Source organism: Rhinoderma darwinii, chromosome 9 (genome assembly GCF_050947455.1).
Source record: "Rhinoderma darwinii isolate aRhiDar2 chromosome 9, aRhiDar2.hap1, whole genome shotgun sequence".
Taxonomy (NCBI): Eukaryota; Metazoa; Chordata; class Amphibia; order Anura; family Rhinodermatidae; genus Rhinoderma; species Rhinoderma darwinii.
This window is the reverse complement of record NC_134695.1, coordinates 51,025,919-51,098,007: the sequence shown is the minus strand read 5'-3', so window position 1 is coordinate 51,098,007 and position 72,089 is coordinate 51,025,919. Positions and strand designations below refer to the sequence as shown.

Below are 72,089 nucleotides of genomic sequence, written 5' to 3'. Positions count from 1 at the left end.
CAGTATCTTCAGTAGATATTACAGGGGCTGTTATCTTTTATGAATCGCTCTCTGCATCTGGCCAGGAAGAGTTGAGAGTGTGTGACTTGTCCCAGTGTCCCGCCACTAAGACAGATGCAAGAATATTGTGAGGCCGTTAACTCTGGCATTGCCTGTCAAAAGGAATCGCGAAGCAGGATGGATTGCAGTCCAGCCTCCAATTCACAAAGCGAAGGCTCGTGGCAGCAATATGGGCAGAGGAAGGCTTGGAGGCACAACACACTTTTTATTCCAAAACCCTAGAAGATTTTAAATGGTTTCTGATATCATGTTTTGTTAGAAAATTGCTTCTTATCTAATTCACTAACAGGATGGTGGAACTTGACTTTAACCCTTAGTGTCCAGCCTATTTTAGGCCTTAATGACCAAGCAATTTTTTATGTTTTTCCATCGTTCATCTCATTCAAAGTGCTATAACTTTTTTATTTTTGTGTCGACATAGATGTAAAAGGTTTCGTTTTTTTGCAGGACAAGTTGTATTTTTTAATAGCCCCATTTTGGTGTACATATAATTCATTGATTAACTTTTATTAACTTTTTCTGGGGGGGGGGGGATAGAAAAAAAAACAGCAATTTCGCCGCACTTTTGCGTCCTAAATTTACGCCGTTTACAGAGTGGTTTAAATAACAATAACTTTATTCAGCGGGTTATTACGATTGCAACGATACCAAATTTATATAGTTTTCTTATGTTTTACTACTTTTACACAGTAAAAACACTTTTTCCAAAATTATTTGGTTTTTGTGTCTCCATAGTTGAAGAGCGATAACTTTTTTTATTCTTCTGCCGATGCAGTTGTATTATGGCTTTTTTTTAGGGACAACTTGTAGTTTTTATTGGTACAATTTTGAAGTACATGTGACTTCTTGATCACTATTTCTAAAAAATAATTTAAGGCAGGATGCACAGAAAACAGCAATTCTTTCATTGTTATTTATCTTATTTTACAGCGTTCATCGAGCGGGTTAAATAATGTAATAGCTTTATAGTTGGGGTCAAACCAAATGCGGCCATACCAAATATGTGTAACTTTTTTCCATACATTTTTTCATATTTTTTTACTTTGGATTTTTATTTATTTATTATAAACTTTTATTAAACTTTTTTATTAGACTACTGGGATATAAATGAACGGTCTGTCTTCCCCAAGTGAATGACACCAGAGACTTAGTGTGGATTTAAAAGTGGGGGTAGGCCAGAGCTTTATTAAAGCATGGAGGAAAAAACCTTGTCCGCATCTAACACCGGAAGATCTTGATCTTGTTGAATATACCTCGTGGGCACGTCTTAGTTGGTACGGCAGATGACTGTTCTCCCATAGTCCCTAGCCTGAACGGACAAGGCCCCTCCACACCGCCACAGGAGTGAGGTGTATCCCTATACCGAGCTCCTACCCCCACCCAGGGGCGTAGCTAGGGGGGGGGGGCAGGCGGGGCATTTGCCCCGGGCACAAGGGAAGGGGGGGGGGGCGCCGAAGAGCAGCTGATCGCTGCTGACAGGCGCCCCGTATGTATGATACCTGCAGCAGCTTAGGAAGAGCCAGGAAATATAGGGCGTTCTGACTGGGGTCTGTGACAGCCATGGAGTGGACCAGTCCAGTCACCTGACCTCACGTCAGTGACATGAGGTCAGATGAACTCAGGTCAGGGGACAGGTCCACTCCCGTGCTGCAGCCTTCCAGCATCTGCCTCCACTCTGTGATCTGTGCTCTGCCAAGAAGCAGAGAGGAAGCTCCGCCCACAGCCCGTCCTCACCTGTCAGCAAGGAAACATGGTGAGTGAGTGTGTGTGTGTATGTCTGTCTGTCTGTGTGTGTCTCTGTCTGTCTGTGTGTCTCTGTCTGTCTGTGTCTCTGCATGTGTTTGTCTCTTATATCTACTACATTATCTGTACTGTGTAGCAGAGCTGAGATTGTAATTTAGCACAATGTGTTATCTGTGATTTTACATAGGACTGCAGGGGACACAACTACATTATCAGTACTCAGAGAGTTGTCAGTGTGCTATCCAGTGGCGTAACTACCGCCGTAGCAGCAGTAGCGGCTGCTACGGTGCCCGCGGCATGAGGGGGTCCGTGTCGCCCGCCGGCACGGGCCCCCCCCCATGGCCGGAGGCTCCGCTAGCAGCCGCTATGGCTGCTACAGCGGGACGCCACTGAACACTACGGCAGAGCAGGGAGGTATCTCCCCGCTCTGCCATTGAACAAAAGACATGTATCCCCTATCCACAGGACAGGGGATACATGTGTGATCGCTGGCAGTGATAGGGAGAACGGGGGACTGAAAGTTCCCCCCCCCCCAATGTTCTCCATCACAAACCTCGGACTTCCGGGGTCTGTGTCGGCTTCTCCGTAGAAATGAATGGAGCGCCGGTCGCGCTTGTGCGCATGCGTGACCAGCGCTCCTTTCATTTTTATTGAGCTGCCGACACAGACGCCGGAAGTCCGAGGTTAGTCATGGAGAACTTCAGGGGACTTTCAGTCCCCAGTTCTCCCTATCGCTGCCAGCGATCACACATGTATCCCCTATCCTGTGGAGAGGGGATACATGTCTTTTGTAGGACACACTGTAGGTCGGATTTTTTGGGGAGAAGGGGCTGTATGGTGTTCCCTGCAGGGGGGGGCAGTATGACGTTCTCTACAAGGGGGGCTGTATGGCGTTCTCTACAAGGGGGGCTGTATGGCGTTAGCGCCATACAGCCCCCTCGGTAGATAACGCCATACTGCCCCCCCTGTAGATAACGCCATACAGCCCCCCCTGCAGGGAACACCATACAGCCCCCCTGTAGAGAACGCCATACTGCCCCCCCCCTGTAGATAACGCCATACAGCCCCCCCCCCCTGCAGGGAACACCATACAGCCTCCCCCTGCAGGGAACACCATACAGCACCCCCTGCAGGGAACACCATACTGCCCCCCCTGTAGAGAACGCCGTACAGCCCCCCCTATAGGGAACGCCATACAGCCCCCCTGTAGATAACGCCATACAGACCCCCCTGTAGATAACGCCATACAGCCCCCCTGTAGGGAACGCCATACAGCCCCCCCTGCAGGGAACGCCATTCTGCCCCCCCTGTAGAGAACGCCGTACAGCCTCCCCCCTGCAGGGAACGCCATACAGCCCCCCCTGTAGAGAACGCCATACAGCCCCCCCCGTAGATAACGCCATACAGCCCCCCCTGTAGATAACGCCATACAGCCCCCTTTGTAGATATCTACAGGGGGGGCTATAAAAAAGGCACTATCTAGAAGGGGGGGCTGTGTGTGACACCCAGGGGAGGGGGGGCCCCAGTCAAAAGTTTGCTATGGGGCCAAGTCTTTCCTAGTTACGCCCCTGGTGCTATCTGTAGTGTTACATAGGACCGCAGGTAACATCTACTACATTATCTGTACTGTGTAGCAGAGCTGAGATTGTAATTTAGCACAATGTGTTATCTGTGGTGTTACATAGGACTGCAGGGGACACAACTACATTATCAGTACTCAGAGAGTTATCACTGTGTTATCTGTGGTGTTACATAGGACTGCAGGTAACACTACTACATTATCTGTAATCAGAGAGTTATCACTGTGTTATCTGTGGTGTTACATAGGACTGCAGGTAACACTACTACATTATCTGTGCTGTGTACATATGTGCCTGTGTGGGTATATATGGGTCTGTTTGTGAATGTGTCTTTGTGCTTGTATATTTGTGCCTTTTATGTATTTGTATATGTTCCTGTCTGTGTATTTATCTGTGTGTGTGTGTGTGTGTGTGTGTGTGTGTGTGTGTGTGTGTGTGTATATATATATATGTGTCTGTACGTCTATATATTTACCTGTTTGTATATATTCCAGATGTGTGTATGTATATTTGCCTGTATGTCTAAATATCTGTCTTTATGTATGTACAGTATATATGTTCCAGCGTGTCAATATATGTGGTTTTTGGTTTGTGTAGGGGGCGGCAATAGAGAGTCCCGCACAGGGCGCCATCCAAGCGAAGGCCGGCCCTGGCTGCACCGACCCTAGTCAGAAGGAACTCCGCCGCTGCCTGCGCCGCATGACCTCCTCGGCTTCTCCGGTAAGTCACACCAGGCAGAGCGGAGAGTGGTAGCGGTAGGCTACCACTCACCGGTCTGTTCACAGTGTGGCGCTAAGTACAAGGGGTGGGAGTGTGCCGCTATCTACTAGGGGGGAAGCGGGCTGTGTGTGGCGCTATCTACAGGGGGGGCTCTGTGTGGCGCTATCTATAGGGGGCTGTGTGTGGCCTCTTTAATTTATTTTCTTTTAATGTATTTTTATGTTAATTACATTATAGATCTACATCGCTTGTAAAATATAGAAATGCTTTTATACTCGCGTTACATTAAAAAAAATTGTGAAAAAAAATTACACCTCATTGATTGTTAGGGAAAGAAAACATGGCGAGGGGGAAGGAGATGTCGGGAAATAAGTTGGGGGGGGGGGCGCCAAACTGAATCTTTGCCCCGGGTGCAGGAGAACCTAGCTACGCCTCTGCCCCCACCAGCCAACAGAAAAAGCGCCCTATCAATTGCATTCTGCAGACCTGACAAGAAAATGTCCAACCCTATGTCATTCAAATGTACACCATCCTGCAGCATCAAACCCTTGTTATTCCCTTCCAATTGGCGATGACGTATGACCACCCCTCCTCTGGACCTAACATGTCGAGACGCTCGCATGTTGACCATACGTCTCGCCCTTTCAATGGCCGAATGGTTGTGAGAACCATTCCAGAGAACCCTAGGTACTATCTCTGACCACACTATGAACAACTCCGGAAAAAATGTGGCAAAACGGTCAAAATCAGCCCTTATGACAGAAATGAGTTCCACCACCCTATCAGAACATAGGTCGTTCCCTCCAGCATGCACGACCACGACTGCCGGTCCGTGCGTAACTTTGCTCAAGGCAACCACTTCAGGGAGAACCTGGAGCCATTTAAGACCCCTAAAACCTTTCCAAGCTACATCCGCTTGACGGAAGCAGAGACTGGTATCGCCGGGCCGATAAGAAGCTCGCTGTGCAGCCCAATAAATGTAGGAGTGGCCCAGCAGCCACACCAAAGGCCTCTTGAAACCTATAAAGAAAAAACAGAAATAATCAAACCAACAAATGCGGGTGAACATAATGGCGGAAAGCGTCCGACTTCCAACGTCCCAATCTTTTAACATCTGCCTCAAACATGCCCCCAGCCTCTGCTACTGTCGCAGCGCCAATGCGGAACGAGTGGGTACCATATTCAGACGGGTTTACTCTGGAAACATTCAATTAACGCCTAAAGACTTCGGTAAATTGAAATTTTGTTAGGGGGGTACTATGTCCGTGGACCAAGAAACAAGTAACGGAGGGGCGAACTACCAACATATCTAGTAATAACATCCACCGGGCACGAGGATGAAGGGAGCTTAAAAATGGACAACCAAGAGCCCTGCCCATATATGTCAGTTTTTGAACGACTAACCCTGACCCTGACAGAATCAGGCAGCAAAACTACATCCTCGCTGAGGAGGCCCGCTACCTGCATGCGCGAAGGGGAAACTAACTCGCCTATACGCAAAGCGCCAAAGAATGCGAACATAAAAGCACACAAACAATAAACCCTCGTACGCGGACTCGCAGGTTTCCGCCGTGCTAGCTACTAGCCGCTGCAATAATGAAAAGGAAACCGGCTTACGCATATAGACCGTCGATTTTTCTTTGCTTTCTTCCATCCCCTCAAAATCAAAGAGAAAACCGGGCTCTTAATGGCGTCCAGCAAACCCAACAACTTGAAAGGAAAGGCTACACCAGACAAATGCTTTTCAACCACTCCGACAGAAACCCCTTTACCCCGCAACCAAGACAGGTAAGCAACTGTAATGCCATGGCAATTCTGAGGAGAGAGGAGCACATCCTCCTCCGCGCAGGCTAACCACTCTCGCCACGCCTTACCATGACCGCTCCATGTAGTGGGAGCAACCGAGGACTGCACCAATTGAATTAGATGTTCACTGGCAGATCCCAAAGTAAAGAGGGGCATGGGTAACCCTCCTGGTCCGCCAGTGGGTGCAGGTCCCTGAAACTATGCCACTGAAAACGAGATAAAGAATCAACAATCTCATTACATACACCCGGTACATGACGTGCCTTGACAACCATATTACAAGACAAACAAAAGAAAACAAGACGACGTAACAAAGCCAGAACTGGTGGAGAACTCGAAGTAAGTTTGTTAATAGCTATCACCGTGCAGACCAAAACAATATCCTCTTATTCTGCATGTCATCTCCCCATATCTCTAAGGCAACGACGATCGGGAATAACTCCAGCCAGTGGCGTAGCTATAGGGGTCGCAGCGGTCGCAGTTGCGACCGGGCCCCTAAGCCTGGGGGGCCCACGGGCCCCCGTTGCCACACAGCATGTTTCCTAACAATCTTCTGTTCCGTGAAGCCGGCACTTCCTGGCTACGGTCACATGGTACACTTAGTGTACCATGTGACCGTGTTGTCACGTGACACGGCTTCCAGACGGAGCAGAAGAGTCGATGCGGAGGACTCCAGGTAAGCTGCAGTATAAGCTGCAGTGTAATGTATTGTGTTGTAATGTGATGTATTGTGTTGTGATGCCTTGTAATGTATTGTGTTGTTTGCGGTGGAGAGGGGGGGGGGGCGTTAAATCACAGCCCCCCCCTCCTCCACCGCAAACTGCACCATATACAGTATAGTACACATGACTAGGAGAGCGGGGCTGCGGCTGTGTAATACAGTCACTGCCCCGCTCCTGAGTCCTGACGTGCGCGCCGTCAGGATGATTCGATGCAGCCGGCGCTGCACTAATGATCTGTGGCACTGAAGACAGAACATGGCGGGCGCGCTACAAAACACCCCCATGTTCTGTCTTCAGTGCCTGCACCGCCGCTCATTAGTGCAGCGCAGCCGCATCACCTCAGGCTGACCACGCGTGCACTTGTTGTCAGGAGCGGGGCAATGACTGTATTACACAGCCGCAGCCCCGCTCTATAACGGCGGAGATCAGAGAAACCTCTCATCTCCGCCGCTATTCTCCTGAATGCTGCGATCAAAGCTGACTGCAGCATTCAGGGGAAAATGAGAAGGGGGATGCCCCTGGATCGCGTCACGGGGAATTCCTGTGACGCGATTGAGGGACATACCATATATGGGCAGACAGCCCAGGGTCTATTGACGGACCCCAGGGCTGTCTTACCATATTTCCTGTTGTTAGGGCATACTGAGGTATGTCCTAACAACTGCCTGTGTGCTATCCGTCCACAGGTTAATGTACTGGCACATATCTGATATATGTCAGTACATTAAAGTTGAAAAATAAAGTAAAAACAAAGTAATGTTAAATAAAAAAATTACACATACACCTTTTTTACAATAAACATTAAAATAAGTCTCAATACATAAAACATACACATAATCGGTATTGGCGCGGCCGTAATAACCTGCACAACTAATTTTTTGCATCATTTATGATGTGTACTCTGTAAAAAAATAAAATAAAAATTGCTTTCTATCACTTAGGCCCCATTCACACGACCGTGCCCGCAATCACGGCCCGCGATTGCCATCCGATTTTCGGGCCATGCTCCCATACAAAGTATGTGAGCACGGCCCGCAAAATGCAAATGGCCGGACATGTTCCATAATTTTCTGAACATTTCTACGGCACGGTCACCCATCCGTAGAGCTACGGAAATGTGTCCGCGCTCAATGAAAGTGAATGGGTCCATTTTTGCAGACCGCAATTGCGGTCCACAAAAACTTAGGTTATTTACGGTCGTTTGCATGGGGCCTAATTGTGAGACGCGAGGTGCGATGATGAATTTAACCTCCATGTGCCTCACATTAATAGTAATTAACCCCATCATGTACCTTACACATTAACCCATTATGACTGAGAAACATGATGGGGTTAATTACTATTAATGTGAGACATTCAAAATTCATCATCACACCTCGTGCCTCACATTAGAAAACGAAAGAACTTTTTTTTTTTTATTACTGTTGGCAAAGTAAACGAAGTATCGGTATCGAAGTCCAAATTTTGGTATCGGGACATCCCTACACTGTGGGTCGCGTCCCCCTGGGGGGGTCGCGAGTCACTCACCGAGGTCCCGGTTCCAATCAATGCTGGAGCAAGGGGCTGACATCTCCTTGATCTAGCATTCCCTGTGCCCTGAGCGGCTCGACGCAGGCAGGCGGGATGTAGCGACATCATCGCGCCTGCCTGCGCTGAGTCACTCATACCACACACCGGAGGAGGCGAAGGATCCTCCACTCGACGTGGGAACGGGGATAGGTAAGTAATTGTGCACATATGGGGGCATTATACTGTATGGGGGGGCTGATATTGTGGGGGGGGGGCATTATACTGTATGGGGGGCTGATATGGGGGCATTATACTGTATGGGGGGCATTATACGGTATGGGGCTGTTATGGGGGGAATTATACTGTGTGGGGGCAGCTATGGGAGCATTAACTGTGTGGGGGCATCATACTATGGGGCTGTTGGGCAAGGCGTTTGAGCATAGGAGCGCGCAGGGGTCTGATGATGATGGTGGTGCTGGGGAGGGGTAGGGGGGCCCAAGCTGAATTCTTGCACCCGGGCCCATGAGCCTTTAGCTACGCCCCTGACTCCAGCAGTGTCAAATTCTTGGTGAGACCCGTTGCAAACCAATCCTGGGGCCACTGGTGGGCCGACCATTTATTGCCAAAAATTGCGCCATAACCCAAAGACCCCACTGCATCTGTGAACTGTTCAAAATCAGCATTGCAACTCTCCTGTTCAGGAAACCACGAGAGCCCGTCGTATTCTGACAGGAATTTTAACCACATACGCAGATCGTGCTTCAGGGCTGCCGGCAGCCGAACGAAGTGATGAGGTTGTTTAACTCCCGCCGTAGCCAGTGATAGACGACGCGAAAAACCTCTACCTATGGGGAATATCCTACAAGCAAAAGCTAATTGACCCAAAAGGGATTGTAAATCCCTCAATGTCACTTTCTTTACGCTAATACACGAACCTATGCAGTCCTGCAGCCGGGATAATTTTTTCTGTGGTAAACTAAGAATCATTCTTTCAGTATCAATAATGATACCTAGGAAGGACAAACAAGTAGAGGGACCTTCCGTTTTTTCTTCCGCTAACGGGACCCAGAACAAGGACACGAAATAACGAAAACAGTCTAACGTAGAACGACAAACCGGCGAATCAACTGGGCCGACGAACAAAAAATCATCGCGATAATGCAATACTGCAGAATTACCAGATTCCGATCTCACCACCCATTCGAGAAATGTGCTAAACATCTCGAAGTAGCGGCAAGATATGGAACAGCCCATCGGCAAACAAAGATCAACATAATATTGCCCATCCAATTGACAACCAAGCAGATGAAGACAGTCAGGCTGGATTCACATGAGCATGTTACGTCCGTAAAGGACGGAACGTATTTCGGCCGCAAGTCCCGGACCGAACACACTGCAGGGAGCCGGGCTCCTAGCATCATAGTTATGTACGACGCTAGGAGTCCCTGCCTCTCCGTGGAACTACTGTCCCGTACTGAAAACATGATTACAGTACGGGACAGTTATCCTGCAGCGAGGCAGGGGCTCCTAGCGTCGTACATAAGTATGATGCTAGGAGCCCGGCTCCCTGCAGTGTGTTCGGTCCGGGACTTACGGCCGAAATACGTTCCGTCCTTTACGGACGTAACATGCTCGTGTAAATCCAGCCTCAGGATGTACAGGGAGGAGATGGAAAGCGGATTCAATATCGGACTTGGCCAAAAGGGCACCCTGGTCCGCCTTAGACACTACTTGGACAGCCCAGTCAAACGACATGTAAGACACGACCGCCTCCTCCTTCGGTATACCATCATTGACTGAATCACCCTCTGGGAAGGACAAATGGATAAGTCTATATTTGCCGGGTTCTTTCTTGGGGACCACACCCAAAGGAGAACTCCGAAGATTCTCCAAACGTGGAGTGGTGAAGGGGCCAGCCACTCTGCCCAGGTTTACCTCTTTATCCAACTTATCCTGTACCACTGAGGGAAACTCTGTAACAGATTTTAAATTCGCAGCAAAAACAACAGCCGCTTGCCTAACGTGTGGAATATAAAAACCTTTTGAAAAACCTTCAATTAGCATTACGGCTACCTCTGTCCTGTGATAGCTGTCCAGCCATGGGCGCATCTTTTTGACACTCACTGGTGTCCTCCGGCTTACCTGAAGGCACGAGTCTGGCAGGCATCTTACCTTTCTTGAAACAGCGCAAGGCCATATGTGAGCCACCGCAGAAGGAACATTCATGCTTAAATTTACATGAGGCAAAGAACCTGCAGTGACCCTCGTTAAAGAGCCAGCACACTCCGGGACGTCTCCCCGCTGCTGCGGACTGTACTGAATGTCCCGCAGCGGCGGATGACTCAAAGGAATTAGACGGCTTTTGAGACAACATTAGTTAAATCCAAACATCCGTAGCTTTTGAAGACCAGCCGACCTCCGGCCTCAGCGCCAGACGTCGTCGGAATTCTTCATCGTATCTCCACCAAGCCGAACCACCATGTAATTTATAAGCTGAATATATCGTATCTAAATACGTAAACAACTCAAAACCTTTTTCGGGGTGCTTTTTACTAAACACACTCGCTAAAATAACAAAAGCTTGCACCCAATTCCCAAGGAGAGACGGTTTGAGAAAACGGAGGATAAAAAGCCTACGGTTAAATGTTCCGGGGATAATAATGCCCATATATCCACAAATTCACATTTTTCCACTTTTTCCCTCGTCTCCAAGGATAAATGCGTCCCCAAGGGGGCGACGCCACAAAAATAAGAGTCCCGAAATAGTAAACCCGGATTAGCCGGGGCCGGCTCAGGCTGTGCAATGGGCGCCCCTGGAGAATGCACTGAGGGGCTAGGACCCTCCATTTTAGCCAACATACATTTTAAAATATCCAACATTTCACCCCCGCCATTCAAGGTGGCCTTACCCCAAGCTGGAACGCAGGACAACTCACCAGTCATATGCGTGGAGGGTAGTGCATCAGGAGTCGGCACGGTAGGCAGAGGAGGAACTATGGTAACCGCAGCAGCAGGCGCAGATGGAGGTCTCTCCTGCCCTCGGTCGTGGCACCGCCTGCTCCGCCCATGTCTCCGGCTCCTATATGAACACCTCGTAAGACGACTGTCCCTACTACTCACAGACGATGACGAGGAATGGTGACCAGAACAGCCCCTGCGGGAACGTCTCCTACTGTGTCTGCTCCTTGAACGGCGTCTATAACCGCTCCGCCATTCCCCGCTACGTGAACACCCAGGAGAGCGACTGCGCCGCCTACGCCTATTGTCCAAGCAGCGACTTGACCCAGCCACAGACGGGGAAAGGCTACGCCCAACATGGGGCCCATCTCTCTGGCATGAAATACGGGCCCTGTGACGCTGTCCAGCAATGGGAACCTGAGCGACATACGTAGGCGTGCCTGGCAGGCAAACAAAAAGCTCATCCGAGCTGTTAACGGCCTGAGAGCCAAGCTCCTCTTGGTGAGCTACATCACTAGCATTCCTCCCCTGTTCAGCTTGCTGCCCAGCAGAACCGACACTAGGGGGCAGTGTTGCTGTGTTCACTGTGGGAGGATGTGGTGTTGGGGGAGGAGGTGCTGGTATGGCCGCCCAACGGCCAAACCACCAAGCCAAACGACCTGGGGGCTTGGTGACTGGCTGCTCTGCAGCAGCCTCCAGAGCCACCCCACACTATGCAATGTGCAGACTAGCAGCAGTGGAAATCGCCCAAATGATCCCCTGCTGGCTTGCACGCCGCTCTGCTGCTAATGCAGAGCGGTCACGTGTTATGGCACACTCAGCCGCCAGAGCTGTATTAGGCAGCGTCCGGGGGTTTCTAGAAGGCGCTCTGCCTCTCTGACGAGGCAGAGCCGGAGAGGGACTCAGGCGGGAGGGGGGACGGCAGCGCCACGCGTGCCGCGCCTGCCTAATCGCTACCCGGCCAGCCACATCAGACTGCTGTTCAGGGGGTGAAACGAGCAAGGAAGAGAGCCAGCCGGCCCAAATTATGCAACCACATAGTGCTCAAATAATATGCCATACCCCCAATACGTCATACAGTGCTTAAAAAAATTCACCATACTGTACCCAAATAATATGCCAAACAGTATCCAAATAATACAGTACACACTAATATATAAATGCATGATTATATATATATATATATATATATATATATATACACACACATATATATATATATATATTCTGTGAAGTGTGCCCTGCAGCAGTGGTGTAGCTATAGAGGTTGCAGCGGTCGCAATTGTGACCAGGCCCCGAAGCCAGGGACCCACATCCCCCCACACCACGTCTATTAAAAGTTACTATAGTAACTGGGGCCTACGTAATAAACTACACATGGGCAGGTGTGATCCTGTCGGATGGGCCCTGTATCGAAGCCTACCACATGGTGGCTTAGATACAGGGCCCCAGTCGTCAGTAATCTTATACTGTATAAGATTACGGTCTGCTGAATTGAAGTTACGGATACCGCATAACCTGCAGCGGGAGAAGGTAGGATCGGGGTCAGGGAATGCATTCTGGGAATAGGTGCAGGTCCCAGAGTTGGCAGTTGTATCTATTGGATGTTTATAGTATTTCCTTTTAATATGCAATAAAGGGATACCCCCTTAATCATAAAATAATAACCCAGTCTTATCCAAGAAACTTGACTTTTGTTTTTTTGTGCTCCTAGCACACATTGACCTTTGATCTGAATGAGATATTTGCCATTTCAGTTATTATAACACATTCTCTTCTGACCTCCACACAGGCTAAACTGTCCCTACTATGACCCATGTTTCTGGTCGCTCACCATCGGGTCAGCGCACCCTGCTCCACCCTGAACAGTGTGCTGACCTCATGCAATAGGAATTGGAGACTATTGATCTCCATAAGTCTGTTCTCTGGAAACCTCCTGACAAAGTCAATAAATGTCACTATGTAATGGAATTAAAAATATCTAAGGACGTTGGAAATCAATGGCAATTGAAAACGATTGTGAAATTCAGCAGTAAGTAACTTTTTCTGCCACAAACTTTATTTTCCCATCATCTTTCCACCCACTTCTGTTATTCCCAACATCCTTGCCTCAAATGAAGGTTGACATGTAATACCAGACCTAGCCTATAGACAAGAGTGGCGCTGTTTCATGAAAAAAAACATCCCTTTTAAATCAAAACATTTTCCTTAGTTTCTACAAGAATTATCGTTTATTTGGTTTTTGTCACTAATCCTACTATTCCTAAATGCCCCCTCTTTAACCAGTACTGCCACACACTGTCCCACTGGTTATTGACGTGTAAATAGCAGTCATATGGTCATTCCCCATATAAAGAATGTGTGATTATTTTACCTGCACAAATAGATATAGAATGAGCCCTCCCAATGCTTAATTAACCCATACCAATTGTTAGGGAAGCCCTTATGACAGGGGTATAATGCTCCATTTTTATTTGAAGGAGTTTTCTTCTTCTTGCGTAGTATTACAAAAACCCCATTAACGTGCAAAAAATATATATTATTCTTATTCTCAAAATTGTTTTCTCTGCTCTGGTGCAATGGCTTGGCCCCAGTGATACATAGTAAAGACTAATGACCGCATCATCCAATGGCTGTCTTGGGACACTTCATGCCCTTGGACAAAACACCAGTGTGACCTGAATAATGCAGCCACCCGATTGTAACAGTGGCCTTTGTAGTCCCAGAAACTGCCCTATATATCTTTATGGGATCTGAAGGGGGGAGAGGTTTTTCTGATATAGAGTTCCAAATCCTCTGCTTCACAGAGCTATAGAAATAATGATATATTTGGTGCCAATTCTCCTCCATAGAGGTCTCTTAATAGGACCTAGTCTTCATTTTTCCACCACATGTCAGATGCTTTGAGATAATAAGGTAGATTTATTATAAGGGTATGTTCACACGCAGTGACCAAAAACGTCTGAAAAGACGGAGCTGTTTTCAGGCGAAAACAGCTCCTGATTTTCAGACATTTTTGTAGCAACTCGCGTTTTTCGAAGCGTATTTTACTGCCGTTATTGGAGCTGTTTTTCAATGGAGTCAATAACAAACTGATCCAAAAATGTCCCAAGAAGTGACATGCACTTCTTTTTCGCGGGCGTCTTATTACGCGCCGTCTTTTGACAGGGAAGCGTAAAATTACACCTCGTGGGAACAGAACACCGTAAAACCCATTGCAAGCAATGGGCAGATGTTTGGAGGCGTAATGGAGCAGTTTTTTCAGGCGTAATTCGAGGCGTAAAACGCCCGAATTACGTCTTCACACGCAGTGCTTTCACATACCCTTAGGCTACGTTCACACGCCATATGTTCAGGCTGAAAAATACAAAGCTGGTTTCTAGAAATAATTGCCCCTAAAATCTTGGCGTTTTTGGAGCAGATTTTCAAAGCGTCTTATTTTTGCAAGTGTTTATGCAACTAACTAATGTGGATTTAAACACAGGAAGCCATAAAGTGTAACTCTGACAGACTACAGACTACACTGTATGACGTAAATAAAGAGATTATAAGAAAGCATTGCTTTATCTGTCGTTTATCCGTATATGCTGCCAGCACAGAGTTATTGTGCAAAACAAGGAAACGAAAAAGGGAAGTTTCTGAACATAGAAATTTTCCATCGTTTTTTTTTTTTTTTTTTCTTCAAATAACAGAATATTAAAAGGTTCCCTTCACAAATCCAGTGTTACATGACAAAATTCTGTCTTACTGCACATGCCACTAGAGGGAGCTCACTACATAGGGATTTTAACAGCGCTCATTGAATTCAATAAATTCATATGCAGTGAGCTCCCCCTAGAGGTGACAGCGTTTCAGCCTTCAACTGGATTTTTTTCCCTGATCAGCTCGAAGGAGGGTTTCCAGGCACTAGAAACCCCACCTAAATGCACCCCTGCATGGGAACACCAAATAACCAGCTTGTTGCTTGAGGACCTGCAATTTATATACAGATACCACAGTGTAAGGTCTCATGCACACGGCCGTTTTCCATAGAGGTGCATGTGCTCTTAGCGGTATCTCCGTATGCCTCCGGTTGCATATGGAGGCACACAGATTCACACGCAATCCGACAGTAAAAGCTGTAACAGAAAAAAAAATGGTGGCATGCTACATCGAACTCCATGAGAATGTTTGCTTCTAGGGGGGCGGAGGAGATCTTCATACACATGGAACTTGATTGTTTGCCCACCACCATACAGGCTCAATGTATGGTTGTTATATCTAGAATAATGTGCAGAGGGCTCTGCTGTGTGTATGACCTGTGTAATTCAATAGGGCTATTCAGACATACGTTGTTTTTCACGCAGCGTGTGTGCACTGCGTGAAACTTACTGCATGTCCTGATCAATGTCATCCGTGTGCTGTCCGTATCACTAAAGAAGTGATGAGGGGAAAAGAAAAAAACACCTTCAGTTTTTTTTGCTGACGTAAAAAAAACATGACATGCAGGCGTAAAAAAAAACGCAGATGTGCACCGTACACAGATGCCACACAGAACTGCAATGCAAAAAAAACGCTGCGTTTTTTACGTTTGTGTGAATCTAACCTAAGGCGTTGAATAGATCAGTGTGATGGACGTTAAAACAACGGCCATCACACGAACGCATGTTTTTCAATGGGGTCGTGCACATGGCCGTTGTTTCAACGTCCTGACTCCTGTGTGAAGGGTTAGTTGAAAAATCGAACATGTTCGATTATTATTTGACAGGGGGATAAAAAAAAAAAACATCGGTCGGTATGTACATCAGAGCTGGGTCTTGCAAGGAGCCGTGCACCGGTTGAGCTCCTTTTTAATTTTTGTTTTAATTTCATGGGCGGCAATTACGAATTTTCATTAAGAATTATTTCACTCGAAACACTAGTATTGCCAATGGAGGGGGGTGGGTTTGAGCACCAGAGACTGTTCTGTGGTGTGAACAAAGCCTTAGCTCAGTTAGAGAGCAAAATTAAGAAAACGGCCACTGTAAATCTAGCCTTAGTGACAAGTTACATTCATTCGTAAGAAAAAAATAAGGTACAGAAGGGAAATTTTCAATCTGTGGAGATTATTAGACCTATAAAAAGTAGACCACACTGAATTTTAATGTCAAATCTGTCAGAGAAAAATTTTTATTTGTCCCTAATTATGGCTCCATACAACCTCCACGTTGGGGCCATAATGACACGACCGTAGTTTTCATCCGTAATTCATCATTCATTTCTATAGGGTCATAGACACCTTTCTGTATATTTACAGATGTGTAAAAGCTCCACAAAATATAGAACATGTCCTATTTTTGTCCGCAATTGCGCCACGAACTCGCCATAAAAGTCTACGGGCGCACCCGCAATTGCGGACACCTACAGATGTGCATCTGTATTTGCAGACAGTAAAAACCATTAGGCCTCATGCACACGACCATAGCCATGTGCACGGCCGTGATTTTCGGGTCGGCCGGCAGCGGACTGTCAGCCACAAGAGGCCCGCAAATCGCGGAACATACTCATGGCTGCGGGCATTATTTTCAATGAGCCCGGACCGCAGAAGACGGCAGTAATAAGACATGTCCGTTCTTTCTGCGGTGCGGGCTCCCGGGCCGTGCACGGACCGTAAAAACTACGGTCGTGTGCATGGCCCCATAGAAATGAATGGGGCCGCAATTCTCCCGTGGATTTTCGGGGGAATTGCGGCAGCAAAAGCACGTTCGTGTGCATGGGGCCTTACAGTCATGTGCATGAGGCCAGGCCCCACGCACACAACCGTAAAAAACCTCCGTTTTTGCGGACCGCAAAAATAGACCCGTTCACTTCCATTGAACGCACACACCTTTCCGTATCGCTACAGATGTGTCCGTTCCGCAGAACTGTGCCGGGAATTATGGAGCATGTCCGTTGTTGGTCCGCAATTGCGGCAAGGACTTCTCCATAGAAGTCTATGGGGGAAGCCAAAACTGCGGATGGCTAAGGAGGTGCGTCCGCAAATACGGATAGCCAGCCGCACATATAGAAGTGTTGCTAAAACGGACCCATTCACTTTCATTGAACACGGACACCTTTCAGTAGCGCTACGGAAGGGTGTCCGTGCCGTGGAAATGTTCAGAAAATTATGGAACATGTCCGTTCTTTTGCGGGCCGTACTTTGTATGGGAGCACAGCCCGAAAATGCGGCTGTCAGTCGGCGGCCGGCCGTGCCCGAAATCGCGGGCCGTGATTGCGGGCACGGTTGTGTGCATGGGGCCTAAGGCTGTACTATACACATCCGTATGCCTGCAATTTTATATGGATTTTTTATTTTATTTTTGTCAAATTTAGGGCTTATTTACACTAACGTGTAATACGTCCGTGCAACGCGCGTGATTTTCATGCGTGTCGCACGGACCTGTGTTAGTCTATGTGGCCGTGCAGTCAGTGATTTTACGCAGCGGGTGTCCGCTGCGTAAAACGCACGACATGTCCTATATTTGTGCATTTCTCGCGCATCACGCACCCATTGAAGTCACCCATGATTCGCGCACGAGCAGTAAAAAGTATGAATGAAAACAGAAAAGCACCACGTGTTTTTCTGTTTACAAACATACAGAGTGTCATAATGATGGCGGCTGCGCGAAAAGCACGCAGCCACGCATCATACGGGGCTGTCACATGGAGCTGTTAAGTACCTTTTGCACGCGCAAAACGCCACATTTTTTGCGCGCGCAAAAGGCACACGCTCATGTAAATCCAGCCTCAGTATGAATGCAATAGAAAAATAGTATTGGCATGCTACATGGGATGTGGTAATACAAGCATGGCACCATATAGGGGCGCCACTCAGCAGCACACAGGGTGCCAACGGCTCCATAGCACAGAGCTGCAGGGACTTTGTGTCTATAGATTATGTGAATCTCTGTTCTAAATACACATGTAAGACTCTGTTCACATGTTATTGCTTTCCTTCTGTGTTATACGCCCGGACAATTTCCCAACATATAGCGGAATAAGTCATCCATACGGCGAGTGTATTCTGTCAACTTTTTTTTTTTTCCCTATTGTATGCCACTATATAGGAAAGCGCGGCAATCTACCCTTTCCCACACCAGCTCGGCGGATTCCATAAAACCACTTTTGGCATCGGTTGGGTAAATGGGACCCTGTGGACAGATACATTTGGTGTATATGCCAGGAGTTTCCCAACGCATACGCCGATGGTAGTGTTAATCCGATACAGAGTCTTACTTATACAGGTCAGTTATATATTTGAATACTAACAAAAGTTTTAATCTGATGCAAATACTGTACACATGAGCTACGTTTGGGTATTATTGGCCATTGTATGCGAGATAGATATGTAACTGTTCCGCTCCTTTTAATATAACCCAGGGGGAGAAGGATAAGCCGACGGGAGAAGGTGAAAGGTTTCAAGGGTGGAAAACTCCCAGACACTCCACTTTTGTTCGTTATCTCCCGTCACCTAGGCAACAGATCTGGTAAATATCTGCGTTATTAATAATTAACCAGGAATATGACATTAGATACGAGGAGGGACACGCTGTGTGGCGCATTACATGGCGCACGTTCAAAATTAGATGGGATTTCTCCATAAATTCACTTTCTGTAAGTCTCTTGTAAATGAAAAACGACATTGGAAGAACAAGAATATACAATATATTTTCTTCTTTTCTAATGGCGCTGGTAAAGTAATCTTGGAATGGATAATTAGTCGCAGAAATCTCTGCAACAAGCCTGCTGTGTGTGAATGTACCCATAAGGATGTCATAGTGGGGGCTAAAGTATATGGTTATAGATCAATTCTTCCATGGGAGCACAGGGGTATGTTCACACTAGTCTGACACCCTGCGATACAGTCCGCAGCGTAACCGACCCATGTCACGCAGGGAGATCCACCTGAATATGCGCGCCAAATAGTGCTTTAATGTGGTGCGTAGATTTGGCCAGATTGACCACTGCGAAAAAATGGACGCCAGGAAATAAAAAAAAAAAAAAAGAAGACCTACACTCGCCTCCAGTGGCACTGCCATAGCAACGCGCCCCTGCTCTTCTGGCTGCTCTGTGTCCAGATGACCTACTGTAAGGACATTTCATCATGTGACTACTGCAGCCTGTGATTGGCTGCAGGGGGGGTCACATGTATCATGATCATCATCACATGAAGCTGCCTGGACACAGAGCAGCTGGAAAAGGAGGAAGCGCGTGTTGCTATGGCAGCGCCATGAGAGGTGAATATAAATGTTTTCTTTTTTTTAACCTGCGGAATATACAGTGAATACGCAATGTAAGAGCAGCAAATTCCGCAAACAATGGAATATGTTGCCGAATCGGACTTCAATGTGGAAATTCTGCAACGAATGCGCAGTAAATCCACAGCATAAATTGACGCGCTGCAGATTTATAATCCCCACCGCAGGTCTATCTATGCACGTATTCGTGTCTCATTTTTCCAGAGCATGTGGATGAGATTTGTTTAAATCTCATCCACTTTGCTTCTGCTGTAATACACTGCAGATTTTCCACCAACAAATCCAAATGGAAAATCTGCATTGTATATGCTACGTGTGAACATATCCAACCTGACAGGAAACGGAGGTGACCACAATGGTGTTGGCAGAGGACAGGTGCTCTTTAGAAAGCCATTCTACAATGTACGACTTCTCTGAGGCTGGAAAACACTGGCCAAGCTTTTTGGTGAAGAAAATGTTAAACATTTTATACATTTGGCCCATGTTCTGCGACAAATTAGACCACACCCCTAAAGTGAAAACTGTTGGGTATGCAAAAGATCTTTAAATCTATGGCTGGAATATGAAGCTGGTGCAAAGGAAACCAATGTCACTTCTACACTATTGCTTACGGATAATGCACATGAGCGTCTGGCGCCACTTACTGGCCATTATTGGTAGAGAATATACGGAAGGTTCAAGGTAAGATAAATATGAAATACTTGCATCCTTATTATATGCAGTTAGACAATACCCCAATGTGAAGGGGATTTATATTAGGCCGCCGGGTTCCCACAGGTCGGATCCGCTGCTTAAAACTGGACCGCGTATCTGACCTAGAACATGCAGCACATTCCGTCCAAAAAAAAAAAAGTACCACATTGTGGTGCAGTTTCTCAGGAATTTCCGCTTCAGAAAGTAGTGCAAGAAAAAAATTGATGCGATTCTGCTGCAAAAGTCACAACACTTGCCTATATGTTGCGGGTTTTACCTCACCATTAGATTAAAGGGGAAAAACCTGCAACAAAAACGCAGCATAAATGGACATGCTGCGGATTTAAAATCCGCTCTGCAGGTCAATTTCTGATAGTTTTCGCTGCGTTTTTTCTTCCTGCATTGTGGGCATGAGATTTTCTAAATCTCACTCACTTTGTTGCTACTGTAAATGCTGTGGCATTGCCACACAAAATTCCACATTCCACGGAAATTCCACTGTGTTTACGATACGTGGGAACCCAGTCTAAATGTCCTAAGCCTGATGGAGATGATCAGTGGATGAAAAAACACAATAGCGGTCCCGGTGTTATTTAAGCTTATGCAGATTTTGAAGGACTCCAAATCGATAACCTTTCTATAGGGTGCTGACCCATATTCCGAAAATTATTATTATTTCACACGGTGTGGATACGCTGCATAAAAGCATGTGGCATTTCCACCCAGTGCGCCGTAGGGAATTCCGGGCAAAAAGACCGCACCAAACTGTGGTGCGGTTTTTCGCCCGGAAAACTGCAGCACTTAGCCGGCCTGGTAGCAGGCCGGCCTCCAGGGATTACGTTTTATCTCGGGAGACCGCTGCAGCGGTCACATTGGATGAAACGCCATCCCAGGAGGGAGGAACACAGACTTCTGGGTAAGTAGGAGTTGTTTGTTTTTTTCCGGAGTTGCGTTTTTTGCGGTGGAATGGCAGCGAACCCGCCGCAAAATAACCCAACTGCTATTTGTTGCAGGTTTTACCTCCTCATTGAATTCAATGGGGAAAACCCATAACAAATAAGCAGCGTTTAAGCAAATACAAATGAGATGCGTTTGATCGTATCCACTTTGCTGCTACTGTATTAGCTGCGGATTTTCCTTTGTGGAAAAACTGCAGTATTTACGCAACGTGCGAACGGACCCTTAAACGAATGGACGTTGGCCACCAATGTAAACAAAGACTGGCGGGGATCAGGGAACCATCTTTATAGGACATATCCAGCCAAATGAAATTTTTTTTCTTTAAAAAAGGTAGGAACACTTTCCTTTATTGATCCTGCAGGACAGGTCCACCGCTTCCTCCTCTTGTCTTCATGACCTTTTCCCTGCCAGCTATTTTTCTGTTAAATAATGGAGATTTAGGTTACTCCAGTATACAAAAATATAACAGTTATTACTCATATTCATGGTTTTATATAGTTCAAATCTGTCATATACACACACAGGTTAACTATGAGATGTCCACATTTTTAGAAGGGATTATATAGGGAAAATTTAAAGGGGTTAAATTTAAAGGGTCAAAACCAGAAATAGGTTGTGCCTGGTATTGCAGCTCCGCCTTATTCAAGTAAAAGGGGTTGAGCCGCAATCCCAAACATCGACCATGGACATTTTTTTTTTTCTAATCTCATGCAACCCCAAGGTGTTAGTCCATTCTTCTTATATGCCCAACTGCACACTGGAAGAGTTAAACCATACTTACAATATCACATTGACTGCATATGAATCATGTAGATTTTGCTAGGAAAAAAAAAAAATCAATGCATCCAAAATTGGCATGACACAATTTACACTACAAGATCAATAAACCAAAAAATGTTAGAGGGTAAGTTTTAAAAAACTTGTGACATGTCAGTAGTTTTGAGCGCTGGGACCCCCACAGATTGCGAAAACGAAGAGTCAGAAATGCCCGGGTGATCGCTGTGTCGCTTAGTCTCTGATCAGCTTTCTTCGGAGCGGTCTACGGGCTCAGTAGAAAGTCTATGAGGTTGTACACCACTCGCTCGACTTCTCGATGAAAGCCGATCAGAAACGAAGCGGCACAGTGCTCGCCCGAATACTTCGTTTCAGCAATCGGTGAGGGTATCAGTGCTCAGACCACCACTGATCAAAACTTCATGTCAAAAGTTTTTTAAAAGTTTCGTTACACTTTAAAAGTGGTTGACCTGCTGTCTTATTAGGGCATATAGACATGGTAGAGTTCAGTCCCCTGCTCTGAACTCCCCTGTATGAGCAGAGCGCCTCTATCAAAGAGCGACTCTCGCTCTGTTGGACTCACATCATCCAAGTATTAGATAGACTTATTTATGTTAAGCTGCATGTAATACCAAATCCCCTCTGTCGTGGTCACTGCAGGAGAAATGAGCAGCCGATCGCAACTTCTTTGTCGGGAGTTGTCTGGGATGAGACAACCCTATAAGATGGTCTTAAATATTTTTACTGTACCACAACAAAAATAAAAACGCAACAAGCCAAAGAGTAAGTTTCATTTTTTTTAATTAATCTTCAGTGCCATTCCAAAATGCAAACTTTTTTTTCTTTAGTGTTAACATAGTGAGTCAGGAATTGGAGGGGGGAGACCCCATCCCATAACTTGGCAGGCTCACCACATAGATTATAAAAACAATGGTCCATATTACAGGGATCACACGCAGGCATAGTGTTAAGAACCACAATAGAATGGCCTTGAATTAATATGCAGGCAGGAGGTCTGGTAACGAACACCGCAGACAGATGAGGGAGCTGTGAGTAAATGCCATCACAAAACCTTCATAATCCTTAGTGTGTGGAATTATAGCATTAGTTTAATCTACAGACTATTTTGTTATTCATTTAAAAAAAAAAAAAAAAAAAAGTGATCCTGTGCAAATTACCAATTAAAGAGCAGTGTAAAACATGATGGTTATAGGACTTATATTGCACCCTTCAAGCGTCATCTTCTTAGACCAACCGATCATACAATAAACTACGCTAAGCCATGTGGAGCAAATTCAGTAATAAGACAGATATTACGGAGTAACAAGTCAGAGGGCAATTTAAAGCAACTGTCCAATCGTGAGCTTAAACATAATATGTAGTTCGGTACTTCTAGCCGCTGCTTACCTGCTATTTTTTCCTCAGCGCTTGCTGCTAGGCTGCTTTTATGATCAGCTCCATTAGGGCAGCGCTGTAAACTGTGACTACTGATCATCTACAGTTCCTACAGGGAATTAGAGGTAGTCTGAGACACACCTCCTTTCTCCTCATTGGTTCAGGCTGCTGGTCTCTCCCGCCCCACTGAGCATTGCCTCTTCCGATTGGCTGCTGTGTATAAACACAGGTCTAGCTCAGGCTCACTAGGAGGACAAAATGCATGGAGAGCGAATTTACATTACAGTAAGGGCAGAATAAATTATAAAATACAGAATTAGGCCGGATTCACACGAGCGTGTGCGTTTTGCGCGCGCAAAAGGTCCATAACAGCTCCGTGTGTCACCCTCCTATGATGCGTGATTTTCGCGCAGCCGCCATCATTATAACACTCTGTATGTTTGTAAACAGAAAAGCATGTGGTGCTTTTCCGTTTTTATTCATACTTTTTACTGCTGTTGCGCAAATCACGCGCGTCACACGGAAGCGCTTCCGTGTGCTGCACGTGATTTTCACACACCCATTGACTTCAATGGGTGCGTGATGCGCGAAAAGCGCACAAATATAGGACATGTCGTGAGTTTTACGCAGCGGACACACGCTGCGTGAAAATCACTGACAGTCTAAACGGCCCCATAGACTAACAAAGGTCAGCGCGAGGCGCGTGAAAATCACGCGCGTTGCACGGACGTATTGCACATTCGTCTGATTAAGCCCTTACCAGTGAGAAAAAAAGCGCATCAGGTAATTGTCACACACAGGCAAATATACCTCTGGAAAGGTACTTTTACATCAGCACATTTTGGCCGGTGCAACGAGAACCGATCAATGAGACAGCTCGTTGATCGGCACTTGTTTTCTTCCTTCACAAGGAGCTAGTATTGGGACGTGAGCTCGTTACTCCGATCGCTCGTCCCCATACATTTGTATCATGTCGGCAGCGCGTCTCCCTGTTTACACAGGTGGATGTGCTGCCGACAACGATAATATTTTACTTTTTAAAATGATACGATCAGCTGATGAACGAGCGTTTGCTTGTTCCTCTGCTGATCGCTGCCCTGTTTACACAGGGCAATTATCGGGAACACTCGTTTGCCCGATAATTGGCCAGTGTAATGGGGGCCTTTGGGGGGGGAGGACTGCAGAGTCGCTTTAAAGACTACTACTAAGTGCCATTATTTATCATTTATGAGGACAGGTAGGCCATATATTCTCATCACCGCCATCTCTAAGGACAATACCAATAAACTGTGTTGTAAGTAGTGAAGAAATTTCAAACTTCGAATTAATACGGTACTTTTATTATACTCTGATGAAGGTCGTCCCGTATGGAATGCTAATCACAGTGGCAAGACAGTTTTTAGGGTTTACATTAAAGACATGCTAACGGATTACCTATACACAGCCATTTGTGAGTATATCGATTTACTATAAACTATAAAATCAGAGTGCCTCATGCTTTGGCAATGACATGATAGAGTGTCAGCTAGGGTACTATTGGTGAGAATGGTACGAAATACGACAAAGACCACCAAGTGGAAAAGGAGCGCTGTGAATGCATGAAGCAATGTTCCTGGTGGGCTGGTGGTTCATGGAAATCACAGCAGTACAATGAAAGTTTATCTACTGTATCTAGGTAATCGGTGCCGTAAAAGCAAAAATTAATGTAAATAGATGGCACAGATTTTTGTCACAATCTTTTTGTCATTAAAAAAAAAAAACCCCGAAAAAACAAACATGTCTTGCCACCAAATGTTTTACTGCCCAGGAGGCTTTCAAGGATACCCCTTGGCTGTCTCCCTCATCTCTGTATTGAGTCCCCTATTTGTGGTGCAACTAAATATATACAGCCTGAAAGACGGGGGATTGTACATCCTCCCAGGGCATGGATTAGCCCATCCCTTTTTACAGTCTGTATAGAATATACAAGAACGTATGTATATATTTATAGAATATGCTATATCTTTTATACGCTTTCTTTACAATATTAAAGTTCTGATTTATATTTTTTTACATAAACTACAAATGACGGGCAATGGCACAAAACACAGCAGTGGGAAGGGACTAGAACATGCACAATAGCTTGCCTCTTAGCAAGACGTCAGTCCCCCTAAAACCTGAAAAGATGGCATCAGCCTATAAACAACGAGAAGAAGGCAAAGGCTTGGAAGAGGGAGCTGGGCTTAGAGGTCTTCGGAAATTAAGGCATTCTTATTTGCACAGAAAGAATTCAGCCAACTATTCTATTAAGAGGTCCTGAGTGCCCGCTGCCCTGGCAGTGACATAAAACGAGGGCACCAGCTTCTCTATTACATACACATCTATGTTAACAAGATGGCGTGGTAAGATGACATCCAAGGGTGCAAGTAAACACATGGGCCGACCAGCCCTCGAGGTTTGTCAAGTCAATATCCTATTACGAGCTTGGCAAAAACAAAGGCTGAATGCTCAAGTCCCAAGGAGGCAGTGTCTAACCGTAATGTAACTTGTACTGCTAAGGCTCTGTTCACACCGAGTTTTTTGGCGCTGATTTTGAAGTGGAAGCCGCGTCTGAATCAGCACCAAAAAACGGCCCAAATCTCCTCCCATAGTGAGTCAGAAGCATTTTTTCCTGAGCGGTTTTTGTCCGCTCGCGGTAAAGAAAAAAAAAAAAAAAAAAAGAGACATGACGTTTTCTGCCTCAAAAACCACATTGAAATCAATGGGAAAAACCACCCCGGCGGTTTCAGACACTGTTTTTGACCCGTTTTTTGGCAAAAACGGTTGTGTTTTTTCCTTTGCCTGTTCTAGAAAGAGGTAAAAAAAAAAACGCGTCAAAAACAGTGTGTGGTACAAAACCACTCAAAAAAAAACAAAAAAAACTGAGCAGATTTTTTTCAGGCAGGATTTTCTGCCAGCAAAAAAAAACTCAGTGTGAACTGACCCTTACAAGAGAAAGAACTTTAGAATCCGCAAGAGTCATTATTAATGGTTAGTGACAAAAACGTGCATTTGGAAACACTGTATACTGAGCAAAAAATGTAACACTCTCATAAAGTAGCAAAGGACAAACACTAACGCCAGTGTTAAGAGGTCCCTGCCAGCCTGAGAGCGAGGCATGTGGAGGATAACCCAAAGAGGACCACAAAAACTTGGGCCAACAAACAAAAAAACAGGATACGAGGGAATAAATAAATATACAATAAAAATTAAAAAAAAAAGGGTTGGCACTTCAGTGCAACTTGTAGGCCATTTCAGCCTTCCTTAGACACCTCAACCCAGGTATGTAGACACATGAGGGCATCTTTCAAAGAACCCAATACTATGTGCACAACGTACCAGGCTATGAACTGTTAAATGAGAGGGACAACACCGCTCGTCTGTATTTAAAGAGCAGAATCGGTAACATTTCCTTCCCATACAAAAAGATATCAAGAAGACTTTGGATTTTAACCCATTGCTGCTAGTAGAGTCTTAACAAAAAAGTGCCAACCTGTATGGATCCCATAGGGTACAAATCAGGCACTCCATAATCTAGCCAGGCCCACTGCCTCCAGAAGCAAAGGAACTGATGCCATCCCAGATGGCATTACACATCTTGGCACTCTTTATCCATGGTTAATGTTATAGTATACACGCCAGGTCTCCAACATTGGACACTTACGCAGCAGGTTTACACGGCATCTTACGTATACAGCTCGTGCAGCTACATCCCATCCCATACACACGCAGCTCAGTCACTCAACATTCTTTCTTGGACTGGTAAAATTTCCAGGTGAACCCGCTGAAATCATTCCTTTAGGACTCCTTCACACGCACTTTTTGTGTGGCTTTTTTTGGAAAATAGTACATACTTTTTTTGGTGCCATTTTGGTGGCTTTTTCAAAGTAGTGTGTTCAGCCACCTGCGTTCATTTTAGGTTGCGTTTTTCACATTGCAAATCATGTGATTCAAAAGATCATGTGATGCAAAAATTCCTCTTGCAACAAATGCCTTTTCTTTATAAAAATGCAAGTGCCAACGTGTGTTGAATTTTTCTTAGAGAGGAAAAAACAAAAACTATGCAGGTCTATTGGCCTGTTCACATCAGAGTTGGCCTTCCGTTGATGGGTTCCGTTAGACCTTTCAGACAGAGGAAACCATAGCTTCCTTTTGCATTACCATTTATTTCAATGGTAATGATTCCGTTATAATTGATTTCCGCTGGTTTCCATTCCGCTACACTATTGTTTCTGAAAAACAAAAACAGAAACCTTATGGAACGGAAACCAATTGTAACGGAAGCATTAGCATTGAAATCAAATGGTAATGCAACTAGAAGCTATGGTGTCCGTTTGGCTTTCCGTTTATAGGTTCCTCCGATGGAAAGGTTTAACAGAACCTATGAACAAAAGCCTGACGCTGATGTTAACAGGCCCTTAGGGAGAAAAACCCAACTAAATTATGCAAAAAAAGGCTTGCTGCGATTTTGGAAAAAATGCCACTGACCCAAAAAACGCAAGTTCAAGTAAAAAAATGGCGCCAAAAAAATGCCACGTTTGTAGGGCATTTTATACTTTCCCATGGACTTTAAGCTAACGTCTGGCCGCAACGCCACTAAAAATGTGGTGTTTTTCCTAATAACGCTGTGTGTGAATCCACCCTTAGGGCAGTAAAGTCTGTGGTAATTGGCACATGATTTTACTTGATTAATAAGGACAGATTTGGCCAGTTTATGGCAAATCACAGAAGGAAAAAAGAAAAAAGGACTGCAGTATCACTACATGTAAAATCATCTATCATTGCTTGCTCTAAGGAAACTATATAGCAAGTATGGGAAATACAAGTGCCAGGGAAGAGGGTCACGGTGGTGCCACTCAAGGCAACCAATCAGCTTTTGGCTTTAATTTTGCAAACACGATAAATAAAAAAAATCCTGTAGCTTTCCTACAGAGGACCTTTCAGCTTCCCTGATTTTTGTTTGAGTAAATACTTGCATTTCCCATGAAATAACAATTCTGGAGAATCTTAACTTAGAACTTTGCATTGCGCTGTTCCTCCGTTGCATTATTCTTCCTGGACTGGGCGTTCCCATTCCTCATTTCTATAGGTTACGTCCCTACACAGATTGACACACTCAGCACGGATTGGACAGGGTCACGGTGTGTAGGGACATTGACAACTGGGTATTACCGTTCCACTCGTCAATGTATGTTCATACATTTCCAGGAGGGGGTAACAGAGGAATGACACAAAGAGTTCTAAGAAAAGGTGCTCCAGCATTGTCATTTCATGGTGAAAGGAATTCTTTATTAAAAACAGGCAGGAAAGCTTCCAGGGCATTTTATTTGAAGTGTATCTCTGACTATAAAACGCTTGTAATATATATTTTTACAGAAATATGCCTCTTTCTCCACTTATCAGACTCTCTGTAGTTTTTTTTTTGTCTGTGTGCTAATCGCAATTTTGCGACTAGCACGCGGACCGATTCACTTCTATGGAACCATGCATGGATCCCCGTGGGGGCCATGAATTCGGGCTCCAAAAACTCAGAACAAGTTATTTTATGTTCCGGATTTGCGGCTTGACAAACTGGTGACAATTTTTTGTTGTTGTTGCAGATCCGTGAATAACGATGACAATAACGATGCACTACGTTTTTTTGCAGCTTAATGTACCACAAGAGATACGTGGTTTTGCGGCCAACGAAACCACTATGGTCAGGTGCATTAGGCCTAAATGTTCACTCACTCAGTATTCACTGATAGAATCTGTAGAGCAGAGAGGATTTTCAGCTTCACTGAGGGATCAGGTTACAACTACCCCTGGAAGTATATGAAGAGAAGAGGAGGAGGGAGAAGCAGCAGAGGGAGACGGTGCGGAGTGAGAGACACACACGCTGCTACAGTCTCTAGTAAGCATTTTAGTGTCTCACCTCCGTGCTGGATTCACAGCTACTACTGTAGAATGTCCTCCATGTAGCTGCTGCTTCTGTGTAGGTGTGAGTTAGGGGAGCAGGATCTCCTCTGTATGCTGGCATAAGGGACATCATAGCAGCTAGTCTCCTTCTTCCTCCTCCCCTTTCCATAGACTTTTATGCGCAGCTATAACCTAATCTCTCAGTAAATCAGTCTCCTCTATGCTCGGATTCTATCAGTAAATTATGAGAGAGTGAACAGTTAGTTAAGGCTCTGTTTACGTCACAGATAAAGTCATATTTGCCGGACAAAATAGCGCAGGGAAGAGGGGCAGGAATGGAGTATGATAAGGGGATAGAGGCATTTTTTCTGTAATAAGATATATTACAAAGTTTCTTACTTACTTTGGCTTGTACTATTGATTTATGGAAAGTTGTTTATAGTCGGAGATACACTTTAATCGTTCTGATGCCAATGAAATAAATTGGTTCTCCGTTTTTCAATAAATAAAACTTGATTATATTCGGACGGCATGTAAACAAAAAGTGTCTTCACTAGTCACAGCCATGAATGGCATGTACAGGGTGCATTTGTGACAACATCTATAATAGTTATATAGTATACTAAGGCCCTGCATGGGCAGAGGAAAGGGCAGTCACGAAATTGTATTGCTGCTACTTATGCTGGCTAGAGACATTCGATAACTGTCAGCAGACCCAAAGTTACCCATCAATAATCTGATGTCTATGGATTCAGTCCAACTAAATCTCCTGTCGGGGTGGGTGGGGGGAACATAGATCAAACAGAGTGGATCTTTACCTGTCCAAACCTTTCTCATCTCTTCTGTAGAGCAAACATGCCTGGTCAGATGAGATGAGCGAAAGGTGGGGAGGGATCGTGTGAACGATTGTTTGGCTCAGCACTGTAAGGTCTATCCTAAGACTAATAGAGGTACAGATTTATTTTTTAATACACATCTGACATAGGTGTTTTTTCCATAGCAGCGGAAATAAAAATCGTAGGATTAGGTATAAAATAGGGGATCCCGGGGAACTCTTAACTACTGCCATTGCAACCTCAAAACTACACAGAAGACATGCTTAAATGTATAAAGTACAATCGGAGCCGACACCCATGTATTATATGGCAGAACATACTTCCCTTCTAAGATTGTGAGGCAGTACCTTGTATAGTATAAGGTCATGGGAAAGGCTCATACTTTACATTGAGCTAGAGCAAAGCATATCTAGATGATCTGGTTGTATGAATGGTAAAATCAGCTGTCTTATAACTCTACGGTAATACAGTATGTTAGGGTTCCAGCAAACAGGCCGTGTAGAGGAGACATTATGAGTCTGGCGATCAGATCTATAATAAGCAGGGTAATCTCATTGCTAGTGGGATCTTGATAGTAGTGCACAAGGGATCTGAAGACAACTCAACAACTGTCGGGGGATACATGTCTATGGCGGCCTTGAAGGGGAACACTGCTACAAGGATGGAAGCTGTAAGACGTATATATTTTCCTGCAATGGTACAATTAAGAACAGATCTAATTATTACTTCCCCCACTACTTCAGATATATTGGGGACAGGCCTAGTTTATAGATTAATAAATGACGTCCCACTTAGACCAAGCAGGGTTTTCACTCTCCTCTCATACATTCAGCTTTTTAACCGTAACATGGCACACAAATTATAAGTAATGAAGGCAGAAGGGTGTCCTTGTTTGCCCCACTTTGAGGTACAGTGGGTACTGTACCTACACCTCCTTTGAGCAAATTATAATAGTATGACCTAATATAAATACCCAGCAGCAGACAGAGGTAAAACAACCCTGAAAGCCTACACAGTTCGTCTGTCGTCGACCACAACTGTTGAACAGACTCATGAAGCAGGTTGGCAAATAATCTTGGCTGGTAAAGACAAGCCATGCAAGACTGCCAATGTGGTGGCATCTTCTTAGTGCAATGTATCACTTTCCTTGGTTTGTGATTTTCACAAAAAGGTTTTAAAAATCCCTTTCAGCTGCCGCAAAGTCTGTAGGACAGTGGTGCCACAGGCATAAAAATTGATGGCGGGAGGGCAGCTCTCCCTCTGACTCAATTACCACAGGTAACTAAGCTCTGGCTTATCTCTTCCTATTATAAGCTTGCATTATTCTACTCCTAAAGCTGCATTTCCATCAAATATCCTCTACTCAATTGCGTATGTGCGTTTTGCTAGAGAGCAGAGATGAGCAGTTCTTCCGGTTTGCAATGAGTTGGTCCAGTAGGTGTGGCAGTCCGGGTGGGATCAGGGGTCAGGCACTCCTGGCTGCTCATACCTGTCGGTGTAAGGTCCATGAGCTCACCTGAAGAGCTAAGAGGGAAAGAGGCAGAAACAGATATGCCAGATGATGGATCTGCTGAGCCAGCAAAAATACGGGGAGGCTTCGGCACTAGATTTGGCTCGAACTGTGCTCTTAACAGTATCTCCTGATCACTTACAGACTTGGGCATTTCACGGTCTGTTCCTTCTGATACCATCATATGATAAAGGTCCTGTAAGGATCCACTTTTACTGTCTAGATTGAAAAGACTGTCTATAAATTCTGCAAATTCTAGCACTTGAGGGCTTGGAACGTCCGTGAGGCGTCCATTCTGTAGTAACAGCTCCTCCTGGGCTGGGGTCTGCACCCTGGTGGTCTCTGCTCCTGCAGCCAATTCTTCATCCCAGGGTGGCAAATCTCCAGGCGAGGAGCGACCACTGTTATGGATAATCTCAGTGTGCTGGCTCTCTTGGGAATGCTTAGAAAGGGCATCTGCTCCAAGCAGCTCAGTGCGGGAGCTCAGGGACGGATTCTCCTCTGGAATGGTGGGGTCAATGAAGAAGCAGTGCGACTCATCACGCTCCAGAACAGCTCGCAAACTGGGTGAACCACGGATACTTCGGAATCCAGAAGAACGCCTGGAATCAAAACTGTATACTGACTCGTTGTCGGAGAGGCTCTCCATTGTAGCTAATGGCGCCCTGCGGTCTTGCAGTGACACTGCCAGGCAATCCTTGGTGCTCATCAACAGAAGCTCAACAGGATCCTTCAGCACCGGTGACAGAAGACGGGAGTCATAAAATCCCTCAAGGCTGATTTCAGACTGCTTACTCCTACAGAGGGTTTGGGTAACACAAGAAGAACATCAATACAAAAGATGGATGTAAAAGAGAAAAGTCAACGTAGCATAAAAAGTAAAAAAAGATAATATCTAAGTTTATAAAGGACAAGGGGTTAAGAGGTGGCTTCACCTTTGCAGCTACTTTGTTTGAGAGTATTAATACATTTAGTAAATAGGATTCCACTAATATAGTGTTATTATAAGGACTTCTAACTCCATCAACAGGCTAGCAAGATTTACTGAGCTCTATAGCAGTTTTGCCCAAATGGCGGCCCGGGGACCCCATGCAGCCCTTACGTGTGGCCCTGAGGGGTAGGCAAATTTATACGGCACAGCTGTCTTCCCCAGAATAATGATGATATAAGTAATCCTGTACGCTGTGTGCGATGTCCAACCATAAAGAACAGAAGTTATATATATTTGTTTTTTTTTAATATATGCCTCTGCATATGCATCATTATGTACAGATCTTAGTTTTTCTTCTTCTGACAAAGTTCATGCGAATATATGGAGAAAACACGGTCACAAGTACAGCTGTGTAAAAAATATCGTACATGTGGGTCTTTACCCCTGTGACAGCCCTGGCTTAATATAATGTGCAGCCCTTTGGTAAGAGTCAAGAACCTCAATTTGAGGCCTCCACAATATGTCGGGTTTGACTACCACTGCTCTATACCCTATTTAGTCAGCTGCAAGTAAACCATCGGGAATTTATATTTCCTCTGTATCAAGTTCATGGTAGGTAGGGATTCCACAAATAACATTATATTGGCAGACTAGTATTGAACATATGTGCGAATATTTACAATGGTAAAGATACATATTAAAAAGGTTTCCCGAATTAGGAAATAAGGAGTCTGCTTTTTTCTAGAAACTGCGCCACTCTTGTCCATGGACTGTGTCTAGTATTGCAGCTCAGGCCCATTCACTTAAATGAAGTGGAATTGTAATATCAGACACAACCCATGAACAACAATGGCATCTTTTCTAGGAAAAAAACCAGTCCTTATAAAAAGGACACAAAACTTCACACTGTGCAGGTCGTTTTTTAATATGACAACCACAAATAAGTTAGTCAGGACTAGGATGACCTGTATGGTGCGGTTACTGTTTAAAGGGGTTGTCTAGGCACCGGGCGTTTTTTTTAAGTCATCAGTTTATGGTTGGTGGGGGTCCGACACCTGGATTCCCCAATATGACCAACATCTTCCGCAATCAGGAAGATTGACAAATTGATATTTCCCATGGAAAATTGTCTGGTGGGAATCATTGTGCCTATGTATTGCCCACCCACATGTATTTCTCTGATGTTAGTAAATTAAACTCTACAATTTTAGCATTTGCCAATAGCAGCAAATATTTTCAATGATAAACGAAACGAGTGGTAAAAGTGGGTGAAGAACTGTTAAAGCAGGACCTGTTAAATTCTGCATCTAATAATTCTAGATGGTAAAAATCTGTTAGGTTGGTATTCAGAAGTGGTGTTCTACCAGTGAGAGAGACATCAAGGACATGGCAGAAGAGTCCATCAGCTTGGACCCACATTACTGGAAACCAGTGACATATTCCAAGTAAATGGGCATATATATATATATATATATATATATATATATATATATCTCCTCATGTTTTAGAGGTAGTTGTCCAAGCTCATGGGCACCATCGATGTGATCTTCTGACATCTACTTTGTCAAGGATTCATTCTCATTAACTGGCACATTCTGAGTCAAATCTGAATAGTGAATATATTACATAGTAAACTGTAAGTGCCAACCAAACAAAATTGCTCTTCTTGAGAATGCGTGGGCATGTGGTAAGAGACTAATGAAACTCTGTTTCTAGGCCACTTTTTACACTGCGTTTATTGTCTCGGTTTGATGCATATGTATACTGAGGCTGGGACGAATGCCGAACAGCAGCATCCCTCACCCATCGATTACAGGACCCGTTAAACGGAAACGAAGTGAACGCTCATGATAGTCTATGGATGAAGGCATCCAACACCCATAGGTCACACAGTGGCATCTTTCACTCATAGGCTCCCATGTTAAAATACGGTATACCGCGCAGTATTCGTTTTTTATTCCCCGTGGAATGCTTCTGGATAGAATAGCATAGTTGACTACGTTATTCTATCCAGCAAAAAACAAAGGGGGGCACAAAAGGTGGATGACACCACCTTAAAGACTAACTGCACTTTCAGCAAACTTTTTAAATGTCATAGAAACGCGGCAGAAGTTTGGATCAGTTGGAGTCCGGGTGCGGAGACCCCCACCGTTATTGAAACGAAGGGGCAGATGCCTCCAGCTGAGCTCCCTGCACCTACAGCTTTAATTTGCCCTCCTGGTCAGGCTGAAGACCTGCTCACAAGGACGTTCTACGTGAGCCGTCTTCGCTGGTCAAAATCGAAGATAGAGCGCTTCTGCAACAAGGAGGGGGGGGGGTCTAGGCACCCGGACCCTCACCGATCTAAACCTCTGATATGTCTCTATGACCCTTAAAGTAACGGACATAGAATTTAGTACGGGAAAACCGTGAAACACGAACCCACATTCCAAAGGAAGAGCAATTCCACAGATTTCAACCATTACCTGCAGTAAGGGTTCACACCAGAGGAGTTATCCAATTACAGAAATGAGGGAACAATGAAAGCTAGGAAGGGTGGGATTCTGATGAACAACACGGTGTGACTAACAACTTTGAAAGCTAAAGATGGATGATAAAAAAAAAACAACATTGTCACGATTGTAAATATGATAAAGATTTTAAAAAAGACTCACAGATGAGATTACAAACAGGCCATGGCAACGCAAGAAAAACTGACAGGACAGTGTCCATTACACAGGCGAGCAAAGAGAGATTAGACCACATAGGACCCTGGATAATGAGGACAAGAAACATGCGTAAGGAAATGGGGGAAGGGAGGTGAGGTCAATTGGAGGAAAAAAAAAAAGCAAAATGAAAAATGGAGGCAGTGAAACATCCAGAATAAGAACATTCAATGGATAAATAGTATGGATCTAAGAAACGCCACCACCCAAAAGACAGAGGATAAATCATTTACTGAAGACCCCAACTGATGACACCTGATAATGGTCAGCATAAAACCCCTCACTAATTTTCCAACTTACTTGGTGCTGCTGTTCCTCCGGTTAGCATTTGTGCCGAGCATGATCGCAGGGATCACCTCCAGAATGGGAGGCGATAGATGAGGCGGCTGACTAAAGATCAGTTCTGGGTTCAGATCCACTTCTGTTGGACTCACCATCACTTTGGCAGCGGATAGAAGGGCAGTTTTGCCCTTGTTATAATTTTCCAACACCTGATTAGGAGAGAGAGATAAAGATATTATACACCAGGCAGATAAATGAACCTGAGTTACAATTGTACAACACTTCGGCCACACACACACACACACAAACAAAAGAGCTAGGCAGGCGTATGGTAGGACAACCTATAGGCAGTATGTTGCAGTCAAGTATAGCTAGTGAGTAGAACACCATCAAGTTCTGTATAGATGTAGTATCTAGTAATGTAGAATTTAAGACTAGGTTTGTCTAAGGTAAAGGGGGATGTCTGGGATTAGAAGAACGGGGTCTCCCGTTTATTTTTCAGACATAGCGCAACTCGTGTCCATGGGCGGTCTGGTATTGCAGCTCAAGTAAAAGGATCTGAGTTTCAATGCCAGAAAGAAAAAAAAAAGATCTTTTTGTAATAACGGACAACCCCTTTAAATCTAAGTTTTACTAAAGAGGAACACCGATTGAAGAAATCTGGAGTTAGAACCATAAATATCACCTCACCTTGTTCAGTCCTTCCATTACCACATGTGGAAGGTGTTCATGCAGCATGGCCGGGGAGATTATTACTTCTTCAAAGGCTTTGTTGTCTCCCCAAATGGCAAAGTAAGTAGGTTCCTCTTGATCCCAGAAACTGTAATGTGAAGAGACATGTTACAGCCCTCATTCGCCAGCACTAGATAGTTCCAGGAGATTTATACATTATCCAGTGCTGTAAAAAAAGTATTTTCCAGTTTCTTCTATTTTTGCATCCTTGTAAAAATTGAATGGTTTCAGATCAAACTATTTTTAAAGACAACCCAAGTAAACACAAAATGCTGTTTTTAATGAGGATTTAATTTATTGAAGGAAAAATCCTGCTAAGCCCTACCTAGCCCTATGTGAAAAACTAATTGCCCCCTTAGCTACTAAATCAACCAGTTACCCAAATTCAACTGACAATTGGATTCAATTTTAATATAGTCACCCCGGGGCATGATTTCTGCCGGACCTGTTAAATCTAAACATCACTTAAATAAATCCTGTCTGGAAATAAGAAGCAAGCTAGGAGGTCTCAAAAGCAGCACATGATGCCACATTCTAAAGAGGTTCAAATACAGATGCCCAACAAGGTCATTGAGATGTACCAGTCTGGATAGGGTTAAAAAGCTATTGCCAAAGCTCTTGGACTTCAGTGAACCAAAGTGAGAGCCATTAGCTACCAATGGAAAAGATGGAACAGTGGTGAACCAGAGACCGGCCCACCAAAATTTAACGAAGCGCATTGACGAGTCATCAAGGAGGGCACAAAAAAACTCAGACGAACATCTAAAGAACCGCAGGACTCACTTGCCACAATTAAAGGTCAATGTACACGACTCCATAACAATAAAAAACAAGACACTGGGCAAAATTAGCAAAGGCGCAAACCACTGCTGACCAAAAAGAACACAAAGGCTAGTCTCGCATTTGCCAAAAGACATCTAGATGACCCCCCAAGGATACTTGGGATAGTATTTTGTGGAATAAGGAGTCAAAGAAGAACTTTTCGGAAGACATGGGTCTCATTACATCTGGGGTAAAGCGAATAGCGCATTCCACCATAAGAACATCACACCAGTCAAACATGGTGATGGTGGTAGTAGTGTGATGGTCTGGGACTGTTTTGCTTTTGCAGGCCCTTGACGACTTGTCAAAATTGATGGAACCATGAATAGTGCTTGCGATCAGAAAATCCTGAAGGAGACTGAACGTCCCTCAGTTAGTGACATATAGCTTAAGTGCAGTTGGGTTATGCAGCAGGACAACGATCCGTAGGACACGAGCAGGTCCACCTCCAAATGGCCCAAAATAAACAAAATTAGTGTTTTGGAGTGGCCGAGTCAAGGTCCCGACTTGAATCCCATTGAGATGCTGTGGGAAGACCTTAAACAGGCAGTTCATGCTCGAAAACCGTCCAATATAGCCGAATAAAAACAATTCTGCAAAGTAGAGAGCGCCAAAACTCCTGCACAGCGATGTAAAAGACTCATCGCAAATCACAAACGTTTGATTGCGCTTGTTACTCCCAAGGGTGGCACAAATACTTTTTCACATGGGTGATGTCGGTTTGCAATAAATCATTATCCTCAATAAATGGGATGATCATTTGTGTGGTGGTCTTCATCTTATATGAAGATCTTAAACATTTAAAATGTTACAAAGTAGCAAAAAAAAAAAGAAGAAGAAATCGGGTGGGGGTGCGAATACGTTTTCATAGAACTGTAAACTCAATAACTCACTGACACTCACCAACACTGCTCTACTGGATGATTGTGCACAACATGAATGATTCGTCCAGGAGGGTAGAGCGGGGTGCTGGCTGATAGTGCTATGGTTAGATCACTGGGGTGAGTCCAGAGACGGTTACTGGGCACGGTTATCCCCTCAGATTCATCAGGAAGTTCTGATTTAGGTATACACTTAGTACCCCCTAGAATAATCCGCCACTATGAAAGCAACAAAAACAGAGGATGAATTTAAAGAAAGTGCTATTAAAACCAATGCACATCAGTTGAGAAATAAATCTGTATAGAACATCTTTCCACATCGAACCTTTGGCTTGTTGCTCCTCTGAAGAACATCTAGAAGGTGCCTGCGAAATCCTTCAAGCTGAGACAAACCAATCCTATGGAAAACAGAGATCTGGATACGCTTAATGTATACTCTAGTAAACAAGTTACACTATGGAAGAGCTTTAATATTTTTTTTCTTACCTGGGAACCAAGTCTTTTCCCAGCACTACAGATGTAACAAACTCCTTGGAATACTCCATGGCATCCTCGCTGTGAAGCAGCAGTAGCAGGTTATTAGCCAGTCAAGCTTATAGATGGCAATCCAGCCAGCAAGACATTTGTAGACTACATACCTTAGGAGGCCTCCTGGCGGAGAGTAGGCAAAACACTTTAGGGAAGGATACTGTGGGCGCAGGAGGAAGGAGAGAATAGCAGCAGTGCCAGCTCCAAGTGAGTGGCCCACCACAATTAGGCCATAGTGTTTGGTTCCACGTCCCTGGGAACATAAAAAGGAATCCATATGAAATGCAGCTGTAGCGGAATCTATGAACGGTTAAAAATTTTCATCATGGAGTAAAATATCAAACTGAAATGAATAAGCAATCCACATAAATCTATTAGGACCATCAGATCATATGCTTACATATAAATAGCATGTAGTAACATTACCGATGAAGTACAGTAGTCAGAGTCCTTATCACTTGAAAAAAGGGGGCATGGTCTCAAATGTTGCACACACAGACACATATACATGCACACACAGACACATATACATGCACACACAGACACATATACACACACACAGACACAATTTTGATTATGATCATTTACTATACTTTTGGAGTAAAGTTGGACACTGGAAAACCCAAGAGACCCATGAAGAAATGAGAAGAACATAAACTCCATGAAATGGTGCGGATGGTCAGATTAGAGCCCGTTGCTCCAGTGCAGCTCATTGATAGGGGATAAAAAAAAAACAGTAGCATTTTCTCCAAGAGACAACAGCTCTGGACCTTCTAATTTAGCATAATTGCACATTTCAAAGACCTTGTCCCGCAGGCAGGTTAATTATATATATATATATATATATATATATATATATATATATATATCTGTGTTTGCCCGAAACGTTGCTTATCCAACATGGTCGAGATTCGGCTGAAATAAAAGGAACACTAAGCATTTGAAACTGCAGGGATGTCTTTACTCAAGAAAAATACTAAATAACAGTCATAACCACCGAGCCGCCATATGTTTGCTGTTATAACCAAAGAAAGTCCGTATGTAATGAAAAGCAGAATGGAGGATGGACAATATGATGATGCCCTTAACGTTCATGGCACTCTGATCCATGTTCTGCATATCTTACCAGATCTCTGCCAAATGCCTGAGAAAGAACCATTTCTTGCTCCAACTTCTTTTTAATATATTCAGCGGAAAGAACCATTCCCTGCAAACAGCAAGACACCAAAATGACGTAATAGTTTTTCATTTATACAGGCGACACTACAGGATGACATTACTAGCAGGGTGAAGTTGATGTCCCGCTGAGCTAATTCCAGCTTGAAAAACTGCGTACACGATGTCACAAGCATGACTAATACAGACCGAGGTTAGAGGTTAAAAGATAAAGGGGTCACTAAACTTTGCAAAAAAAAAGCAACAAAAACAACAAAGACATTATTCATTGCATTCACAGATGTATGCCAGTGTTTGAACACGATCCAGATCAGGAAAAAAAACAAAAAAAAAACAGGCCGGATTACAATATCTGCTCATACCTTTGTTATAGACAACATCCAATGAAATAATTAATCATAGCAAGCAATCAAATTTAACCAGTTCAGGACCGGGCTATTTTGCACCTTCAGGACCAGACACCGTTTAGCCATTTTTAGCACGTGTTAGTTAAATGGCTATAATTTTTTTATTTGTTGGGCTAACGACGTGATTTTTGCGACGTTTTTTCCGTAGACAATGCAGGTTTCTTTTTGTATCTACCATAAATTTTTATATATTACATGTCTATATTAGGGTAATTGGGTCAGCGCTAGCGTTACAACAATGATTGGCGGTGGGGACCGTTTTTTTTTGGGGTGGGTATTTTATGTGTATTTATTATTTAATTTTTTTTTGCACTTTACTATTTTTTTTATTACTATGGTCTGTTCCTCAAAGGTCAAAAAAGACACAGCACAGCACAGCAGCCCCAGTTACAGGGGAAATCAGCCCTCTCATAGTGACGATTGTCACTAATAGGGCTGTGCTGGGTCTAGTAAGACCCAGCAGCAGTCTGTCAGTAACGGCACCCGGCGATCATGTGACCAGTCACATGATCACCGGGAGGAATAGAGACAGCGCCGCTGCTGCGGTCTCTATTCCTATACACAGCGTTCACTGAGCGCTGTGTAAAAAGCCATTGGAGAAGACAGAAGCAGCGAAAGCTGCTTCTATCCTCTCCTCAGGGTCCCTGGCAGTCACTGACAGCCGGAGACCCGACATTCAGCTGCCCGATCGCGCGGGCAGCAATTTAAAACCCGAGCCGTAAAAAGTCTATGGCTCGGGTTTTAAGGACCCTGACCGCTGGCCGTAAAAATACAGTCAGCGGTCGGGAGCCAGTTAAGCATCCTTCTCATCGTCATGATTTGGATAAATATACAATTTACATAAAAATGCATATGGACATCATAGAGGTTCATGATATATATGACCAAGCAGAGTCAGCTGTATTATGCCGCACTTGGCACCACCCTCCGCCAGAGTATAAAATAAACTATGCAAAAAAGTGCCTCCAACTGGTTGACTCTGCACAACCAAATATTACACCGGTGTCCTGTAATCGTACATTTCCAAGACAAGTTGCCGTCCGTAGCTTTGATCAAATGTAATTGCCAAAAGGATTGTCATTTTTGTTTGGCATTCCCAACTTTTTCTGGAGATAAATGACTTCAGCTTAAAAAAACGAAAAACACATTTAAGACAACCATTTAATTAGTTGACCCGTACCTTGTGCCCTAACCACGTTCCATGGTGTCCCTCTACTGGCAGGCGCTCCGCATCTCCGGTAAGGTCTGTCAAGGCATCCTGAGAAAATGAATAGTGAGAAGTTTTTCATGTCATACTTTACAAATATAAAAAAATTGTTCTTAAAAATCGGATTTAAAAAAACAAAACCTGTTTGTATTCCTTTACCTTTGGAGAGAGTGTGCCACGTATACTAATTACTACTTTCTTCTTATCGTGATCGACAGCCACAAAGAATGGGGTTTCATAAACCTGTAGAAAGACACCAGAACAAAAATATAGATGAAGAAAAGAACCTCCCAATTGTGGCATCAGTTGCTTTAGTATCGCCACATAGTTGTGTAAAGTGCCAGCGCACAAGCATGGCAACCACTCAAAAGAACTCTAGCAATTACGGGGGGGGGGTGTCAAAGCAGCTCCACCCCCACCGGTCTAACATTTACCACCTACCCCATGGATAGGTGATCGATATACATGGCTAAATTACGAATTGAGTCTGTTACGTTAATTATTACCAACATTTAGACAAGTTGTGTTTCACTAACTATGCAAGGCCCTGTTCACATCACGTTTTTGTTTACGTTTAGCATGTACTTCAGGAAAGCTCCCAATGTACAAGATAAATGGGTTGATAAGATTCCATTGTCAGACGGAGACGCAAAGAGTGTCTTTTTGGCTGGTAGATGTCAGTAGATTACACTATCCCATCACCCATAGGCTATAATGGTGTCCTTTTAACACCTACGTCGTGAAAAGAGTCATGAGAGTTTATGATGTATCCGTTAAACGGATACCATTATAGCCTATGGGTGATTGATGCCACCGTTAGGCATCCGTCACAGACTACATTTAACATATATGTCAGTAGCTTATCCCGGGAAACGTAGGCCAAAAAACATGGTCTGAACATAGTCCGATGGCCCACATTGTTTACTACTACTACTGATCTACTACACCAGAACAACGGGTTTGGCTCAATCTACGCATTTAGGAGACATAACTAACACAATTAAAAGTTTTTAGATGTAGCGGTTTAAATGCTCTATTGTGTTATAAAACTTTCTGACAAAAATTTATGAAATGGTCATGATTAAAAAGAACATCTCCAACTTTGCAGAAACCTCCATGTGTGTTTAAAGCCAGAGTTGCTCTTCAGTAGCCGTCAACATGGCCGATGAGTTCATTCTTGGCAGCGGACTTGCTATTATGGGCAAAAGCTCTATTTTTCTGGTACACTAGTCTTCATAAATGAGACCCACTGACCATCTTGTACAAAGACCGTAGAAGGAACATGAAGCAGAGCAGGAAAGAAGACTAACCGCATCATGACATGAAGTGTACACAATGTCCACCATGTTCATGTTCTCATCCAAGAAGTGACGCTTTATTGCAATTGCATTACAACCGCAGCAGTTATCCTCCTCGATGGTAACTCCAGGGGCGAAGCGAGGACGAGAAGAGCAGAGACAACAGCAGCTGCTAAGGACGTCAAATCAAGAATAGAGAGACAAAGAAGGAGGTACATAATACGTGTTAGACAGAAAAGGCCAAGCTGTGAACACTTACATGTGCAGCAATATATACAGTACGCAATGCACAAACAGAATGAGGCCTTATGCACAGGAGTGTGCCAACGGTCTGTATCACACGGATCCTGAATACGGTGGAATTACTTTTCAATGGTGCTTTGTATTCCACCATGGTAGGAAACACATGCAGAGTCTGCATTAAAAAAAAATATTGCAGCATGATCCATCGCATGATGTATAATTGGACCGAGATCTCCCCTAGAAGCACTGAACGCTTCTAGAAGAAAACCTAATCCGTGAAACAGAACCAAGTCGGCACAATATGGTTCCATTTTTCACACTAATGGGCCAAAATACAGACACTCGTGTGCATGAGGCCTTAGTGTATTGATAGAATAGATAAAGGAAAAAGTCAATTAAAAGTGTGAAAGTTATATCAAACTAGGGAGAACTCACGAGCAAGCGCCTGCCAATCGGCAGATGCCACAAGTTGGTTTCCGGATGAGGTACATGGGCCAGCCATATGCCGCCAGTGCAAACAGCATGTAATAACAGACCTCCTTGTACCGCTGCATCTCTTGCTGTAGTAAGAAAGACAGGACATTGTGAGGAGATAGGACTCAGGACAGGCATTCACTGTACAGAGAGAGATGGAGAAGCAGAAATACTTACGGCATTTTTCAGGTCCAGATATTTTGTTTTTCGGGTGACTGGCATGCCAGACAAGAAAGCCAATATATCATTATTAGCCTGAAACAGAGAATAGAGAAAATCAGCACAGTTTATTTCACTAGGTACAAGAACCCATTACTCAACCCTGTTACTACAATGTTGATCTGTTGTAAAATTTATGGGGAACATAGATAAGATCACCCATGGAATTTTCTTGGAAGAGTTAATAAAAAAAATAACAAAAAAAAACCCCATATATAATGGAAAATGAAGTGTCTGGGTATTCATTTTGACTTTTAATTTTGTATTATTAAAAGTTTCATTTTGACTGTTTTCCTTAACGCTGATTTTATAGATGTCTGTGCATATAATATATGGATGTTATATACCCCACCAGTAGGGAACACTGTAACAGGGAGATTCCAAGGTGTTACGCGTCCCAGGGGGCTCTCCCTACAACCGGTTTCAGGTGAGATTATTACGGCTCAGTACAGGAGCCATGTAGATTAGGATAGCCTTTCCCAAGAGATCTTTAGGATAGACATCCAATCCGGTACTTTCCTCTAAAAATATGGCTTCAGCATAGGGCACGAATACACGGAGGTAAAACCAGCCCAAGGCTACATTCACACCTTTGTATTAATGGCGTTTGTGAGGAGCATATATTTTATTTTGGTAACCCCTAGACCAGACCGTGAACCAAGAACTACATGTGGATTTCCTTTGGTTTTGCTGCAAATGACGGTGCCGATTTTACTTTGAGAACTGCATTGTGGCCTCAGAGAAAGGGTATTACCATTTTAGGCATATCCACAGAATATTCTATGAATGCCTGAGAGGTGAGGGGTCTATCGGTGGCACCTGCGATCCCCCGTATACCGATTTATATCGACTATCAGCTGCCACTACTTCACCATTGAAGTCAATGGAAAGGTGGCCACACTTGCACACAGTTCTCTCCACTGCAGTCTGCAGGACTTATGGAAAGAGCCGGGCAAACAGCTGAGGATCTGCAATAAACACCCAAGATGGAATTACCCCTTCTCCTTACTTTCATCATAATCCTCCCACCATCATCCCAGTCTTTGCAGTTGTGTCCACGTCGCCCTGGTTCCAACGTGACATCGTGTGATCTCACGTTAGGCACCGGTAGGAGACTTGATATATGAACACATATAAATATAAAAACCTGTTGGGATTCTCAAAATACATTTCTAGAACTTTCTACAGGAAACTACAAATGCAGCAAAAACCACAAGAAAACATTTTATGGAAGAATATAACCTTTCTGCAATGCATCTGTGATAGTTATTGGAATCTGTGAATCTGAATTTCTGCAGTGTGTCAAAAAGACTGACTTTTCCTTGTACATGGTGTGTAAATAAGAGACATTAAAAAAAAAAAAAAATTCTTAGTGCGTATTTTCACTGCCGAAATCTGTGTTGAATACATGCAACCATTCTGCCATGTGTGAATTCGGCCTTATATAGGAAATTCCAGTGAAGACCTCACTGGAAATTCCCATGGCGCCAATAAAGAAAAGGGGGACAGTGATCTCAGGTCTTCTATGTAAACATTAACCAGGTTTTCAGATGGACATTTGATAACTATAGCAGAGTCGGTAAGGTTCATTGCTGATTGTTCCTATTTTCTGTCAAGCATTCATTGCCATGGTAAACAGTGTATGTCACTGACAAAGAAAGGATTAAAGGCTCTAGAGAGCTTACCTCATCCAGCACTGCGTTACGCTTTGCTCTCTGCCTTTGACGCAGTAGGACTAAGCCAGCAATGATGTCAGATGGAACAATATCCAGATCTCGGAAAAACTCAGCAAACAAATAGGCAATTTCTGAATATGCGTCCTGAAAGAGAAGGCATAACTTAGTCAGAACATGTATTCATTAAAAGTCTACCTATAGTATATGTTACTGGTAGATATCCTTGGTGGGGGGGGACAGATCTACTTGACCTCAGAAGGTGTAAAAAATCTGCGGTGATAAAAATCTCGTCTCACACAGAAGAGAAGTGACCCAGTTTAGGCCACAGATTTATATACTTATACAAGGTGCTCGCCATTTGTAAGAAAACACTCGTCTATACACATCCTAGACTTTTTTTTACGGCTTTATCCAAAAAGTGAAAAAATATATATATTTTCATGTGAGGATATTTATTTCACACACATTTGCAGCCTTCGGCTCTGTTCACATTTAGTTCTTGTATACGTCGGTAGTATTCACCGATGTGTAGAACCGACATATGCCACTGTATTTAGTGGCATACATTGGTCATTGGCCACAATGTTAAAAAAAAATACATATCACATGGATTTAACAGATGTCAGGATTTCAACATGCCCGTACTCTGTTCCCATGGGGGTAAGTCACTGACAGAGGTGTAAGGCAGCAGCCGATTCCCCTCTCCACATTGAAATAAGTGTGCATGGTTATGGTGGAGTTGGGAGAAATAACTGTAGGCCGAATAAGCCAACAGTTATATAACGTATATGGCCACATTTCGAGTTCAAAGGCCCTATTACACAAGCCAACGAATGCTCGTTCCCGATCATTGTCTTGTGTAAACAGGGCAACGATCAGCCGATGAATGAGCAAACGCTCATTCAACAGCTGATCGGCTCTTTTATGCAGCATTAAAAAATCATTGTTGTCGGCAGGACATCTCCTGGTGTAAACAGGGAGATGCGCTACCGACATGAGGGAAATATATGGTGACGAACGATCGGAGTAACGAGCGCTCATCCCAATACATCAACGAGACAGCTCGAGCAATCATAGGTTATCGGCTCCTTTTTCACGGTCCATATCGGACCATTTAATAAGACCTTAAGACGTTAGACGTCCTCATTGTTGAACTTGGGCATCTACTCAGAACCTGTTAGAGTAGATCTTGATCTACCTGGTGTCTACCTAGGCTGTACAAAATACTCTAGTGCTACTGTTAAAGTGGACACAAGAGAATGACTATGTTTTATTTGCTTTCTATACAGCAAGATTTCAAAAGAAGCCCTACCAGGAGAAGTAAAGTGAATGGCTCATATTTCACTTCTAAGCAAAATATAGCAAGACCCAAACTACATGGAAAACATTTTAAATGGTCTAAGAAAGGTATCTATAAAAATTAAAAAAAAAACACGTTCTCCAGGCTCCCCTACAACACTGTAAAATATATGTTATATGCAAGGTACTGTAGTAGTATTACACGATTTGTAAAAAAATAGATGACACAAACATTTATATCAAGTGTTTATCTCACATTCAAATAGGATATCAATTTTGCCAAGAAAAGAAAAGTTAAATACGTGAATGTAGAAAATAAAAATTTAAAAAGTAAAAATTAAAATTAAAATTCAAGAAAAAAAAATAAAAACAAAAAAAGAATACATAAAAGTTAATACATCAATGGACACTGCACTAGAATATGCAACATTTTATATTTTAGATTATACTGCAGTGTCCATGTATGTATTAACTTGTATTTTATCTTGGATTTTGATTATCATTTTTATTTTAATTTGCATTTCATTTTTATTTATTTTTTTAATTTTACTTTTTCTATTTTTGTTTTGTACATTCACGTTATTTTATTTTCTTGGCAAATTTGAATGTGAGATAAACACTTGATATAAACATATTAGTGTCATCTATTTTTTTACAAAGAGTGTAAGACTTCTTCTATCTTGCATATAACATATTTGACAGAGTGTAGTAGGGAAGTCTGGAGAGCGGGTATTTTGTTTGACTGTAGGATTCTTTTGGGGGATTGAATAAAACCCATTGTACTCGGCTATCCCCATTGCTTATATCACCGGTGAGTCCCTCATATTTTCTAAAAGTATCTAAAAACAGAAGCATTTCCTAATCCAGTGTCTCGGTGCTGGATTATCAGACTTTCTAGATTATCTAACAGTGTGTTAAAGGAATTTCGCTGCATCAGCATGTACTTACAGACTGAGAGTCCTTTGTGCGAGTGCAACATAGGAAGACTTTCAAACGACGGGTCCAGCTGCTGGCCTGACCTTCCTCCAGGCGGTGTCTAACACCACGCAGAAATAAAAAAAGTGGATGAAGCTGCGGTAATCGCAATAGAATACATCTAGCGGTAAGAGGAAAAATTTATTTACCGTAAATTGTATGTGCGCAAATTCCTTTGTCTTCTCTTTGTTGCACGCAGCTTCACAAAGGTCCTTCCAGTTGGATCAAACACACAGAGCACCGTGATACAGACACTGAGTATGACCACCCAGTTACATACCACCATCCCTATACATACACAATAATAACCATAAGGCACAGGCAAGGAAGAAAATGAGCAATGGAGTGTAAAAAAAAAAAAAAAAAAAAAAAAAAAAAAAAAAAAAAAAAAAAAGGAGATAGGTGTTGAAGTATGTTGGCCAGAGCTATACCTACTAGATCTCTTCACGTTGCAGACATAAAAAGAATTTGATTCCACTTACCCAGCGTAACATTCTTGGCAGTGACATCGTTGCAGGATGTGTAATACTGAGCGAGCCAGACAATACCCACGATGGCATAAACAAACTCAATCACCAGAATTGCTGCAAGGGATCAAAGACAGTGTAAATGGACAATAGGTTTCCACATTACGCATGCCAAGAGAAGGTTTGTCTGTAAATCTTACTCACCAAGCCGGACGTATAGCACATACTGCATAGAGTCCCTAGGATCAGTGTACAGGATTCCCCCTCGCATGCTCAGCCAGATGATGGCCACCTCTGCAATCATGCAGCTGAGCAGAATTCCCAGATAGCCCCGACCATGATCTACCAGATTCAGGGAACATGTCTCATGCGGGTTATAGGTTAGTCCAAAGAGAACCACAGAGAGGATAACAAACCTGTGGGAAATAATTAAAAAGGAAAATATTCAGAAGCACAAATTGTAAGAATTACAACACATCATAACCTCAGCTTAATTCCTATACAGTAACATAAGATTGTGCAACCCTAAGTCACGACAGCAGGGAAGGTCTCAATCATGGGTATACTGATCATTAGTCAGCTAAGCAAGAGTGTTCAATGCCAAGCATCAGCTGCAAAAGCAAATACAATTTGAAGGTGCATAACAAAAAAGGTAAAAATCCATAAATCACTTGACCTCATCACATCACACAGTAATAAGGATAGAAGGAGAGAAGGAAAGGCTTCAAAGACAGAAAACCAAAGTAATAAAAGGAACGGGAGAAAACATGGGGGGAGATTTGTTAAGTTAAATGCGTCAGAATTCTGGCTCAATTTGCGTACATGCCTTGCGCCAGATTTATCATGCGTTTTAAACACTTTTTGTACCTTACTAGGCCATTTGAAAAAGAGGGTCCAGAAAAGAGAAGTTTTTAAATTTGCGCCAAAATTTTGGCACAAAATATTGGTCTAAAGTTAGTCAACCACAAGGATGAGAAAAGTGTCAAACACGTCTAGCAAGATTAGCCAAATCTAACTTAGAGTGCGCCACGGTGATAAATTTGGTGCATCTTCTGCCTCCCGTGTCGACTTTAAAATTCTATGGATAATTTATGTAACTGGTTTTAACGAAATATTTGACACGGTATGGATTCTGCAGCTTGCCTGTATTTCATTAGATTTGATCAGAATTGAGCATTCAGGAGACGAGAGAGAGAGGCTGGAGACGAGACGACAGGGAGCTCGTTGACTAAATTGATAGAAAACGGCAGAGCAGCTTGTAATTTATTGGAATACATGTAAACTGCAGAAGCTAATCCTAGCAGCATTTTTAATTAAAACCAATTACATAAACGTTTTTTTCCCCCTATAATACTTCCATCATTGTTTCTCTCTGTCGCGGGGTGGATCATCTCAGTATGATTGACAGCTCAGACTAGCGGAAATGTACTGATGTCATCGCACCGCTGCCCTTAACGTGCACCTTCCCATGGATTCAGGGCTACTGCGCATGTCCTGGAACTGTCCATAAACCACTATAGAGTTGAAGGGAGGTGGCCGGTTGCTAAAGGAGACCCCGGCCAGCCTCTACTGTAAACCCATGTGCCAAAACTGCGCAAGCGTGGCCACTGCCATAACCCTAGGCAAAGAGTGACAAAGAACGAAGGACACATAGGGTGGAGAGGCAGAAATATCTGGAGAATGGTACAGTTGCGAAAAATGTTTGCATTTAGTAACCGGACTATATTTATGTTAGCGGTCATATTACAAAATGATTAACGAGATGGCAATGCCCCTTTTAGGGCAATAAGAATGATAAAATCTACCCCATCATGCGTCACAGGTGATTGGAGGAAAATAATTTCAAGATCGGAAGGGGTCCTACGCATGTAAGAAGAGAATTGTTGCGTCTAGGACACTAAAAGCAATCGGCTTGGAGCAATGGAAATCTGCTCTATTGCGCGGAACATTTAGCGTCCATGCTTCAAAATTTTTCTGGCTGGTTAGCATTAAACGCTACGGTTGTAACGTTTAGTACTGTCCAAGGAACATACACATGTGGCAACGCAAACGCACAATATTTCCTATGATACAAAAAAGAAAAATAATAGATGCTCTTCATATCATAGACAAATCTTTAAGTCTATAGCCAGCTTACGTTTTCTGATCTTATTACGTTGTGCGCATCTTTAGATAAAGCGGAGATGTAAACGCTTATCTGCTTAGGAGAAAGCGCTGTCACTTCGCACTATCCATTCCCAGAATTAAGGATCTTATTAACTGGTCAGGCTCTCCAAGTAGCAGATTATCAAGGCGACATGATAAACCTTCTTACTCACCACGTGCTGTGCAGTACAAAGAGGAAGATTCCCGGCAACACCAAATCATCGCTGCCCACAGACCAGCGCCGGCGGAACACGACAATGCCCGGCATGGTGAGCAGCAAGCACTATGTCACCGCGGCCTTCCTTTACTGTCTGCAGGAAAAAAAAAATATGCACTATAGTCAACGAAAAAAAAAAAAATGGGTGCAATTATTACCATTATTTAGATCAGAATATTAAAATAAGCCCAAATGATAAAACAAACTGAGCGATAACCACTATGGCTGCTATTAAACACAACAGGGGTTGTCACCCAGTATTCCTGGTGCCCTAAATAAAAATTTGTCCCCGTTTCCCCACCTCCACAAGTAGCCAGACTGATATGCAACATATGAGGCAGTATATGGAGAATTATAGAACATGTATTTTCCCGTTCCTGTAAGCGGAGCAGGCATGTCAATAGTTAAATATTACAGTACAGTATTACTATACTAGTTAGACATGACATCACCACTACAAAAACGATCTTCTCCACAGAGCTTACAATCTGGCCTTTCATAACAGTATGTGACTATACATCTAGCTTCCAATGGGAGTAATCGGATCTTGCTTCTTCTGCCGCCCCAGGCCATGCCCAGAACAATTGTGAATGTACAGTAAAGTCCTCGGCCGCCGCTATATAACAAGTAGCCTCTGTTCCTACTCACATTAGCACCCACCGCCGTCCATTTCTATCCTCTTCTCAGTTTATCTCCACAGCCGCAACACCTGCTGCAACATATCCTCCTGCTAGAACGTCAGCTTCATGTATTACTACTTAGATTGTTCTACCATTTCTCCTAATGTTCTAAGAGGACCCTTCTTGTGAAATTATCTATTTTCCAAACAGCTGATCTGAGGGTCCATAACCCTGTTCAGAAATCGCAACCGCCACAAAGAAAGAAGGCTGGAGCGGTTTATAAGATGTACTACCGGATTATCTTCTAGTTGTCCTTGGTATTATCAGCTAATTTGATAACCAGGTTATCCCCCTGTCTTATTAGACCCCACTATACCCCTCCTCCAAACACCTTTATAATGGAGGACTAAAGCTGCCCATAAAGATTTTTTGCCAATATTTTGTATGTGAAGGGCTGTTACCATACCCAACAGGTCTGCCAAAGGATTTTAATGGATATATTATTTTCTCCAGGCAATCCCCTTTTGTTCTCTCTGGTGACGCATCTTCTTACCCCTCTACCACTCATAGACATAACATAGTTGCTTGCCAAACATCCATCTATTAAACCGTATAAAGCGCAGTAGTTTTTTTTCCGGTGGTATACCAACCTATACCTGCCCGGTGGATTCTGCAATAGTGTCCTTTTGGCTCCTACTATTCAGTGCATAGGCCGAACTTACACACCGACCGCGGTGTGAACATAGCCTAAAGCCTGATTTCTTCCTCGATGGTAAACCGGCCCTTTTACACAGGACATTGCTTTCTGTACGGTGACTAACAATCGTTAACGCGATCGTTCGGTCCTCATCGGTTTGCATCTTTGACTGCAGCACATCCTCTGTTTACACGGGGAGATGTACTGACAACAATGATTTTTAGGCTGCAAACATGATGTGATCAGCCGATGAACGAGCGTTTGTTTGTCGGCTGATCGCTGCCCTGTTTACACAATTCAATAATTGGGAATGAGCGTTCTGCTGATTACTGGCCCGTATGTATGGGCCTGTACTTAGAAGATCTTCGCTCTAGCTCATGGGGGGGGGGGGGGGGGATCCTGATCTAGGGACCCCACAACGTCTATAATTTTTTTTTATTAAGGCATACGAACGGTTGTTGTCTATATGAGGTTTTGGTCTCTTTTGCATGGCTTTTCCTGTAATTTGCGTTTCCGGTCTGAGCGGGCCAGTAACAAACCGACACACTTGTTCTACTTTAGCATTAATCAGGGTTTCCCTTCTGATCACTGCTTGCCAGATGAAGAAAACTTTGTCCATTTACACCGAGATTAGCCTGACGCAGCAACCATCATGTAAATCCAGTCTAAATGTAATCATTCCTTGAAGAAAAAACAAACAGTTAAGCGTATGCTGGCGGAGCGGCCACGGAGTCTACACTACGGTATTAAAGCCCACAAAATCATTTTATCCCAGCACATAATGTAGGACATCTGTCCTGTTTACTGTTCCCGTTACATAACCCGTTTTCTGGAACTTTGGACTCCGATCACAAAACACATTTTAAGATTCCTGAATAAAGACCTATTTTTGATACTTTAGATTAAAGGAAAAAAAAAGTAATAAATCTGCTCAGATCGCTGACATATACAGTGTTGTTTGTGGGGTCCTCAAAACTGTGGCGCTGCCTGCAACATGGGGCTGGTCGGGGTTAAGGAGTCCAAAAACTTTTTTTTTTTCCACATCCTGCAGAATTTTTTTTTGGACACATTTTTTATAGTATACAAACATTTCACATATGAGACAATAACTGCCCTGCAGAATTTATAGTCATGAAGTGATTCACCAGCGGGCACTAGGTTCCCTCTATGTGACAGTAAAGGACAGGGACAACTACAGCAGCTCTCTAGTGTTGAAGACCCACCAAACAACACCCCGTATCTCAGCATCCGGTAACACTGCAGACATACCTAGGGGTTAGTATAGTCGAAACGGAGTTCAGGTTTTTGAGCGTAGGCATGAATACACAGAATAAACTAGAGATATTCATGTAGTTCTACTTTGTGTGGTATTTTTCATGTACTTCCCTCTAGAAATTGTGCAAGTCCCAAGGTGCACAGAAAGCCCTCGAGGAATAATCAGACGTCTTCCTACCCCCCCCCCCCTTTCCTGCATTGTATCTGTCCAGTACCTGCTGCGGTCTTTAATCGCTCCTGCGTTGCGCTCTCTGTCTCTTCTGTGTCTGGACAATGGACTATCAAATCAATATTGAGAGTTTGAACTTTGCCTTGTGTAATAGGCAAACTGCCCTGTGCAGTCATTTTCTGGGGCCTTTAACAATTTCCTGGACGGAGCCCTCTCTATTTTATCTCAATTGTGACATTAGGTCTTATAAGGACACCAACCCATGGCCATAGAAGTGCACACCGCGATAGACATACCAGGGAGCGGATATACCATTTGGGCAAACTGTGCCACTGCACAAGGAACCAGTAGGTAAAGGGGTCAATTGCCTACTTAAAAGCAGCTAGCAGTTTCTTTTGGCAGTTTTCTCATCTGCCTGCACGCCGTTTGCCGCGTTGTTTACTTGCGCCCATTGAGTGCCACGGGCAAAAACGCAGCGAAATACGCTTTCTCTGCCTCCTATTGATGTCAATGGGAGGTCAGAGGCGTAAACGCCCGAAGATAGGGCATGTTGCTTCTTTTTACTGTGAGAGTTTTTTAACGTTCGCGGTAAAAAAAACAAAACGCGTCCACCTCCCATTGAAATCAATGGGAGGCATTTTCAGCCATTTTTTGGCGCGTTTTTCCGACGCGGTTTCAGCGTCAAAAAACTTGTAAAAAAAAAAACAACTCTGTGTGAACAGGGCCTTAGAGTCCGTTAGTTTGCATGTAAGCGCCTGAGCTACTAAGTTTAATATCTCACAATTAGTAGTGACTTGTTAGAACGACATAAGAGGGTGCTCTATAATAAACTATTCGTGAGAAAGGGGCCCATTTACTGTTTTTGAATAGGGCCCCCCCTGTTTTTGTCCGGCCCTGCGCATACATATCGTTTAAAATAGGCGAGATAAGTGGCCACCAAGAATCTGGCGTGGCGGATCTCTTAGGAAAACATGTTAAAAGGGAACTTGTCCAGTTCTCATCTCCCCTGGCGAATATCGGACAGTCCTCATAGACATGAGATGGACGGCGGGTCCTACGTCAAGTTCTATATTTGTAATATAGTGAGAAAGGTCAATAAGCTGTAGGAATATTTAGTCAGGGCGTTTTTCATGGTGGCAGACGTTCGGAACGAAGAAATGTGTGACGTGCTATTACAAGTCCCCAGATAATGACTAACCCTGTTCACACACGAGTAGAGACCATTATTTTATTTCCGATGTTGTTTTGCCGCTTGCAATTCAAGTGAAAGGGAATTTTTGGGGAAAAAAATCAATTGGTCACATTTACATTTCATTGTTCTGCCACTAACAATACAGAAACACACAACCACAAACGCAAGCAATGCTTCCTACCTTCATGATTTACCAGAACGTTGCACATATAATAGCGGTCCTAGTTACATTTCCGAAATTTGCTTCTTTAAAGGCGACATGAAATTAACCTTTCGGGTGTATTTAGATGTTGCGGTTGAAACTGAATGCGGTTTCACCTCAATTTGGTGCGGTTTATAATGCAGTTGCGTCATCAAAAACGCAGACAATCACGGTAAAACGGCTACGGATTTTTTTTAGGATGTGTTTTTTAGGTGCAATTTCAACCGTATCTAAATATCTTCAGCCATGGTGGTCATTATCTTACACCCCCACAAATGGACATTAATTCATCTCAATTTGGCGGCAGTGCATGCTACCATTAGGGTCAGTTCACACGTAGCGTAAATACTGTGGATTTTCCGCAAGGGCATTTATTGCAGAAAATTTGCAGAATAGAGCAGCAGCAAAAAGGATGAGATTTGAACAAATCTCATCCACACGCTGCATAAATGCTGATCGGAAAAGCGGAAAGAAAACGCTCAGAAATTGAGCAGCAGTGCGTTTTTTTTAATCTGCAGAATGTCAATTATATTTGTTGCGTGTTTTCCCTATTGAATTCAATGGGGAGGTAAAACTCACAACAAATAGCAGAGGTTGCGTTTTTTTGCAGCGGAAAAGAAGCGATTCCGCCACTAAAAAAAATTAATCTTATACTTACCCAGAATTCTGTGTTTCTCCTTCCAGGCCGGCCTCCTAGCATAACGTTTTATCCCATGTGACCACTGCAGCCAATCACAGGCTGCATCTTTCACATGGCATAAACCTTCATCCCAGGAGGTCGAGCTGCAACACGGTGGAGGGATGCGTCGCCATGGCTACCTAAGCTGAAGTTTTTTGTTTTTTTTTGCAGTTTTCCGCTTCGGACATTCCGGTCAAAAAACCGCACCACAATTTGGTGCGGTTTTTCGTCCGGAATTCCCTGCGATGCAAAGGACGGATATGCGGAGTGCTTTTACACAACATATCCGCCGTGTGAACTTACCCTTACTCTAAGGCCGGATTTACAAGAGCGTGTGCATTTTGCGCGCGCAAAAAACGCGGCGTTTTGCGCTCGCAAAAGGTACTTAACAGCTCCGTGTGTCAGCCCCGTATGATGCGTGGCTGCGTGATTTTCGCGCAGCCGCCATCATTATGACACGGTTTGTAAACAGAAAAGCACGTGGTGCTTTTGTTTTCATTCATACTTTTTACTGCTGTTGCGCGAATCAGGCGCGTCACACGGAAGTGCTTCCGTGTGCTGCGCGTGATTTTCACGCACCAATTGACTTCAATGGGTGCGTGATGCGCGAAAAACTCACAAATATAGGACGTCGTGAGTTTTACGCAGCGGACACACACTGCGTGAAACTCACGGACAGTCTGAACGGCCCCATAGACTAACATAGGTCCGTGCGAGGCGTGTGAAAATCACGTGTGTTGCACGGACGTATTACACGTTTGTCTAAATAAGTGTGAAAGGTAACAAAAATCTGTCACTGAACGTCAAATCCCAGAACGAGGGCCCTGTTGCTTTAAGGTGTCGTCAAATAATTTACTGGGCCAGAAAAGCCAGGGGGGGGGGCGTTGTTGGGAAGACACAATCCATGTCAGCATATAAACAATCATTAACAAAAGTGACCTTATTGTCAATCAATAATATACCATAAAACAAAACAACTAAAAGTTAAAAAAAAATTATAAAGTGACTCCCACCTAGAAAGAAGGAAGATTATCACAGCACCGGAGAACAATGTAAAAGAACGGGTGCGAGCCTCAAAGGAACCGGATCCAAAGTCCCACAAGGAAAAGAGAAAGAGAGAGAAAGAGAAAGAGAGAGAAAGAGAGAGAAAGAGAGAGAAAGAGAGAGAAAGAGAGAGAAAGAGAGAGAAAGAGAGAGAAAGAGAGAGAAAGAGAGAGAAAGAGAGAGAAAGAGAGAGAAAGAGAGAGAAAGAGAGAGAAAGAGAGAGAAAGAGAGAGAAAGAGAGAGAGAGAGAGAGAAAGAGAGAGAGAGAGAGAGAGAAAGAGAGAGAAAGAGAGAGAGAGAGAGAGAGAGAGAGAGAGAGAGAGAGAGAGAGAGAGAGAGAGAGAGAAAGAGAGAGAGAGAGAGAGAGAGAGAGAGAGAGAGAGAGAGAGAGAGAAAGAGAGAGAGAAAGAGAGAGAGAAAGAGAGAGAGAAAGAGAGAGAGAAAGAGAGAGAGAAAGAGAGAGAGAAAGAGAGAGAGAAAGAAAGAGAGAAAGAAAGAGAGAAAGAAAGAGACAGCACTTCCAAAATAAATGGGAATTTTATTCACCCACCAGTGCAACGTTTCAGTCCAACAGGACCTTTCTCAAGCACAACAGGACTTTTCTCAAGCATGCTTGAGAGAGGTCCTGTTGGACTGAAACGTTGCAATGGTGGTGAATAAAATTCCCATTAATTTTAGCAGTGCTGCCTCACCTCTCGCTACTTGTTGGATCCCACCTAAAAAGACGCCCCTCTCCCAGCCCATAGATGCGGTCGTCCTGCTTTATTCGTCAGGTCAGGTGCATTTTATGGCCAATGGAAAAGCCTCAATCCTTCGTTTATTAGTACAACCATGAATTATAGTTCATATCTGAGGATAGTGCGCCTGTAATCCGCTAAAGCTGTGCCTCCTGTTTCAAGAAAAACTTATAATCTGGCAGAATTTATATAATAAAGTAAATCCTCAAAGTGCGATGAAATTTCGTCCATGGACACTTGACCGTAGCAACAAATCGCTGGCAACAGGGTTAAAGTCACAATAGACAACACGTCACCGATGTGGCCAGCAATTGGCTGCCGTAGTCACGTGTCAATGCATCATCGTCCTTTGACGACAAGACGCGGCGGAGGGCTTCTATACTCACAATGAATTTTAACGTTTATTATATTTTTTCTCAGCCGTTAGTGAGTATCTGTAGTCCGGAAAACCCCTTTTTTAAGAGTATCAGCGCTCATTAATATTAAACTAGCCGCATGCAAACTCTATTATTGCTTATGGGAAAAACAATAGCGTGGCGTACAGCCCTCGCCTCAGGCCCCGCTCATTCTCCACCAGTGCCACGTATTGGCTGCACTCACTGTCATTTACAAGCTACCTCATGAAAAATTAAAAGAACAATTATAAGGCACTGGCAGCCTGAACAATGGGTTTAGCGGAAGATTCTAGAAGACGCAGGCTGAAGTAGCGATATACTGGTGAGGCAAATGACAAACCTGTGGTTAGTCTAAGGACGGCTTCAAAAATTTATTTTTCACGTGCAAGGTATTTTTGTTTGGAAGGAAAAGCAGGATGGATCCCGGAGAGGCGATCAAGACAAACCATTGTCCTTTATCCTTTTCTCTTCACCGTGACACGTTCCCACTTCTATCACACAGCTTTACAATATCACGAAGAGTCATAACAGGATGTCCTATGTAAATCTCATGTCGTTAGTCATTTCCTTTATTTTCTTCCTCATAATTGCAGATCTTTACGAACACACTCTACATAAAAGCGACTAATTCTTTGTAATACCCTTAAGATAAGCGGGGACAATCGTCACACTCGGCCTCCTGATCTCCGCTATTTAAGCCCAGTGATTTTGGTGAGGCTGTAATACAGGACTTATCTCCAGGCGTGCTAATTTGATTGTAATAAAATCTCAGATAATCTGTTTATGCAACCGTAAATAAAGAGAAGAGGATATGCAAGGCCTGAACAGCGCCAGAAAAGAGAGCCAGGAGGCTCAGAAATAAGCGATGATGTGTCATCCAGAAACTTTATGAGTGAAGCTCCACCTCACGAGACACTTTAAATAGAATATTAGGCAACTGCAAACCCAAGACTGGATTTACACATTGTGATTTTGTCTGAAATCAGACCGACGTTAAAACATTGCGCTTTGGACAAGCCCGGTTTATATTAGGGAATATAGGACTAATGGGAATGGGGTTCCCCCTCTATTAGCCAGAGCAAAGGGTGGCTCTCATTATTCAGGATGCTTGGCATTTGTGCATTACAAAGGTGCCCAGTTTTGAATGAACCCCATGTAATACTTTACCTCCGTTGCAGCGTTGTGGTGCGAGCAATGAGCGTTTACCAAGCAGTTCTCATGGCTATACCAGCTGACCCCCGTAATCCCAACATCATTTTTCTCATGACGATTCCACGGATCCAGCTGGATATTACCAAAATTGCATACGTAAACCCAGCCAAGCAGTAAGGCCTCATGCATATAGCAGCACCCCGAGCGCCTACAGCTGCGTACTACATAGCCATAGGCACTCTACTTTTACAGAGATATTCTCTCCTAGAACCAATGCTTGAGAGAATATCTCTACAATGCGGCATCTGACGGAACATACCGCTCTTTTTTTCCTGTCAGATTTCCTCAAAATCTCTAAATGGCTTTGTATGCAACTGGAAGGTACATCCCCATAGACTGCTACGCGTGCCGTATTACAGCTCCATATAGTTTTTAAATTTGTCTGCTTGCACAGGCGCTTCAGGTAGGGTCACGCAAAGCGGCTGCCGGTGGAAACATGTGGCCAAAAACCGCTTGAAATTGCATTTTTACCACAAATTGGTGCGTTTTTTTAATATTAATTGCTGCATGATGTTGCAGTTTAACAAAATCGTGCAGCCATTAATAATCAATTTAAAAAAAAAAAATACTGATTAGCAATAAAAATCAATGCCGGCATGTTTTTCGAACCATATTGCATCCGCCACTCCGACGTCCAGCCGTAAAGCTCCCCTACACCTGCAGGTTTTATCTGATAATAATAGTCATGGATAAAAGGAATTTTCATCGGCAAAAACGGTCTTATGACAGCCCGTAGTCTACTGATAAATTGCAGCCTGTATTCTGCTGACAGGCCACCAGGATAAGCGGGCATTTGAAACCCGGCAGGTTATTAGAACAACCTCCAAAACTACTAGGGAGGGACTCCAATAATAACACTATATCAGGGGATTGCCATCTATGACATTTTCTAATAATAGTAGGCAGTGGCAGCTGACAGGCAGATGTGACAGTGTACAGATTTGCAGTGGGCAGTGTCTACATTACCCTGCACTTGCACGTACGCTTCAGCCAGCCAGAAGGAATGTGGTATTACTAGATCCGGCTTAAGACACAAGAAAACGGATGTCTCCTCATATCCAGCCAAATATTTAGTGCCACAAGCAGAGAACAGGACGGAGCATCTCTGAACAATACAACAATGTGAACGTCTTCCAAGTAACACACGCCAGTACCTGTACAGATCTCAATCCCGCCTTTCTTACATCCTATCATTTCTTCATCACACGCTCTTATAGTGGAGCATCCCTTCCAGCGCCACCACCGCCCCAGTACAAACACACCTCAGGAACAGAATATTTACTCTTGCATCTGAGTAATTTCGTAAGAAGTCCTAGAGGCACATTGATTGATATCAGGAAATAACGTTTTAAAAAAAACGGCAACACTAATATCCGGATTCACAGCCGCGCCGTCTGCGGTGAAGGCCACGGTCGCACATTGTTGTTGCACTATATTGAAATATGGTTGATGTTATTGGATCCATCATTGAAGTGAGTTAAGAGCTTTTCTGAATACATCCCCCTCTGTGTCTGACCCAGCTTTCCTAGGCTCCTGAAAAATCAAACCTGCCTAGTTATGCCTCGATACATAACCCTGCTGCTGTATAGGAAGGCAGACGAGTTGTTCGGAAAGCAAAGTGGCATCTGTAAATAGTGTTCACCCTGGTTGTCACTCAGCTTTCCCAGAAGCAGATCACTTTAAAAGAAAAAAAATTATTCGATAGAATAAAAAAAAACTTTCACACAAATTAAGGATTCAAATTTACTTTTGTACATTTTAGAATCTGACAAGATTTTCTGTACATTTTTTGCAAACTTTTTTTTATTTCACTTATCGGAAAATCTCGTAGCACCAATGACACTCAATTTAGATTTAGTAGTGTCGTCGCACGAGCCGCCTCGCCTACAGGCCTCCTGCGTGGCGTCACAAGCTGGAGCCAAACTTGACGGGCAGCTGATAGAAAGACTGGAGGAACCCCCTGGGTGTCCAGTCGCCACAATCCTTTTCCAAAAGTCTCTCTTCCCTCAGACTGGTGATGCAGACGAAGAAGGGATTACCGTACTGCACCACGATCCATTGCAGCAGGCAGCGCCATAAAAGAAAAAAAAACGCCAGACTTACTTGCCCAAGGTAAGCCCGACATGGCAGAACCTGCTACCGGACGGACGACGTTCCTCTCCTCACCTGAAAGTGACAGGAGTAGGTGTTGGAGGTCCCGGTATGGGAGGATCATCTCATGGTCAGGTGGCGTCATGGAGGGCGAAGGGGAAAATACTTTGTTAATCTGAGCAGTGTACTGTAATTGGATAGAGGTTGTATGTCCTCCGACACTCCAAAAATACACATACGGGGAATTTAGATTGTGAGCCCCACTGGACAAATTCCGTACAGCTCCGCAGAATATGTTGGTGCTATATAAGCAACAAAAATAAGATACAATAGTCGTCTGTGTATATGACCCACCTGTCAGATGAAAGACAGGCCCGGGGATCCCGCTTTCACTCCCACAATTCATTGCAATGCAGCGGAAATCCTCAAGATATCCGCCTGCAATATGGACTCCCTGCTATACTGGCCGAATGGGTAAGCGCTCAGAACAACCGTAAGAATATGCACGACACTCCGAGCGGTTTTATTGGCTCTAGAATTCCATTTGTTTCAGTGTTACGGGGCTTTACGAATAAACCCAAATCACAGACACGGTGGTTGCGTTGTAGTTTGCTCTTGCATATAGGGTTTGGTGGTCAAGTTTAAAGTGAAGCTTTATTGAGTCTATTTTTTTTGGGGACACCTTTACATTTTAAACAGCCTGTCCATGATTAGAAAAATGGATCTGCTTTTATTCCACAGAAACAGCGCCACCCCTGTGCATGGGCGCTGTCTGGTATTGCAGTTCAACCCCATTTAAGTGCAATATCAGACACAGCCAATGGAAATGAGCGTCAATTTCCGAAAAATAGCAGAAATCCTAGACGACCCCATTAAGTGCAAAGGGCGCCACAACCCAACCTTACACCAACTACTGAGTACCGGGTAGGGCTGGGCAATTAATCGAAAAAATAATCTAAATTGAAATTCTGCGCAATTAATTGATGTCATCTTGATATTTTGGTTTTATCAATTCTTTTTTCCCAGTTTAAACTGTATCTACATCTTCAGGACGCAAATACAGTTGAATCCAATGGTAAAGCAGGGGACCATAAGGTTCTGCTCTACCATTTACTATGTATCCCTGGACGCGAGGCAGGGAATTCATCGCGCCTGTCTGCTCCGTGCCGCACAGACCTGAGGAGCAAAAGGATCTCCTCCTCTCATGATTGAAACAAGGTTAGGGGCGTACGTATATTATTATTTTTATTCAGACACTATAGGGGGCAGCTGTGGGGGCAGCTATGAGGTGCATATATGGGGGCATTATACTGTGAGAGGGAAGCTATAGGGGCATTATACTGCATAGAAGTCAGTTATAGGGGCATTATACTGCATAGAAGTCAGTTATAGGGGCATTATACTGTATAGAAGTCAGTTATAGGGGCATTATACTATGTAGAGGCAGCTTATGGGGGCATTATACTGTGTGGAGGCATTTATAGCGGCATTATACTGTGTGGGGGCAGTGTCAGGGGGTATATTATATACTGTAGTATACAGCAGGCTCAAATATTAATTCAATGGCATAAAATGCAAATAGGGGGCGTGACATGCAAAAAGGGGTGTGGCCTAAATCATTTAGGTCATATGTCTAATGTATACATTTGCATAATAATAAAATAAAATGCATTGTACCCATAGCTTTCTATGGGGCAATATAATTTAAAAAAAATATATCACTTCCACTAGAATTGGACCTGTACACACACCAAACAGAATTTGACCAATACACGTTTGTAGTTTTTTTTTTTTTGTATAATTTTTTTTATGAAAAACAAAACAAACAGCACACCCTATGCCTGAACTGTATGGCCCAAATATGGTGAGAACTGCACCTAAGTGATCAGTATCTATACCAGCCGATGCTTTCCAGAGGTCTGCTCCATCTGTAGTAACATCTATCAGACGTTCATGAATTTATTCCTCAGCCCTCATAGTATGTGACAGCAATGGAAATGTGACTCCTGCTGCGATCTGATACCATAGGAATAATGTATCAATCGCATCTGTGAATGGATCAGTGCTCCGGGAAGAAGATGAAGGGGATGCGGGTCTGATCAGGAGGAGGTTATCTATACAGAGGACGATAGGTACAGTACGATGGTGACAGATGTGCACACAGCAGTGGCCGGGCACACGGTCATGTCACAGCAGGTCTCCAATGGATGGACATAGCGGTGGCACACAGCAGCTGGGTGCACGGGCTGTCACCTCACTATGACATGCAGCGCCCGGTGACATCATGCACAGTACACATCATGTACACCAGGCCGGCCCCGTTCCTCCCCAGACTCTGCAACATATCTCCGGACGTCCGAGCACAGTGTGCCCTGCATCCACATCACTGTTCTCACCTCTCGGAGGCTCCATGCCGCCTACTCGCTCGCTCCTTCTTTCCGTGATCCCGGCGCAGCGGCACGTCCGCACCGGGGCGGGACCTGACGTCACTTCCGGAACCTCCTTCCCTCCTCTCCGCACCGGCGGTATTCATGGCAACTGCGCCACCGCCGTGACGGAGCGCAGGGATTGTCGTGACGTCATGGTGTAGCGGGGATTACCCGGATGGATGATAGTGCCGCACTGGTGTTCACTGTGAGTGAATGGCAGCAGGTGATGAAGAAAAGTGGTGCATTTGCCCATAGCAACTTATCAAATCCCTGCTTTCATTTTGTAACCTGCACTAGTAACATGAGCTGGATGCTGATTGGTTGCTATTGGTAACGCCTCCACTTCTTTCTGCACTCCCTATTTTGCTACTTGACTGGAGATGCTTTTTCTCCAGGGTACCAGTTTTGTATTATTGAATCCTCGCCCGCAATTACAGACCACACCCCCTTACTGATATGGATTGGGTTAATGGATTTCGCCTTCTCTATACGATGTGGGTGTCAGCTGTGTATTACGGATGACACCCTTCTCTAACGGCCAGGATTGGAGATAACTCCAATGCCGACCAATTAAGGCCTTGTTCACACGGCGGAAATTCAAACGGTTTCCGACGCATTTTCTGCGTAGCAATCAGCGTGAATTCCACCTGCAAAGCACATTCTATTGCCCTTAATGGGAAACCGCCCAGACTAGGCAGAATTTTCAGGAGTCGGAATTGCAAACCGCTTTCCTAAAGTGGCTTTGATGCTGAAGAACTAAGAAAAGACGTCACTTCTTGACGCGATTTCTGCAGCGTAAACAGCGTCAGGTAGTCAGATGCAGATTTGCATGCAGAAATGTGGCTGTCCAAGGGATTTCTGCCATGGATTCTCTGGCAATTCCACGTTGTTGTTTTTTTTTTACATGAAAAGTCCGCTGTGTGAACACAGCCTAACTGCTTAGATGCCACGGTCAATAGCGGCATTTCCAATGATGACGGATCCGGTGCAAATGGTTTCCGTTTGCCTCCGTTGTGCAAGGGTTCCGTAGTTTTGACTGAATCGATACCGTAGTCGACTGCGATATTCATTCTGTCAAAATGACGGAACCCTTACACAACGGTGACAAATGGAAAACATTTGCATCGGTTCCGTCACCATTGAAATCAATGGTGATGCAAGCGGAATCCAGTGATTTCCGTTTGTTTCAGTCAGGGTTCCGTTCTGACAGAAATCTCAGACGGAACGCCAGAACGCAGGAGCCCTGACACAGACGTGAATGAAGCCCAAGTTCATAACTTAGATGTGATCGATAACAGGTGGACACGCAGGAGCCGCATGCACTGGTCAGTCCGGTTGATCTGACGGATTGTATACAGGATACAAAGCAGCTGTATCTCAAAAAGTAAAATTATTTTTAACAAAATGTAATTACAAAGTTGCACCAATCACACAAAAAAAACAAGTTTTTAAAGGTGTACATAGCATTTAAGCATTTGTTTTTTTTTATCCATCAATTCCAATGCTACTCAATGGCAGCCTGGGCCGCTGCTCGCTTCACCTACTCCTTTTCCTGTCTCTTCGTGCCATACTAGTGACATGACGTTGCTTTTTATGATGTGTGATGGCTCCTGCTGCGTGGCATGTTGTCCCTGGTATTAGGGTACTTCTGGTAGTTGGCCAGTTGTTGGAAGATTGGAACATAAGGCTGGGTTCACACGACCTATTTTCAGGCGTAAACAAGACGTATTATGCCTCGATTTACGCCTGAAAATAGGGCTACAATACGTCGGCAAACATCTGCCCATTCATTTGAATGGGTTTTGCCGACGTACTGTGCCGACGACCTGTAATTTACGCGTCGTCGTTTGACAGCTGTCAAACGACGACGCGTAAAATGACTGCCTCGTCAAAGAAGTGCAGGAGACTTCTTTGGACGTTTTTGAAGCCGTTTTCTCATAGACTCCAATGAAAACAGCTCCAAAAACGGACGTAAAAAACGCCGCAAAAACGCAGCGAATAACGCGAGTTGCTCAAAAAACGTCTGATAATCAGGGGCTGTTTTCCCTTGAAAACAGCTCCGGACTTTCAGACGTAATTGCAGTTATCGTGTGCACATACCCTAACATATATTTCTGATTATCTCAGATTACACTAATATTAGTATTACGATTGTGCCCAAAAGCTTCCTCGCTGCTGCTGGGTAATTTTCAGTTTGCTAATAAAAGAGTTCCTGACACCTCTCCTGACTCATCTGGTTTTGTAAGTACTTCCCCAAAAAATAACTATTTGGAGCATCTTTTCTTAGACCCCTGCGTTGTGATGTTCCTCTGTTATTCCTCCTGTAAATTTAGGAATACATTGTTTACTGATTGGCTCATGCCTTATTTTTTTTTACCCTTTTTAGGATAAATAGGAAGAAACAAATTTCAAAAAATTCACCCATACCGCTCCTATTCATCCACATTCTCTCTAATCCCTTGGTTAGCTTTAATGGACATACTGTATGTAACATTAGTCCAGATAGGGGATGCTCTTGTATCAATTTTAAAATGGGTAAGGTACTTGGTTGGAGTAACTATAAACATGGCATGCTCATCAGCGCCAGGCATGGTGGTTTGAGCAGCCAAGAACTTGGGTTTTATGTTTATGTTGGTTAATGTCAATAAAGACTGGCAGGAATAGAAGTCATCAAAATGGTTAACATAAATAGTTTGACTATGTAGGGAATTGAGTTTCATTTGACTTGTGCCATTTAAAGTGTCGGAATCAGATTACATAAAATGGGCAGAATACCCACTTCGGCCTGTCATAGATGTTACCGTTTGGAGGCAGATTTTTGGCACCTCATGTGGAATTGCCCTTACATTTCTACATTTTGGTCACAAGTGTTCAATTTTCTCACATCCCTTTTACCTACTAATCTACCTAATTCTCCTAAAATCGCACTATTTGGACTTCTAGATGAGGAAATATGGACACACTATATATGTATATTCTTGGCCAGAAATTTGATAGCAATGCTTTGGATGCAGGGGCGTAGCTATAAGCTCATGGGCCCAGGTGCAAGAATTCAGCTTGGGCCCCCCTACCCCTCCACAACACCACCAGAACCCTGTACACGCCTATGCCCAGCTACCTTGCCAGACACACCCCATGAATGCCCCCACAGTATAATGCCCCACACAATATAATGCCCTCCATAGCTGCCCCCCACACAGTATAATGCCGTCCATAGCTGCCCCCCACACAGTATAATGCCTCCATAGCTGCCCCCACACAGTATAATGCCCCATAGCTGCCCCATACAGTATAATGCCCCATACAGTATAATGCCCCCATAGCTGCCCCATAGAGTATAATGCCCCCCATACAGTATAATGCCCCCATAGCTGCCCCATACAGTATAATGCCCCCATACAGTATAATGTCCTCCATAGCTGCCACATACAGTATAATGCCCCACGCAGTATAATGCCCCCCATAGCTGCCCCATACAGTATAATGCCCCCCCATACAATATGCTCCCCATACAGTATAATGCCCCCTCAGCAGCTACCATACGAGCCCCCCCTCCCATACCCAGTATAATGCCCACATATGTATGTACCTAATAGAAAAATAATAACATAATCACTTACCTTTCCCATGACGGGTGGAGGATCCTTTTCCTTCCCTGCACTTTGCTGTGAGTGACTTGGCACAGACAATAGCGATGACGTCTCCACATCGCGCCTGCCTGTGCCGAGCCGCTTGTGGCACAGTGTGGCTCCAGCATTGAACCCAACTGAATGTGCGTCCTGCGGGTCAGTTGCAAGCGGGTCAGGCTTAGGGACCCAGTCGCAGTTGCGACCGTTGCGACCCCTATAGCTACGCCACTGATTGGATGGGAGATGGACGTACATCATTTTTGCAATGGAAGACACTAGTAAACACTATCATACCTTATGAGCGATTGGTATATCAACATCGAGGTTGTCCTGACAAATTTCCTAAAATTTGGGGTTTGTGGTTGGATACTGCTGAATCTATTGCTGTAGATGACTCTTAATTCACCCATTGAGATTTCTAATATTGCTCTCATTGATTTGAATTACTCGCTCTTTACTGTTCCTTATCCGCACATGTAGTTCTATAGTGGTTTAGACAACAAGTTGTGTTTCTAATGTTTATATTGGTTTATAAAAAAAAGAACGTAAACTCTGCAATGTTGCTATTACAATGTACTTATTTCTACTGAGTGAAATTGATTGTATCACTTTACTTGTACACTGAAGATTTTATAGATCTACGTATATAAACTATACTGTTTGCAACATTTTAAATAAAACAAATTTTAAAAAAAAAATGTCGGCATCAAGTTTACAGATGGTTGTGTGACTTCTAGAAATTTTGTGCATAACTGACAAAAGACAAAAAACTGTTGAACCAAGAAAAGCCCTACCCCCTTATAAAAAGGTGTAAGAAAAAAGAAGAAAAATAAAAGTTGCTTTGTCCACACTCTCACTTTGTTCTTTCTTAGGCCCTGTTCAAATGGAGTATTTTGGCACTGATTTTGACACGGAAACCGCATTGGAATCAATGCCAAACGTCAGAAATCGCTCCCAATTGATTTAAATGGGAAACAGTGTCTTTGGCTCCCGGGTAAAAAAAAAAGTGGCATGTCCTTTCTTTCTGATCAGGGGACTGTAATTTATCTAAAATTACATAAAAAGTCCATCATTTTTTTAGACTGCATACTTTTAATTCTAAATAGACATTCAGATTAAAACAAAGTTTTATTGTAAATCTTTAAAACAAATCTTCAAATGGTAAAACCCATTCCGCCCGCGATCCGTCGACTACGCTATTGATTCCTTTAAAACTACATGAACCTTCACAACTGAGAAAAACGGAATCCATTGGCACCAGATCCGTCACAATTGAAATCAATGACCTACCCCCGATATTGCAGCACAAAGTCTCCTCCACTTCTGGGTTGCAGGCGGGACTTAGTGGCGCTGCTCTACTACATCTGACTGCATGCAATTGTGCCTTCTCGGAAGCGTAATCGCCACCTACATCTCTGTACATTCTTCATAATAGGTCCGCTCCCACCTTCACTTTGTACGGCTAACCCAATAGGTCCGGAGCTGTCACAGTTTTATCCCCTTTATGTATGATGATGCACCGACACCATTGGTAGTAGGAAGCAAGGAGAAGTCACGTGGACCAGTGTTGGCGCGTCATCATTTAGCTGGAAACTACTGAGCTTCCTGAATCATGTGACTGGCGGGTAGATTGGGGTTTCTGCACAAAAGTGGAAAATCAACTATATTTAATCATATTGTATGAGTAATGGGCAGGTGTTTTGTTTATCTGAATAACCCCTTTAAAGGGGTATTTCCAAAATCATAAATTATCACCTATCCACAGGACAGGTGATCATTTTCTGATCTCTGGTGTTCTACCGCTGGGATCCACACCGATCGCGAGAACAGGGGTCCCGAACCTCCAGATCCTCCTCACTGCTGAACCGCAGTTAGGAAGACATTGAACGGAGCGGCGGTTGAGCATGCGCACTCCATTCAAGCCCGTAAGGCCCTTTTACACTATTATACATAATTGTATGCGTCCTTACCATTCGGCGCTTTTCTTGTGATGCAGGCTGTGCGATGACGGAGACAGGTGAGTGTTTATTGAAGCAGGGGACACTTTGGTGCTATCTACAGGGGACACTCTGGCGCTATCAACATGGGCAGTGGGTGGCACTAGGTACATGGGCAGTGTCTGACACTATGTACATGGGTGATTTGGCACTATCTACAGGGGGCAGTGTGTGGAACTATGTACATGGGGATTGTGGCATTATCTACATGGGCATTGTGTGGCACTATACAAGGTACACAGGCACTAACTACAGGGGGCAGTGTCTGGCACTACCTACAGGGGGCAGTATGAGGCACTGTCTACAGAGGGCAGTGTGTGGCACTGCTTACAGGAGGCACTATCTACAGGTGCCTCTGGCATTATCTACAGGGGGCACTGTGGCACTATCTGCAGGGGGTACTGTGGCATTTTCTGCAAGGGGCACTGTTGCACTATCTACAGGGAAGCACTGTGGCACTATCTACAGGGAGCAGTGTCGGGCACTATCTTCAGGGGGCACTGAATGTGGCATTACCTACACTGGTCTTTATACTACGAGTAGTGGTCAGCACATATCCACAAGCCCAGCCCTTTTAATTAAAGCTTGTAATATAAAGGGCTCAGCTGGTCGATACCTGCAGACCAATACCTAAAGCATAAAAACCGGAGGGCAGCGGCCCTATGAGAGTCCACTATTGGGGGCATTATAATGTGTGGGGGAACTTAGGGGACAATATTATTAACTCCTTCCTACTGCAGCCACTTTTGACCATCCTGACGGAGACATATTTTTCAAATCTGACATGTGTCACTTTATGTGGTAATAACTTTGGAATGCTTTTACCTGTCCAATCGATTCTGAGATTGTTTTCTAGTGACACATTTTACTTTAAGTTAGTAGTAAAATTTGGTCGATACATTCAGTATTTAAAGAGGCTCTGTCACCAGATTTTGCAACCCCTATCTGCTATTGCAGCAGATAGGCGCTGCAATGTAGATTACAGTAACGTTTTTATTTTAAAAAAACGAGCATTTTTGGCCAAGTTATGACCATTTTTGTAGTTATGCAAATGAGGCTTGCAAAAGTCCAAGTGGGTGTGTTTAAAAGTAAAAGTCCAAGTGGGTGTGTATTATGTGCGTACATCGGGGCGTTTTTAATACTTTCACTAGCTGGGCGCTCTGATGAGAAGTAACATCCTCTTCTCTTCAGAACGCCCAGCTTGTGACAGTGCAGATCTGTGACGTCACTCACAGGTCCTGCATCGTGACGGCCACATCGGCACCAGAGGCTACAGTTGATTCTGCAGCAGCATCAGCGTTTGCAGGTAAGTCGATCTTACCTGCAAATGCTGATGCTGCTGCAGAATCAACTGTAGCCTCTGCTGCCGATGTGGCCGTCACGATGCAGGACCTGTGAGTGACGTCACAGATCTGCACTGTCACAAGCTGGGCGTTCTGAAGAGAAGAGGATGTTACTTCTCTTCACAGCGCCCAGCTAGTAAAAGTATTAAAAACGCCCCGATGTACGCACATAATACACACCCACTTGGACTTTTACTTTTAAACACACCCACTTGGACTTTTGCAAGCCTCATTTGCATAATTACAAAAATGGTCATAACTTGGCCAAAAATGCTCGTTTTTTAAAAATAAAAACGTTACTGTAATCTACATTGCAGCGCCTATCTGCTGCAATAGCAGATAGGGGTTGCAAAATCTGGTGACAGAGCCTCTTTAATTGTGAAAAACACCAAAATTATGCAAAAAATTGCAAAAATTTGCATTTTATCAATTTAAATGTATCTGCTTGTAAAACAGAGATTAATATCATTCAAAATAGTTGCTAATTAACATTTTTCATATGTCTACTTTATGTTTACATAATTTGTTCGAACATCCTTTTATTTTTCTAGGACGTTACAAGGCTTAGAACTTTAGCAGAAATGTCTCAAATTTTCAAAAAAATGTCAAAAGACTATCTTTACACGGACCAGTTCCGTTGTGAAGTGGCTTTGAGGGGCCTATAAAATACAAACACCCATAAGTCACCTCATTTTAAAAACTGCACACTTAAACTATTCAAAACAACATTTAGAAAGTTTCTTAACCCTTTAGGTGTTTCACAAGAATTAAAGCAAAGTAAGAGGAGAAATTCTGAAATTTTATTTTTTTTGCAGAAATGTATATTTAATTCATTTTGTTCTGTAACACAGAAGGTTTTACCAGAGAAACGCAACACAATATTTATTGCCCAGATTATGCAGTTTTTAGAAATATCCCACCCGCTGCCCTAGTGTGCTAATGAACTGAAGCACTGGCCTCAGAAGCAAAGGAGCACCTAGTGGAATTTGGGGCATTCTTTTTATTGGAATATATTTTAGGCACCATGTCAGGTTTGAAGAGATCTTTTGATGCCAAAACAGTGGAAGCCCCCCCTCCTCAAAGACCCCATTTTGGAAACTACACCCCACAAATAATTTATCTAGGGGTGTAGTGAGCATTTTGACCCCACAGGTGTTTCATAGATTTTATTAGAATTTGGATGTGAAAATAAAAAATTTACTTTTTTTCCAATAAGATGTACTTTTAGCTAAAAAACAACAACAATGTCCACAAGGAATAAAGAAGAAAAAGCCCCCTAACATTTGTAAAGCAACTTCTCTGGAGTATGGAAATACTACATATGTGGGCATAAATTGCTGTTTGGGCACACAGCAGGGCTCAGAAGGGACGAAGCGCCATTTGGGTTTTGAGCACAGATTTTGCTGGATTGGTTTCTTGGCACATGTCGCTTTTGCAAAGCCCTTAAGGTACCAGTACAGGGGAAACTACCCAAAAGTGACTCCATTTACGAAACTACACCCCTTGAGGAATTCATATAGGGATGTAGTGAGCATTTTGACCCCACAGGTGTTTCATAGATTTTATTAGAATTGGGCAGTGAAAATTAAAAAAAATCATTTGTTTCCAATAAGACGTAGTTTTAGCTCAACATTTTTCATTTTGTCAACAAATAAAAGAGAAAAAGCACCAAAACATTTGTAAAGCAACTTATCTGGTGTACGGCAATACCCCATATGTGGTCATAAACTGCTGTTTGGGCACACAGTAGGGCTCAGAAGGGAAGGAGCACCATTTGGCTTTTGGAGTACAGATTTTGCTGGATTGGTTTCTGGTCGCTTTGTCACATTTGCAAAGCCCCTGTGGGACCAAAACAGTGGAAACCCCCCAGAAGTGACATCATTTTGGAAACTACACCCTGAAGGTATTCACCTAGGGGTGTAGTGAGTATGTTAACCCCGCAGGTGATTTGCAGAAATTAGTGTGCACTCGATGTTTCAGAGTGAAAATTAGATTTTTTCCATAGATATGCCAATATGTGGTGCCCAGCTTCTGCCACCATAACAAGACAGCTCTCGAATTATTATGCTGTGTTTCCCGGTTTTAGAAAAACCCTACATGTGGCCCTAATCTTTTGCCTGGACATTCGAATAGGCTCAGGAGTGAAAGAGTACCATGCGAAATTGAGGCCTAATTTGGCGATTTACAAAGTATTGGTTCACAATTGCAGAGGCTCTGATATAACATACAGCTTACAACCATCATTCAAACAATATTT

At 43.7% G+C, this 72,089-nt stretch overlaps 1 protein-coding gene across 2 annotated transcripts; it reads right to left on the bottom strand.

Annotated features, from left to right (window-relative positions):
* Positions 1 to 22,564: 22,564 nt before the first annotated feature.
* Positions 22,565 to 62,939, bottom strand: DAGLA (diacylglycerol lipase alpha). 2 transcript variants are annotated; one of them, XM_075837649.1, is made up of 20 exons: positions 62,831 to 62,939; positions 50,078 to 50,215; positions 47,964 to 48,175; positions 47,775 to 47,876; positions 47,442 to 47,580; positions 47,266 to 47,353; positions 45,028 to 45,162; positions 43,301 to 43,378; positions 43,085 to 43,209; positions 42,419 to 42,578; positions 41,268 to 41,351; positions 41,082 to 41,159; positions 39,445 to 39,525; positions 38,429 to 38,571; positions 38,277 to 38,345; positions 38,116 to 38,188; positions 37,813 to 38,009; positions 36,046 to 36,175; positions 35,374 to 35,564; positions 22,565 to 32,234 (listed from the first exon to the last, which is right to left on the bottom strand). In XM_075837649.1, exons 2-20 carry the CDS (start codon positions 50,170 to 50,172, stop codon positions 31,313 to 31,315), a joined length of 3,102 nt encoding a protein of 1,033 aa, XP_075693764.1. In that variant the 5' UTR covers positions 50,173 to 50,215; positions 62,831 to 62,939; the 3' UTR covers positions 22,565 to 31,312. The 2 variants fall into 2 exon arrangements, with proteins under 2 accessions (XP_075693764.1, XP_075693765.1); XM_075837650.1 differs by lacking the exon at positions 62,831 to 62,939 and adding an exon at positions 52,929 to 52,972.
* Between the last annotated feature and the right edge of the window lie 9,150 nt (positions 62,940 to 72,089).

Coding starts and splice junctions, on each gene's coding strand:
- DAGLA (XM_075837649.1), bottom strand. CDS start 50,172: ATGCCGGGCATTGTCGTGTTCCGCCGGCGCTGGTCTGTGGGCAGCGAT. Junction 45,163..47,265: donor GCACAAAGGACTCTCAGTCT/GTAAGTACATGC, acceptor CTTCTCTTTCAG/GACGCATATTCAGAAATTGC. Junction 38,010..38,115: donor AGAGGAGCAACAAGCCAAAG/GTTCGATGTGGA, acceptor TTGCTTTCATAG/TGGCGGATTATTCTAGGGGG.